Here is a 57,749-nt window from a genome sequence, read left to right as displayed (position 1 = left end):
ATATATATATAATTCTCTCTTTTCCTTCTCATTCTTTTTCTTTGAACTGAATGTTAGTCTCCTTCTTCAGAACCCCAAGAGTCCAATTAGCTCTGGCCATTTATGAATGTGTATATGGTGCTAACTGCCCTCCCCTCAGATTCCACCAACTGCCAATATCCCATCAGCTAGGGGTAAAGTTTCATGACTCCCTCACTGTATCTATACTGGACTGTTGACTAGTGTTGATCTTGTATAGTGCTTATTCTGGCAACAACTGCTACTGTGATTTAATGTGTGCATCAACCCAGTCATTTGCAGAAAAAAAAATCTTTCCAGTAATTATCGCCAATCTCTGGCTATTATAACTATTTGATCCTCTCTTCTAAGCTGATCACTGTGTCTTGGGGGACTGTGTAATATAGATGCTCCATTTAGGGCTGACCCCTCCGCAGTCACTCATGCTCACTACTTTGACCAGGTGTGAGTCTCTCTAATCACTGCTATCTACTCCATAAACAAGCTTCTGTGATGAGGGTAAGAATGGCAGTTGTCTATGGGCATAATGCTATACCACGTCCAGGTAGCAAAGCAATTGTTCTCATCAGAACTGAGAAGATAATGACTACGGGTACAAGAGTGGCACAAACATTTTGGGTGTAAACAGTTTTCTTTTTCATCTTATAATATCTTGCTAAAGGGCTTACATATCCTAGGTCGCAGACCACTAAAGGATGCCAAGGAAGAAGCTTAAGGCAGGAACCTGGAGTCAAGAACTGAAGCAGAGACCATGGAGGAATCTGGCTTACTGCCTTACTTTCTGTGACTTGTTGCTCTTGGTTTCTTGTACCACTTAGAACCACCTACCCAAGAATGACACTGCCTCCAGTGTGCCGGCTCTCCTTCATCAATCATTCAAGGAAATGCCCTACAGATTTGCTTGCAGGCAATCTGATGGGGGCATTTTTTTTCAGGAGAGAGTTCCTCTTCCCTGGTAACTCCAGCCTCTGTCAAGTTGATGAAAAAACTAACCATGACATAGTCTAACTTGAAAGTAAATCAAATAAAACCTTATCTTGTTAAGAAACAGCATATTTTATTTCTTTCACATTTAGATGAGAGAAACAAATATATTTAGGTGACAACTTTAAATTCCAAGCTATATACTCCTTTATATAATTTTTAGACTATCTTCATGTTGAGCTTAAATACTTATTAGTCCTTTGCAAACATTGTTGAAGAAATAATGTCTCTAATATTGTTAAAAGCAGTTAATGTATTCTTAAATTCATCAGAGAACAAATTAGAAACAACAGTGTTTCTCACAGGTTGCTTTTTGAATCTAGGAGTGAAAATTCCCTGTGATGGTACTGTGTTCCCCAAAATATTGTGCACCCTAATAAACTTATCTGGGGTCAGAGAACAGAACAGCCACTAGATATAGAGACCAGAAAATGGTGGCGCACATGCCTTTAATCTTATCACTTGGAAGGCAGAGATCCATCAGGATCTCTGTGAGTTTAAAGCCACATTGGAAACAGCCAGGCATGGTGACTCACACCTTTAATCCCAAGAAGTGAGCCTTTAATCCCAGGAAGTGATGGCAGAAAGGTATATAAGGCATGAGGACCAGAAACTAAAAGCTTTTGCCTGGTTAAGCTTTCAGGCTTTTGAGCAGCAGTTCAGCTGAGAGTCATTCGGATGAGGACTCAGAGGCTTCCAGTCTGAGGAAACAGGATCAGCTGAGGAATTGGCAAGGTGAGGTTAGCCGTGGCTTGTTCTGCTTCTCTGATCTTCCAGCTTTCAGCCAAATACCTGGCTCTGAGTTTGTTTTTATTAACAAGACCATTTAAAGTTCATGCTATAATTCCCACAAAAATTTATGATATTTTTGACATTCATTGTGTGGTAGGATCTACCAGAACCTGGGATTTGATAGCCATTTTGTGAGATTACCTTTGGCCCCCAAATATTTACACTTCTATTGGAACGGTCTTGGTTTTTAAATTTATTTACTGATGCTTTGACCTCTTAGAGCTTTGTATCACAGTGTTAAGATTTTTTTAAATTTTATTTTAGAGATAGTCTTTCTTTCATTATCTGTGCTGAATTTAAGTTAAATATTAATTTTTTGTCTGGTTTCTTGTCATCAAGTTTATAGCTCTTCCTGCTACTACATACTGTGATGTAATTTTGGGAGATAAAATTTGTGGCAATTGCACCAGAATTAAAATTTATGCTTCTGGTGATGACATTGCTCACTTTTTATCAGTAATGTTACAAAGATCTGTTCATAAAATTTAAATATGCATATACACATATATAGCCACAGTCACTCATAAATTATAAACTAACCCAATACTGTGAGTTCATAGGTATAACAGCCTTATCCTACTCAAAAGATGGCTTTTTATAGCATTCCTCCCCATGTCTTGCTCTTGCATTTTCCACCACTTCTTTCTTTATGTTCTCCATGTCTTGGAGGATGTACTGGGTGGTTTTATGTGTCCACATGACACAAGCTAGATTCATCAGAGGGGAAGGAGCTTCAGCTGAGGAAATGCTTCCTTGATATGCAGATGTAAAGCATTTTCTCATGTAGTGATCAATGTGGGGGCGCCCAGCCCATGGGGTGGTGCCATCCCTGGGCTGCTGGTCTTGGGTTCTATAATAAGGTGGATCTGTCTGCCTTTGCCTCTTGAGTGCTGGGATTAAAGGTGTGCTCCACTACAACCTAGCAAGATAGAACTATATTTCATCTCTTCTACCATCTAAGCTGTGACACAGTGAGGCAGCTGCTAGACTTTTTCAGAGGTGGAAATTAAGAGACAATGAAAAAATATATGACAATGCATGACACTAGTAGATTATGACTTGTTTTTATAACTTCACTTATCCTTGGGTGCTAATGAACTCCCTAAGTAATTGCTGAGAGTTATACTTTGTTTTACTAATACTCCAAATGCACTGGCGAAATCCTCATTTTTTCCTGTTAAACACATTTTTTGTCTTTGTTTATGATATTATATGCTACAATGAAAGAGGAGAAAAATACCTATATATTTTAAAAATGCTCTAGGAGCATTATTTTCTTGTCTTCCTTCTTATTTTAAAAAATAATTTTGAGATTATAATATAACTACATCTTTTTCTATATCTTCCCTTTTCTCCTTACAAACCCTCCCATGCACCTGTCCTTGCATTCCTCCAAATCCATAGCTTCTTTATTCATTAAGTGTTGTTATATGTGTATATGTGATAGTGCTCCCTCCAAGAACCAAAGACCATATAACAAAAACCCCACACCAGGCATTAGAAGCCTTTTTTGAGTTGTTGATCCGGATTATCCAAGAGTTTTAGAATATATAGACTATTTCTATTGCTGTTGTTTGCCCCGCAGAGATGGAAGGTAAATCCCTTTTGGTGAGGACACCATGTACTTTAGAAACAGGGTCAGGAGGCCTGCCTTGAGATGGAACTGATCTGAATGCCCTCCTTGAGGACTAGCATTCATGGCAGCAGAAGATGCCATATAAGCTTCCAAAGAAGGGAAGCAACCAACAGTCCTACTTAACTATGATGCTTATAAACCACAACAGTGGCCAGTATGGCACAATAACCCTAAAGGTGCAGCAGTGGCACGCATACTTTGGTGGTAACCAACAGCTCTCTAATTGGACTTATGGCTCACTGAACAAAAGGGAAAAGGTGCAAGAAACCTAGGCAATGACACAGGCCTATTAAAGTCATGGCTCTTGGAGAAAAATCTACAACTACCACTTACTAAATCAACACAATCCTAACTATGCTCTAAATATTTGTCCTAATGCCCTCAGATAAGTGTAGTCACCATCCCTCACCAAGAAACTTCCATTGCAACAGGTAGGGACTGTTACAGAAAACCACAACCAAAAAAAGATTCAGAGTTGTGGAGCACATCCCTAAATGGTACATCTACAGAACACCTCCTGAACCCAAGATTCAAGGAACATTGCAGAAGAGTATGTGGGAAGATTTTAAGATTCAGAAAATCAAAGAGTTTGCTATGAGATTGTGTCTCCTAGTAATTTCAGAAGTTACACCCATAAAATGTCACCAGCATGGTTGCCTAAGCATGAGCCAAACAAAGATACCAACAACACACGGAACAAAGTGGATGGGGGAAAGACCACAAGGCCTCAAGTCTACACAAAGAGATAATGGCAATAAGGAATACTGAAAGGAGGTGAAATAGTCTTATCCAGGGATGTACATATCACTTGATTACTCAATAACAAATGGTCAGCTCTGAAAACATATAGAGAATTAACACTATACAGACTGAGCAAGTTTTATATGGGAATATATGTATGTATACATACACATATTTATGTAACAATGATTTGAAAAAAGAGGTCATGAGTTTCAAAGAGAGCAATCAGGAGTATATGGGAAATTTAGAAGGAAGGAAAGAAGGAAGAAATTAGGCAATTATATTATAATTGCAAAGATGAAGGAACACTTTTTAATAATTACACTCACAGAATTTATTTTCCATCATAGAAAAGTTAGTCTGAGATATTTACAGGGTCTTGATTGGTGGGTAGTACAATGTTTCAAAGTGTAGCTTGGTATAATATTACTGTCTATGTAGTATTTTAGTATAGCATGTGTAAGCTTGAACCAAGTGTGAAGTTCTAATAATGCCCTTATTCTATAACTCTCTAAGCTCTTTATAACACCAGCACCAATTTCACCATCTTCTCTTCTCATTCCAATACTCTGTGACATCCAGTTAGTATCTTGTACTTAAGCATTTTCCTCTTTACTTACTTTTGAATGGTTCTCTTTCACTGAATGATTTCTCTACATTTAGATCACTCCTTTCCATCTCTTTACTATTCTTCTATCTCCATTGATATAAATGCTTGGACTTCCTCACCTTCATGACTTTACATTAAGCTTTCTTTGGTGCCTTTTCAGTGCTCAAAATACATGCTTGCAGATCTGGTGATACAGATAGTTTCCTTGGTGTGTACACAGCAAATGCCCTGTGAATACATCTGTTTTTTTTTCAGTGTCTCTGCTTTTCCAGTAGCTAAAAATTTTGTCATTTAAAAAATTATCATTGTTGCTGGGTGGTGGTGGCACATGCCTTTAATCCCAGCACTTGGGAGGTAGAGCCAGGTGGTTCTCTCTGAATTTGAGGCCAGCCTGATCTACAGAATGAGATCCAGGACAGGCACCAAAACTACACAGAGAAACCCTGTCTCGAAAACAAACAAACACACAAACAAACAAACAAACAAAATTATCATTGTTTTTGTTTTTAAACACTAATACATTCTGATTCTTTCTTCATGCCTTTTTTGATTTTTGGTGTGCAAAGGGAATGTTTTGTGTGTATTTATGAGTCTGTCTGTGGTGTACATGCTTGTTTACACATGTGTGGAGGGCAGAGAAAAAAGTCAGTGTTCTGATCATTCTACAATTTGTTCACTTTAAGGCCTTTCATTGAACCTCCCCCCCCCCAACACACATTGTGTCAAATCAAGGAATTCATAGGTATTAATGGTCTCTGTACCGAAATTCTGGGTTTCCGAGGACTGTGTAGCTGTGCTGGCAATTCCATGGGTGCTTGTATTTCAAGTTTAGGTCCTCATCCTTATGCATCATGTACTCTTTCTCATGAGCTATTTCCCAAGATCTTCCTATTTACTTTATTTTTTTTAAATTTCCATTTAGATTTAAATTTGATACCTCAAACTTAGGGTATCCTATAGTTCTTCTGTTTTTCTTACCCAGTAGTTTTCTAGATGCACTAGAAAGGATAAACCAAAACTTTAAGTCACAGAACACTCTTTGATTATTTTCTTCTGACACTGTTCCATTGAATTAATTAACTACCTATTCTGTAGGAAGTCTCCTCTAAGGTTATCATTCCTTCTCTCCTTTTCATTTCTTCTCTCACCTCTTTTCTTTTCCCTAGGCTTTCTTCTCCTCCCTTCTCTGTTCTCTTCCTGTCTCCTCACTCCCCACCCCCTTTTCATTGGCTGGGGTTATCCAGAGGAATTCAGTCAATAGAATGAATAGATACCAAAATTAAGTTTATTTGATTAGCTTACATGATGCACCTTTGGTAGGAAGTATATCAGTTCCTGTCTTCATACTGGAAAGGGTGAAAACTTAGCTGCTCAGTCCATAAGCTTATAGTGCCAATAGTTCCAATATGGCAGTACAGGTATTGAGGAAATTTGAAGACCCATTGGTCTTCAATCCTTGTTGGATGGCTGAGGAATCTTGGTTTGTTTGTTTGAGACAGTGTCGCACTACACAGCCCTGGCTGGACTTAAACAAGTAGAGATGTTTCTGTCTCTGTCTCCCAAGTACTTGGTTGAAAGACAAGATCATGTCCCGAGAGTCTAGCTTTTGATACCAGCACAGAATGGCAGCGACAACGTGAGCAACAGTGGCAGTTTCAACAACAAGTTAAATGAACTTATCAGAAAGACAAAACCAAGCAGGCCAAAACACCAAACCCAAACAAAAAACCACACCCAAACAACACTAAACAAACAGACAAGCAAACAAGTAACATAAAGGAAATCAACTAAACAAGCAAACAAATCCCAAACAAGAAAAAAGCAGAACATTTTCCTTGGACTTCCTCATATGTCACTGAAAGACACTGCCCATATTTAGGATGACTCTTCCTATTTTAATTAACCTAATTAAGGAAAACCCTTACAGTTATGCCTGTAATCCCCTGTCCCAGATTCTCTTATTGACAATCAATATTAAGCATCAAGACTTTTTTGCATTCACTTCACCCTTTCCCTTTAATCCCTTCTTGTGAGCTCAGATATTAATTATATATATATCAATTAGAGGTAGAAAAACCTGGCTAGAAACAATGTAAAGGAATAAAGGTCTATTTTTTCCAATCCTTTTTCATTGTGCCAGAGCTCCCTCCTCTTTTTCCTAATGAGATAAGTGGCTTATGTCATATGATATGGCATCATGAATGATTTCTTTCTTCATATTTTTATTTTTTTAGGTTTGTTGACAGAATATGTTAGCATGCCCAGGAGCACAGAGTGTACTATTTACATTGGAAACACTACTGACTCTTGGCTCAAAATGTGTCAATATTGTTAGAGACCTTGTTGGCAGACTTGAAAACTTTTTTCTTTGTTGTTTGTCTCTAACCTTCACATAAGAAATTCTAAGTTCATATTATATTTTGGGATATGCCTCATTGGCAAGTGAACACATATTGTGAAGAATGCAATGTTAATTTAGAAAAAAATATGTGTTAGATATTTTACTTTTTTAGAGTTACTTTTTAAAGTCATGAGGTCAACAACTTGGACTACTATGCATGTAAGTGCTAATGCAAATTAAAGTCCAAGTTGACCTCCAGCAGCAGTTCATTCTATGTTGACAGTGAGAGAACACTTTGCCTGTTAGGATACTGTTACTCGTGGACTGAAATGCTGAAGAAACCCCTCCCCCTATTTTGTTTTTTGCAAAAATCAAGGTATATTCTAGGGTTTCCTGGTTGACCTCAACAGATAAACTGAGATGATAGTCTTAGTTCAGAAATGATCTGAATGTAGATTTACAGTCTACACGTACAGCTGGCTAAGTGAGATTGCTTTCACAGTTCTGCATGTATCCCATCGGCTCCCCATTAGTCACTGAACTCTTAAAACTGGTATTGTAACATTATCACAATGTTTTGCGCCAATTTTATAAACTTTACAGTGCAATGTGTGTTCCTTTTCTGAGGCAAACCAAAGGTATATTTCTCAAGGTTCTGCTGCTATCAGCAGCGTTGATGGAGGATTTTTTATACATTTGTAATAGATAGAAATAAACCAGAAAAAAAAAGAAAAAAAAAGTGGTGGAGGAAAAGGTGAACACTGCAAGAATACTCAAAAGGGCTGAGAGTTGCAAACACCAAGAATGGCTTTGCATAGTAAATGGAATAGAACAGCTCTGAACTATAGCTTACTTTTCCTGGTTTGGTCTGACAGAATGATTAAATGCTTTTGTACAAAAATCAGAGCCTTAAAAACAAGGATTTGGTGAGATTGTAAAATGGTGTGCCACTTTGGCAAAACAGTCTGGTGGTTGGTCAAAATGCAAAACATTGTTACTCTGTTACTCAACAATTCTACCCTTAGGAATATATCCTCAAACTACTGAAAATGTGCACCTATGAAACATGTACATGAAGGTTTACAGCAGTGTGTTGCTAATAGTAAAAAAGTTAAAACAACTCAAATAGCTATCAAATACTGGAGAGAAATAAAATGTGGCTTATCATACAATAGAATATTATTAAGACATAAAAATGAATGAGAAACTGACAGATTAAATGACTTTGGTGAACCTTCATAATTTCATTTGTAGATCTTTCCATTTCTAATTTATAAATACATTTGGGGTTATAAATTATAAATGTACTGCCTCCTGTCAACATTGTATACTTCTATTTGATGATTTCTGTGTCAAACATTATATGGAAATGTTTCCAAGTTAAAAAAAATAAAATAAAAAAAAATATGTGTTACAGTAAGAGCAACCATTAACTTGACTAACTTCTACAGAGTATTTCTATCTAAATATTTAAAATGTTGAGAAATAAAAAAAATTGAGAAAATGAAAGGATTCAACACTTAGAGATAAATATAAACAATAAAATTGTATGCAAAGATGTAACAATAATTTCCTGAAATTTTAATAAGACATACAATTTTTATTATAACAATAACTAACTATGAGGCCTCCAGGGCCATAAGTACATTGAGAAGAACAGATAATTTGTCTCTCATTGATCAATTTTAGTTAATTCATTTGCATTCATAAGGCCTTAGTTTATAAGAAAAAAGGCTTTATCCAATTAAAGGAAGAATTTTGCAAATAATTTGTATATATATGCAAACAGGAAGCTACAAAATACAAATAGTTTTAGAGGTTACTACTTTTTTCTTTACATGTACATAGATGTTTAAATTATATAACTTTTTGAAACTTAACTGTGAGTTAAAATGATTAAATCATGGTACTTGATATCTTCAAAGAAATCCCAAATTTATGGAAGGGTCACTCCTATATAATTTTATTTTATATAAATAAAAATATAGAAACCTTTTATATAATATTGATTGAAAAAATACTTTTGGAACACTGTTTAATATTGAGTTTAAATTTTCTTCTTAACACTAGACATGATTTTTAATTTTTACCCTTTTATATACTTTAATTTTAATAATACATATTTATGGCTTGCAATGTGACAATTTGGTAATTACCCAGTATATATAAATACCAAATCAAGGTAATTAGCATTCTCATTAAAATTATAAATATGTAATTATTGTTAATATTTTCTATAAAATGTTTTATGAATTACTACATGAAGGGAGATTAAAGGCTCCTATCATGAAGTTATGAAATGGACTAAGAAACATCAAGCAATCTATATAAACAAACATTCTATATGTCTACTATCATATGACAGAGTAGTCTTAAATACTGGATATGCATATATATGTATATATATATCCATAAAGAGAATTATTTTATGATAATATCTTGTCAAATGTCCTAGAGTACGTGTGTAGCTAGTAACTGAATCCAAAGCATATAAATGCAAAGCAGACATTTTACCACTGGCCTGCATCCCTAGTGCTATTTACATTTAAAAATTTTTGACCAGTACTTTATACAATATTTTGTGTTATCATATTTCCCTCCCCATTTCCTTCCTTTATTTTTCTTCTCACTCTTGTTTATTCCTGTCTGCCCTGGTAGTCAAGCTTTCATTTCTCTTGTCTCTTTACCTTCTTGTGTGCAATTCCTTGAGGGTAGTCTCTGCTGCTGTGTATTCATGCTTACAAAGGCATGTTGCTTCTCCCCATCTGTTAGCTGTCACATTCTTGATATTTCTCTTCCATTATGTTCCAAAGAGCCTTGGTGTGGGATATATAGATATCCTACCTAGGGGAGGACACTCAATATTCTCTTATTCTCAGAACTTTAATGACTTATGAGTCTCTTATTTGATTGTCAACCGCTGCTAAATGAGGCTTCTCTAACTAAAACTGAGAGTTTCTCTGGTCTATGAATATAAACACAAATATTTAAAAGACATACTAACTACATTTCCACGCAGCAAAATATTGGTACCAGATTCAAGCTGGTGACCTAGAAAGTCGTAGGGTTCTGAAAAGGTTTACAGCGAGAAACACATATTGCCTCCTATGAAGCAAACCTTAGATCCAATGAGAAAGTAGCTACTTTGCTGCTTGACTGTCATGTGCTATTATACTTATAGATACATCATGGCTGGCAGGGCTTTGCTGTGGGACGTTCTGTATGTTAAATGTGCTGCTCTGATGGGTTAATAAAAAAAACACTGATTAGCCAGTAGCCAGGCAGGAAGTATAGGTGGGACAAGGAGAGAAGAGAATACTGGGAAATGGAAGGCTGAGTCAGAGAGACGCTGCCGGCCGCTGCCATGACAAGCATGACATGTAAGGTACCGGAAGGCCAAGAGCCATGTGGCAACTTATAGACTAATAGACATGAGTTAATTTAAGATAGAAGAATTAGATAGAAAGAAGCCTGCCACGGCCATACAGGTTGTAAGCAATATAAGTCTCTGTGTGCTTACTTGGTTGAGTCTGAGCGGCTGTGGGGCTGGCAGGTGAGAGAGATTTGTCCTGACTGCCAGCCAGGCAGGACTGGAGAAAACTCCAGCTACAGGTATTAATTGTACACAAAGATCAAATTGAATTAGATCACTGCTAATTGTTTAGAACTTACTTTTGGTACCTTGCAAACTGTCAAGATCCAAGACTGAAAGCTTGATAAGACAGCTAATGTTCATTGGCATGTACATGGTAAATGCCAAAGGATAGCATCTGTTATGCTCTGATACTCTGATAAATTAATACTGCATACTTGTATGCAATATCCTCTGACCCCTCTGTCCCTTTTACTTTCCTTACCCATTTCCCCAACTTTATTGTATCCCCAGTTTACCTCCTCTCATCTTGAATTAGTCAGTATTCTAGTGCAACAAAGTCAATGAACCAAATATATTTTAAATGAATGGATCTTTAGTAGCTTGCTCTTCATGATTCAGTCTGAATACTGGAACAATGGCTACTTTCACACTGGAGAACTGGCAGCTTCTCAGTGTGCATGGGAACGTCGGAGCAGTCTCAATTGAATGCTGAGCCATTGTTCTTCAATCTACCATGGATGGTGAAAGACTTTATGTTTTAATGTTGTCACAGAACAACAGCAACCACATTAGCAGCAGCAGTGACAGTGCAGAAATAGGGGGAACAAAATCTTGAGCTGGACACTTTCCCTGCCAGGAGTGGGGGTGGGGGCAACTTTCAGAAGCACAGGGGTCTCAGGGGAATCCATGAGTCAGCATACTGTGACTTTTTATACGAGGGGGTTAAGGGAAAAAAAAAACACTTACATACTCTCTTGATAATTTCCATCTTTATTCTTCTTCTGTATTCTATATTGTTTGTTTTTCTGGTGATTTCCTTCTCTCATTCTTGATGTTTTCCTTCTAACTCTATCTTTATTCTTCCTTATTCTCTCACTCTTGTTTTCTTTCTAACTTTATAGCTAATGTTTTTCTTCTAATTCTACCTTCATTCTTTCTTATTCTCTCATTCCTGATGTTTTCCTTCTATCTCTATGTTTATTCTTGATGTTTTCCTTCTAATTCCTTATAACTTTATCTTTATTCTTTTCCTTACAGCTTATTTACCCTGGCAAAATCTTTCAGGCAATATAAAAACTACAATGTGGTTGCATTCTATTTTTCAAGTGAATGGTTATAATGAATACAAGCAAAAACAGAATATTTTCCATATCCCTTACATGATTAAACATTTTATGCATTATAGATGAAAAACAAGTTGTCCCAAGAACCCACATACATTCATACCCAAGCAGCTTGTTATAGATTGACAGAGTAAGCAAACAAGGTATTCTTCTTCTCAGCCAGTTCTTTTACTGATTGACTGTGTTTTGCAGTTACAAAGAAAGGACCAATCATTTTAGTACTTATCTTGAAAGATTCTTATAAGGAATCTTAAAGGAATCAAAACCTAGCTATTATACATGAAAAACAATTAGTCAGCTCTACTTTAAGTCTTTAAGGTGTATACCCATTCATCAATAGCTTTTTTTTTTTTTTAATATCAGGAGATTGAGGGCAGAAATGGGCGTAAGGAATTAATCATCACCTTTGGTCATCAATCAGTCTTTGTAAGAAAGGCATGTCAGCCAAAGATAATTGGGCTGCTTTGTTCTTCTTATCTGACCTTAAAGAGTTCCTCAGTAAACAATGTGCCTTCCTAAAACTTTAGACAATTTTTTTTTTGATTTTTCACCTCAAAGCTACTTAACAAAAACATCTTAGTCTAAATTTAAGTTATTTTCAAAGCTTTGTTTCAGCTATGATGCACTCTAAAACCTGAGAACACATTTCCCAACATTAAGATTAAAAGAATTCGACACAACCTGACTCCTGGGACTCAATTATTTTCCTTAATTATTAACCTGAACTACAATCTATGCGGCTTCATAGGCCCTAGCTATATAGCATTTCCTTCCTTGTATATATTTTTAATCATCAAAACTCTATTTAAACTAACATTATTATTATCAATTAGACAGTACAGCTTAAGAATAAATCATCTTCATAATAATTCACAGGTAAAGATGCACAGTAGAACAGGATGTATCCATGAGATAAACAAACTACATTGCAGGCAATGGGGATCTCCCCACACCCATTCATACGATGCCAGATATGAGAGAAAGATGCCAGGGGCAAACATGTAAAGGCACAGCCAAAACAAAAGACATTCTGGAGTCTGTGGTCTCAGAGCCTTGTCTATTTGATATTCACCCACCAGGGATTCACCTCTTTGTTGACTAAAACCCGAAGTCAGCTGCCATCTGCTGCTCTTCTGACATGGCCACCAGCAGGATACAAAGATCAGGAGGCAAGGATTCCCCTTTGAAATGTTCTGTCTTTCTAAATGGCACCACCAGCTTGAGACCAAGTGTCCAAACACATGAGCCTATTTTAGGGACACTTTACCATTCACATGTTGTAGATGTAACCAATCGTATTATTAAAATAAGAAACACAGAGCCAAGGTAAAAGAGAAAAGCCGAGAGGTCAGAGCTCAGAGATAAAATCTTACCTCCTGCAGTGCTCCTAGCTTCCCCGAGAGAGGGAGGTACTTCCTGTGTCCCTGTTTAAATAATCTTTCTGTTCTGCCTTCTCATTGGTTGTAAACCCAACCACATGACTGCCTCATCACTGCCTGTAAGTACCGCCCTCCAGGTCTTAAAGGCGTATGTCTCCAATACTGGCTGTATCCCTGAACACACAGAAATCTACCTAGCTCTTCTAACCACCACGCTCTTACTATGGCTCTAATAGCTCTGACCCCAGGGCAACTTTATTTATTAACATAAAATTAAAATAACATTTCAGTACAAATAAAATATCACCACATTTCCCCTTTTCTATTTTAATAAAAAGAAAAAAGGCAAAAGGTTATAACTAACAAAAGAAAAACTATATACAAAAGTACAATAACTATATACAATATATACAAGTAACAAATACCTAAATGATGTCTAGTCCATTTGTATTTGACAAATCAGAGAAAATAATTCCCTTATCTATCCTATTTTAGTAAGTCCAAAATGTATCTAATTCACTTTCTATCCTAATTAATCTTCAAGTATAACTAACTAATCTTCAACTCCCTCAGAGACCCAAGAAGGAAATAATATTAGCTAACAAAAATAAAAACAAGAAGTGCACAAAAGCAACTTCCAAAAATTTTGTGAGTTGACAGAAACAGCCAGCTGCCTGGACAGTCACCTGAGGTTTCTCCACAGTGTTGGGGCATCATCTTCAGCCTATAGGCTTAGCGTATCTGACAGACTCATTTGTGAAGTAGGTTGTACACAAGGTCAACAGTTCAAGCTCACATTGGGTGAGAGCAGTCCATGTACCAGAAACACCTGAATTCCACTAGGGTCATGTCATGATTCAGGATTTTAAATTCTGGAAATTGTTGATGGTTTTTGAATTCAGCTGTCCATTCTTCTTGGCTGTGTATATATGGCTTCATCTCAGCATCCCCTTCTTCTCCACATCCCTCTATTAAATGCCAGTCTACTATTGAGAGGCGTGAGCTTTCAGTTGCTGTTCCATTGCACAACAGAAGCCATCGGCCCACTGCCTGTTCAGCTGCCTTCGAAGAAAAGGGTACTGTACCTTTTCCAGATTGTGAAGGCCACTTCAGGGATGGTGCCATATTGTCCTGGCCTCAGAAGATGCCGTCTGATAAAGCCATAACCATACTTGTTTTGGCAGGAATCGGTAGTCCTTTGTTTCGTGTTCTGTCTGTCCATTTTTTCTGTTGATACGAGGATACTTTGTTGTCCAGTGGCTAACTTTTGCCACAATGAAAATTAACTCCATATGCAGTTTCTTCAATGCCCATATTTTCTCTGAAGTAGATTGGTACTGCCAGGAGCTGACATGTCTCAAAAAAGAAAAATTTCTAAGTTATTAAAATATTTTAAATGCCATATTCGTTAGATCTCTGAAGGGTTTGAAGATGACCTGTCTAAAATATATCTGCTCAATTTTTAAAACATATCTAATATGACTACAATTTCTATTGTAATGTCTAACTACTAACTTTCATTTCTTTATATCCTAATAGTTGGTAATAATGTAAAGTATTTAAAACTAGTAATTGTCTTTTTCTTTTCTTTCTTTTTCTTTTTTTTTTTAAACAAGAACCTTAAATCTAATCTCCTTTGCTTAGCCTTTTTCCTAACCCTTGACAACAACTTGTAACCAACCCCCCTAAACAATTGAAAATTATCCCAGACCCAAAACCCATTAAAAGAACCAAAAAACCACCCGCCCCACACCACTTCTTTGGCAATGTGGGTGTCATATTCTTAAAATTGCTTCCTGCTGGGTATGGGTGAAGTTATCTTTATCCTGAAAGAAAATTTTTTTAGGTTAATTGTCAAATTCTAGGAAAGATAACTATATCCTTCCTTATTATCCAGTCTATGTATAAAGCCAAAGTTCAGGGTTTATCTCAAGTCCTTATTCAAGTAGTCTTTGAGACTGGATCATCTCAGCTAGTCATCTCAAAATTGTTCTGAGCACCTTGTAGTTCAAAGCTGATCTGTAGATGATGTTTGTCAGCTTAGTGATATTATTATTGTCCACGTGGAATTGTTGTTGTTGTTGTTGTTGTGGGGCCCCATCTTCTTTCCGGAGACTTCAGTTGATGTTAGGCCTGGCCGTGATTTCCTGCAGAAAACTGATAAGAGACTCGAACACAAAGACATATATATGCAGCTAACTGAAGCCTTTTTTCTAGAATTAGTTAGTACTCTATATGACCATTCATATCTTAACAAAGTTTAAAATGTATATATATATATTAATCTTGTAAATTTTGATATAAAATTTATACTTTAAGAAAAGTTTAAAGAATCAGAATAGAATCAAAGAGTTGAGATTAGTAATAGAATAGTCCCTTAATTAATTTGGCTTTTGTCCTGTCCCATAGCAGAAAATGGCTCTTTTATTCTGTCATGATACAGGGAGTTTGTATTTTCATTTTAACAACATGCTTGAGTTTAAAGAAGGAGAGAGCCATTCTCCAACTCCAAAGTCAGCTTTAAATTTTAATTGAACTGGGACTATTAGAAAACCAATAGTGTTAAATCTTTAGAGAAAAGCAGAAACAAACATTTAAGAAGACATAAAATTTTTTAGATAATATATACCCATATGCCATATACTCCAATATACTCTGTTTCCTGGGATAGATGATTTGTCCCTTTTCTTCAGTTGTCTCATTTGTCTTGTGTCCTTCAGATTCCTTAACCTTCATTCTCCTAAAAGACAAAAACAAAAACCTTCCCCCAAGACTAATTTTGGGGATGTTCCTTTTTGGCAAGTTATTATCTGATTAAATGAAAAGACATGTGTTACAGGTACAAGTTAGTTTAAATTGGATGTTCATGCTGGTTGATGAACTATCACCTCCTCTAATTAAGAGGTTTCTCTTGTTCAAATCGAACCTTTATCAATTTTGATGGTACCCACAGCTTATCTTCTCCTATAGAAACAAAAGCAAAACCTCGTCCCCAACGTAATACATACCCTGGTTTCCATTCTGAGGTCAGCACATCCTTAAAGTATATAGGCTGATTTAATTCTGTAGTTTTTTCTATTACCCAATGTCTCTCTGCAGCTGTTGTTCCTTTCTCATTGGCATTCAGAAAATTCAAAGTTAATAGAGCATTATGCAGTCTATTTCTGGGGGTTTTTGTTACTCCTTTCTGTTTATTTAGCATATCCTTTAGAGTTCTGTTTGACCTTTCTATAACTGCTTGACCTGTAGGATTATGTGGTATACCTGTAATATGCTTTATATTGTAATAAGCAAAAAACTGTTTCATTTTAACAGAGACATATGATGGAGCATTGTCAGTTTTGATTTGTGCAGGTATACCCATAATGGCCATAACTTCTAGCAAATGAGTGATTACAGAATCAGCTTTTTCAGAACTCAAAGCAGTTGCCCATTGAAATCCTGAATAAGTATCGATAGTGTGGTGTACATATTTCAGTTTTCCAAATTCTGCAAAGTGAAACACGTCCATCTGCCAGATTTCATTCCTCTGAGTACCCTTTGGGTTACATCCTGCTGGTAATGGTGTTTGATTATAGAAGGAACAAGTAGGACATTTCTTTACTATTTCTTTGGCTTGTTGCCAGGTTATGGGAAAATCCTTTTTTAAACCTTTACTATTGACATGATGTTTTTTATGAAATTCTGAGGCCTCCAGCACATTTCCTATCAATAATTTATCAATCTCATCATTGCCTTGTGCTAGAGGGCCTGGCAGACCAGTATGAGATCGGATGTGAGTTATATATAAAGGATGACTCCTTTTCCTGATTGTATCTTGTAATTGAATAAATAGTGAAGTTAATTCTGAAGCATCAGGGATAAATTCTGCAGTCTCAATATGTAATACCACTCTTTCAGCATACTGAGAGTCAGTTACTATGTTGAGAGGTTCTGAAAAATCCATTAATACCAACAGAATAGCATACAATTCTGATTTTTGCACTGAATTATAAGGACTTTGTACCACTTTACTTAAATTTTCTGATTTGTAACCTGCCTTTCCTTGTTTGTTGGCATCTGTATAAAATGTACGAACTCCAGATATGGGTTTTTGCCGTACAATTCGAGGCAAGATCCAATCAGCTCTCTTTATAAAATCAATTCTGTTGCTTTTGGGATATTTGCTGTTAATTTCTCCCAAAAAATTACTGCAAGCTCTTTGCCAAGGTTCACTTTCTGTCCATAATTTTTCAATGTCCTCCTTAGTTAAAGGTACGACAATTTCTGCTGGGTCTATTCCTGCTAATTGACGAAGTCTCAATTTTCCTTTCCAAATCAAGTCAGAGATTTTTTCCCCATAAGTTTTTAATTTTTTATTTGGTTTATTTGGTAAAAATATCCATTCCAATATAATATCTTCCCTCTGCATTAATATTCCAGTAGGGGAATGCCTAGAAGGTAAAATAACCAAAATGCAATCCAGCTTTGGATCAATACGATCCACGTGCCCTTCATGTACTTTCTTTTCTACCAAGGCCAATTCTTTCTCAGCTTCAGGTGATAATTCTCTTGGACTATTTAAGTCCTTGTCACCTTCTAAGGTTTTGAACAAATTAGTCAGTTCATCATTTTTTACCCCAACAATAGTTCGTAGATGAGAAATATCTCCAAATAATCTTTGGAAGTCATTAAGAGTCTGTAGTCTATCTCTCCTAATTTGCACCTTTTGGGGTCTAATTTTTTGTAGCTCTATTTTATATCCTAAATAATTAATAGAATCTCCTCTTTGTATTTTTTCAGGAGCAATTTGTAATCCCCAGCAAGGCAAAATTTTCTTTACTTCTTCAAACATTCTTTCTAAAGTATCTGCATTTGAGTCAGCTAGTAAAATATCATCCATATAATGATAAATTATAGATTTAGGAAATTTTTTACGTATCACTTCCAATGGCTGTTGTACAAAATATTGGCACAGAGTTGGGCTATTTAACATTCCCTGTGGGAGGACCCTCCATTGAAATCTTTTAACCGGTTGAGAATTATTATAAGTAGGCACTGTGAAAGCAAATCTTTCTTTGTCCTTTTCTTGTAAGGGTATTGAAAAGAAACAGTCTTTTAAATCAATAACTATGAGAGGCCATCCTTTTGGTAACAGAGTAGGCAAAGGAATTCCAGATTGTAGAGAGCCCATCGGCTGAATTACTTTGTTAATTGCTCTAAGGTCTGTTACCATTCTCCATTTACCAGATTTCTTTTTAATAACAAATACAGGAGAATTCCAAGGGCTGGTTGACTGTTCAATATGCTGAGCATTTAACTGTTCTTCTACCAGCTCTTCTAAAGCCTGGAGTTTCTCTGTTGTTAAAGGCCATTGCTGAACCCATACAGGCTTGTCTGTTAACCATTTTAAAGGTAGAGCTGTTGGTATTTTTGGAAGATTATCAGTTGTTGTGCCCTGTTCCTGTATAATATGGATGGCTGGTGACCACTCAAAATAATGCCTTCTAATATTTCTCTCAGAAACATGTGCTAGTTTATGATTTGTTTCTGAGATTGGAGGGATTTTAATCTGAGTATTCCATTGTTGCAACAAGTCTCGACCCCACAGGTTCATAGCTATGTTAGCGACATATGGTTTTAATTTTCCTCTCTGTCCTTCTGGACCTATACATTCCAGCCATCTTGCACTCTGTTTCACTCCAGATAATGTCCCAATTCCTAACAGTTGAACGTTTACCTCCTGAAGAGGCCAAGCTGGATGCCAAAATTCTGGTGCAATTATGGTAATGTCCGCACCTGTGTCTACCAGACCAGACAACAAAACACCATTTATTTTTATCGTTAATTTTGGTCTCTGTTCATTAATAGAAGTTTGCCAAAAAATTTTCTTTATGTTTTCTCCTGAATTTTCTATTCTCTCTTTTTCATCATCCTGACCAGCCTGATTTATTCCAATAGTCATTTGGTTATTTAATCGCTCAGAGCAGGGATTTCCTCTACAGCTGCAGGAAAGGTTTGAACTGGTTTTGCTATGGGGGCCTGCATGAGGCCCCTCCGGGAGTTTCCCGAAAACTGAGGCAAAGGATTACCCTGTCTGTCCTTTGTTGATCTACATTCGTTGGTCCAGTGTTTTCCCTTACCACACCTTCTGCATACTCCAGAAGGAAGGGGCATTCTGTTGCCATTGTTCCTTGAAGAAACATTGCTTCTAGGATTGACCTGTTTACAGTCCCTTTTAAAATGTCCTTGCTTTCCACACCCAAAACATCTAACACTCCTCAAACCTTTTGAAATTACTTCTCCTACCCACGTATCATGCTCATCAACCTCAACATTAATTGTTTCTCTAATCCAATCTTCCAAAGGTGCAGATCTTGCCCTTAACGGCCTGATTATTCTTTTGCATGCTGCATTCGCATTCTCAAATGCCAAAGCTTCAATTATTGCCTTACTAGCTTCTGATCCTGAGACCATTCTGTTTACTGCTGAAGCCAGTCTTTCTAAAAAATCTGTGAAAGATTCTTTAGGGCCTTGCATAACCTTTGTGAATGACTCATGTTTTTTTCCTGGTTCATCAACTCTGTCCCATGCATTCAAGGCTGCCATTCGACATAAAATTACGGTTTGAACATCATATAAACATTGTGTTTGTATTGAAGCATATTGGCCTTCTCCAATAAGCTGATCCTGACAAACTTGTATTCCTTTATCCCTCCATTGTGTTTCTACGTTTCTAGCTTCCTCCTTAAACCAAGTCAGAAATTGAAGTCTCTGGCTGGGTTCCAGAACAGCTTGTGCAAGGTCCCGCCAGTCCTGTGGTATAATCCTATTATATGTTGACCAAGAGTTTAACATTTGCTTTACATATGGGGAATGCATGCCATAAGATACTATTGCCTCCTTAAACCTTTTAAAATCCATCAGTTCAATTGGAGCCCAGATATTTTGTGTAGCCATTTGATCAGGCATCTGCTGTACGGTTACAGGATAAATTAAGGATGACTGTGTGAAAACAGGCTTTCTTTCTGTAACCTTATGATCCAAACTTGAACCAACTTCACTGTTAAAATTAACAGGTTTTTCTAAAGCTGTTATCCTGGCACTTAAATCGACTATCTTTTTAAATAGTAAAATGAGAATAAGCATGGTGATTAACTGCATAATTCCCATAATACTAATCTTTTCATATAGTTGTTCCATTGTCAGACTGCCTAAAATTTCAAACAAAACCCAATTTTCTTCCAATGTACACAGGAAACCCATTTTTTTTTAAATGTGGAAAAAATTTGTCTTTTAAATAGTTTCCTTTATGACTTACCAAATCTGCGTAGAACAGTAGAAATCCGAGCGAATTTCAAAACAGCCACCTAGAGTCCTAGGTGTAAATCCAGAGAGAGAGAGAGAGAGAGAGAGAGAGAGAGAGAGAGAGAGAGAGAAACAGAAACAGAAACAGAGAGACAGAGAGAAAGCAAGAGAGAAAGCGAAAGCGAAAGCGAAAGCGAAAGTGAAAGTGAAAGTGAAAGCGAAGGGGTAGCCGGCTAAAGCTTAAAGCCAGCCACTTGTTCCCTCTTGAGCCGAGTCAAGGCTTGGCTTTACAGCCAGGGGCCCTGTTTAGCAGGGCAGGCCTGAGCTGTTTGTAGCACTGGCTTTAAGCAAGCAGCTCACAATCCAGCCTGAGCCCAGACCTGGGCCGGGGCTAGGGAGCCGGCTGCTCCGGCTAGGGAGCCGGCCCCAAGCAGTTTTTAATGGATTCTTGTCACGTTGGGCGCCAGATGTAGATGTAACCAATCGTATTATTAAAATAAGAAACACAGAGCCAAGGTAAAAGAGAAAAGCCGAGAGGTCAGAGCTCAGAGATAAAATCTTACCTCCTGCAGTGCTCCTAGCTTCCCCGAGAGAGGGAGGTACTTCCTGTGTCCCTGTTTAAATAATCTTTCTGTTCTGCCTTCTCATTGGTTGTAAACCCAACCACATGACTGCCTCATCACTGCCTGTAAGTACCGCCCTCCAGGTCTTAAAGGCATATGTCTCCAATACTGGCTGTATCCCTGAACACACAGAAATCTACCTAGCTCTTCTAACCACCACGCTCTTACTATGGCTCTAATAGCTCTGACCCCAGGGCAACTTTATTTATTAACATAAAATTAAAATAACATTTCAGTACAAATAAAATATCACCACAACATGTTGAACCTAACACCTTATCATCCCATTCTATTTTTAACCCCATCTACCTTTTTTCCCCACTCTCTGTACATTATTTAGTTTTTTTTTTTGTCTTTAGATATTTTTTATTTCTTCAATTTTTATTATCAGGAGTGACTGAAATAAAAAATATAATTGAGTCCCATCATTATTGTCATTATGGAAATGGCTTTAAGAGAAAATTGGTCAGATGAATATTATTGCTTCCCACTTTTCAACTGGTAAATAGTTGCCATTGATAAAACAGACAAGCCCAGGGAATCTGTCCAGAATGTTCAAGATACAGTATATTATACAACATGCCTGTTCCCAGGAGAACACCTAAGACATAATTATGTGTACTTCTTGATCTCATCATACAAGACAAGCACAAAGGCACCACCCATTCCCCTGAGAACATTGGTCCATGCACCCTTGAAGAAAGCCTTGCTTCCTTCATCACGAGAGATCTTACTCCAGCAGTCAATCGTGCCTGTATACATGATATCAGTTCCTTTGCGTCCCGACTGCATCATCATATGACGGCGAACCGTATCAAAGGGATAGGAAGTCAGGCCAGCAACAGCAGTGGCAGACTGTGCAATCATCCAGCTGATGAAGATGTGAGTATTCTTGGGATCCGGAAGCATTCCCTTTGCAGTGTCATAGATGCCAAAGTAGGCAGCTCGGTAGATAATAATGCCCTGTACTGACACATTAAAGCCTTGGAACAGGCCCCTAAACCCATCAGATTGGTAGATCTTAACCAGGCAGTCACCAAGGCCTTTGAATTCCCTTTCAGCTCCAGCTTTGCCCACATCAGCTGCTAGACGGGTACGGGCAAAATCAAGAGGGTACACAAAGCACAAGGATGTGGCCCCAGCGGCACCACCTGAAGCCAGGTTCCCAGCAAAGTAACGCCAAAACTGGGTCCTCTTGTCCACACCACCCAAAAAGATCTGCTTGTATTTATCTTTGAAGGCAAAGTTGAGAGCCTGGGTGGGGAAGTATCTGATGACATTGGCCAGGTTACCACGCCAGAAGGACAGGACTCCCTGTTCCTTGGGGATACGAACCACACAGTCTATAATGCCCTTGTATTGCTTATCTGCTGTGATTTGCTTGCTGGCATGCTGCACCTGCAGCAGCAGCTTGACCCGTTCGATGGGCGCTACTGCCGTCTTGGAGATGGCCGTGGCCACTCCACCTGCCAAGAAGTCCTTGGCGAAGGATACAGCGGCATCTGTCATGTTGAAAGAAAAAGAAAAGGCAGAGGACTGTTGGACAGTACTGGGTTGACAACCGGCTTTGATTCCCGGGCTCTTGGCACATTATTTAGTTTTTGATGAATAAAAACATGATGTATCATAAATCCATGAGTGTAGCAGGCTGCACTTCGACTGAAATAGCCTGGACATGCCACACAACTGCAGACAACTGGTCAACCAACTCAATTATTCAGTATGAAGAGGGACAACTGGATCATTTTATGTTGTCATGTTTAAGTTATGCTCATGGTATAATAGTTTCACAGATTCAAGCAATAAATCTCCCTACCAGAAAAATCCTGATGGAAGTTCTACTTACTTTCCATTGACTGAAACTGTATTGAGCACAAGTTAAAAGTTCATCCCATAGACTTAGTAGAAGGAAACTCCAAATAGGTCTGGCCCTGGGACACATCATTCTTTGAGCAGACCTCATTTTAACAATCTGCATTCTCATAATTTCTGTCCTTACCATAGAACTTCATGGTGCTTGCTGTACTAATGTGCAAGTTTCTTTTCTACACTGTTTTTCTATTGTCTCTGCCTTCAAAGCAATCAAATGCTCTTCCAAAATGATCAAATTAATTTCTGGCTGGAATATCATAAGAACTCACTTGTAGGTGAGGAACTACATTTAATGAATGGCTGTTAAGAGAGGGAGAAATGGGATACTCGCTGTATAAGCTTTCTGAAAATTTTTCAAATGCTAAGTGGTCATCCCTAAATACATATACATATAAGAATCACTAAATGGACTCAACAGGTTATGTTTATATATACATACACATACATGCAATAATTAAGGAAGAAGAACTCATGAATTAGAAAGATGGAGCAGGGGACAAGGAGGAGTAGGTGGAGAGAGAAGTAGGCTTAAAATAATGTAAATATAGTATCCAAGTATTGGATTCTCAAATAAAATAAATACATGTAAAAATAAAACCACATAGCCAAAAAGTTATTGAGCCTTTCCAAAAATTTTCTATTTTTTAAGGATTAGAATTTAGTGTATTATACAATTTCTGATTTAGTGTTCATTTATGTAAAAATGAGGGCATTACTCATTTCAACATCTTGGTCAATACCTGGAACTTGAAACTGAAGAGTTTCTCTACCATAGCCATTTACTAAGGATAGAACACATTATTGTTGTTCTAGCATTGTCTACTCCTTATGGAATCTCAATGGTTCTTTCTTCCTGTTTTAAAAGTCTGTGACCTAGCCTAAATCAATGACCTCATCTGATTTCATCTTCCCCCTTTCATACATGCATTTCTGTTGCTATTAATATTTCTCCAGTATTCTAAAGTCTTTTCATCAGTAAGCCTTACTTTGCCATGATTCCCCTTTTTCTACTTTTTCTCATTCAAATCTATCTATCTATCTATCTATCTATCTATCTATCTATCTATCTATCTATCATCTATTTATTTATTTATTTATTTATTTATTTATTTATTTATTTATTTATTTATTTATTTTGAGGGCATTCTATATTCTGCTGACTTGCACAAAACTCTTACTCCCTAGTACTGAGGTAGCCAGTGCATGAGATCACAAGTTGCAGTTTCTTAAAATTCAATGAAAATGTTGAAATGACAAAAATCTAATTAGGGGTCAAAAGCTGATTGGTGATCCCATGTCTATTTGTAATGGGTCAATACTAAGATTTAAAGATGGAAAATCCAAGATATATTTTATTTCAGCTGTAATGTGGAGGACATAACAAGTAAGTTATAGTACCATAATCAAATAATATGTAATCTTAAAAGACTTTAAGTTTATTCTCCATGGGAGTTTCTGAAGATTCTTCAGCTGTACACATCATTGCTGCTAATCTCTTTCAGATTATAGCTTGTACTCTAAATATTTATTCATGATCATTTACTTCACAAAATGTACCTTTTACAGCATATAAATAGGCACTAGAAAGAACACTGACAACTTCAAAGCAAAATGAAGTTCTTTCTGCTCATTTCCCTCATTGGGTTCTGCTGGGCTCAATATGACCCACAAACTCAGTATGGGCGGACTGCAATTGTCCACCTGTTTGAGTGGCGCTGGGTTGATATTGCCAAGGAATGTGAGCGATACTTAGCTCCTAAGGGATTCGGAGGGGTGCAGGTAAGACTTAATCACAATGTAAATGCAGAGTTTACTGTCCTCACATAAAACAGTATTTTAACCAAGCCTAGTGAGTCTAGAGACAACTTCATTTCACACCTAACTTTTCCTGTGGAAGGAAGAAGTTGGGTGGGTATAGCTTCTTTATACTTTGTTGTAGGATGTAAGTGGGACTTCTGCAGTGTCTTTCCACATTTTCAGGCAGTTGTTAATCAAGAAGTAATGTCAGATCATTGATAGGTTTCTACAAGATTTATTATGTAAAGTTAGCTGTAATCTGGTACTAATTATAATTGTTCTCTTTGTAGGTCTCCCCACCCAATGAAAATATTGTAGTTTATAACCCATCAAGGCCTTGGTGGGAAAGGTACCAACCAATTAGCTACAAACTATGCACAAGGTCTGGAAACGAAGATGAATTCAGAGACATGGTGACAAGGTGCAACAACGTTGGTGTAAGTGATGTCACCTTTTCTTTAAAATTATTATATATAAAAACATTTCTCTTTGTTTCCAGTTCTTTTTGTTTGAATAGGATTTTTATTCCTAAAATTTTACATTAAATTTTATCTTTATTGAAAATGTACTTCTGTCTTATTGTCACCTTTTAAATTCTTGAATACAAACTTGTTGAATTTGAAAGAATAGTACTCATAAGCAAACTTTTAAAATTAATAGCTACAAACACTACTTAACATATTTCTGTTAGGCGTTGGGCCAGATGTGAGGATAAAGTCATCTTATATGATTCCTCTTTGTCCCCACAATTGTTGGGTTTTCTTCCCCATCATTGTTTTTAATAGAAAACATCTATTTCTCCTATAATGAAGAGACATCATTCTACCTTCTGGCCTACAGACATAGTAGTAGATATTGTAAGCTAGGTTCTTCTCAAGATCCTGCAAAAATTTAAACATGACACTCTCATTTTTATACTGAGTTTTTCTTCCTCAAAAATTGATCTTTTTTGTAGTTATGGTAGTTTCTGTTTATCTCCACTTCAAAGTTCTCTATTCTCTTCAAATTTTAGGACTATTGTTGATCTTATTTCACATTAGTTCCCTTTCCTACTTGACTCACTTTTCTAAAATGAATCTATAAAGCATCAGAAGATGTATTTTGGAGATTTGCTAGCAGGTTATGAGTTTTCCATTGAAACTTTAGATTCCAGAGTCTAGCTGAACTATGTGCTTTTCTTCTCCAGGTCCGTATTTATGTGGATGCTGTTATTAATCACATGTGTGGCGCAGGCGGTGGTGCAGGAACAAGCAGTACCTGTGGAAGTTACTACAATGCTAATAACAGGGACTTTCCATCAGTTCCATACTCGGCTTGGGATTTTAACGATGGTAAATGTGATGGAGAAATTAATAACTACAATGATGCTAATCAGGTAATGAGAGAAATGTTGATCAGAATAAAGAAGCATCTAGCTATCTAGGTATGCACAAGGCATTTATTTGTGACCATTGGACAAATCCTTCAGATTCCATAGGAAAACAGGTTACTAAGACAGAATGCTTGAAAAATAGAAATGAAAAAATTGTTCTTAGATTTTTGTTGCATTATTTTTTTAGAGATATACTAAAATCAATGATAAAATGGAGACATTCTCTTGAGTGACTTTGTATGAAATATTTAAAAGCATTTTTATAAATTATATAAATATTATCATATTAAAATTATTAGAAATAAAAAAATCAATATTATATTTTCATATTTGTAGAGAGAGGGAGATGCCATCTAAAATTATCTCCAATTTAATCTGTATTTTCTATATATATAAGAAAAAATATTTTAAAGTCTGTGTCCAAATTAAAACACCAGGACTACCCATGTTCTAAGTAAAGGCACTAGGAAAATATCCACTTGTAAATGGGTGAGTAACTGAATGATGAAATGAATTCTTAGACCAGACATGACTTTTCAAAAATAAATTATCTTTGTTTCAATAGGTCAGAAATTGTCGTCTGTCTGGCCTTCTGGATCTTGCACTTGAGAAAGATTATGTTCGTACCACAGTGGCTAATTATATGAACCGTCTCATTGACATGGGTGTAGCAGGTTTCAGACTTGATGCTGCTAAGCACATGTGGCCCGGAGACATAAAGGCGGTTTTGGACAAACTGCATAACCTCAATACACAGTGGTTCTCTCAAGGAAGCCGACCTTTTATTTTTCAAGAGGTAAAACAATATACATATTCTTTTTTGAACTTTAAGACTATAATTTAATTACAATTCTTCTCTCTTCCTTCCCTCCCCCCAAACCCTTCCATATACCCTTCCATAAGCCCCTTCAAGTTCATTGCATCTTCTTTTGTCTTATTGTTATTGTACAGACACACACACAATGTATCAATGCACATATCTTCTTAAATATAACTGATTTATATGTTGGTACTAGACAACCAATTGGTGTGTTTTTTTCCCCCAGGGAAGACCACCTTTCCCATTTCCAGATTTTCTCAGTTGCCAATATTTCTTTCTATAGTTCTGTGTGTAGTGTTGAGGCCTTGAGTGCTTTTCTTTAAATGTCATCATGGTGTAAACCAGATAGTAGATAGGAAATTTCACTAAGCATATAATACAGAATATAGGTTAATATCTCAATTATAGACTGTAGTATTTGAGTATTTAATAATAGGGTTGCTGGTATTCAGAAGTAGCACACTTAATTCATTACTGCAACAGGTTACAAGTTAGTGCAAACTTCATTAATTCAATCTCTAAATCCGCAGACACCATTATAAAAGACAGAGCAATCATAATGGTTGTTGTCTCAAGCCAATGTTTCTGAGTTTGAGATTTTTCTCATGTTATCAGGTTTGTAAGCATTTAGACAAATTCATTAAGCTTTCTGTGCAATAATAACGTCTTTTGAAATGTCCTGGAGATAATGCCTTTGTACCTCTTTTTCCTTGGAAACAATGATGAACTTATATGAACTTCTGTTTCTAACTTGACAACAACTATTATAATAGTGTGGACTAATGAATTTTCTCCTCTTGTCAGCCATCCTGGAGGATAAGAACTGACCCTGTAATTTGGTTTCTTTCAACAGTGTGACAGACAGTTTATGAATTAATCAGAATCGTGGTATATAAAACTCATTAGGAACATTTCAAATAACAAAAATATGATAAGGATTTCTAAATGACAATATATTTAAATAACATGCTTTAAATTTATATGAAAAATTACAGCTGACCCAATGTATTTACTAGGTCATTGATCTGGGTGGTGAGGCAATTAAAGGTAGTGAGTACTTTGGAAATGGCCGTGTGACAGAATTCAAGTATGGAGCAAAACTCGGCACAGTTATCCGCAAGTGGGATGGAGAGAAGATGTCCTATTTAAAGTAAATATACATCATTTCTTCATTTATCATAGATCTCTTGTCATGTAATATCAATAAGTTGTATCTTCAACTATTCTCATTTAAATAACTATGAAGCTGTTGATTATCAGGCTTACTGTTTCTAAACTACAACTAACTATACTTTTCATTTGGGATGTCAATCACCAGGTAACCCTGGAAATCTCAAATATCACTTAGTGATTTTTGTCTGTTTTTGATAAGTCCATTAGATTCCAGGAATGTTTACCTATGGTCTATTAAGGTTAGATTATTATTATAAGAATAGTTATATTAAGAAATGATACTTATAATGTAGTCAAGTATGAAATTCATATATGTTATATCAAATAATTAATTATAAAAATTGATTGTTTATATTATGACAGCACAGTTGATTTCCATTCTATATAATGTAAAATGAATGTTTTACTTCTCAAGTCCATAAAATTACAGTGCAATAAAAATGTAAAGAAAACATTTTTTTTTTTTTTTTGTTTTCGAGACAGGGTTTCTCTGCGTAGCTTTGCACCTTTCCTGGGACTCACTTGGTAGCCCAGGCAGGCTGGCCTCGAACTAACAGAGATCCGCCTGGCTCTGCCTCCTGAGTGCTGGGATTAAAGGCGTGCGGGATGGCTGTAAAGAAAACATTTTAAGACCAAAAATATTATATTGTAAGACCTAATGAGGATGTATATTATCATAGAAATTATATTATTTATATATTTGTGCATATGTACATGTACGAGAGAATTCTTTGTTTAGATAACTGAAGGTACCATATATAAAGTTACTCTAAGCATTGTGAAGTAATAATATGCTCTTTTAATTTTAGGAACTGGGGAGAAGGATGGGGTTTTGTGCCTTCCGACAGAGCCCTTGTCTTTGTGGACAACCATGATAATCAGAGAGGACATGGTGCTGGAGGAGCATCTATCCTGACATTCTGGGATGCCAGGTGGGAGAACACTCTTTGCTGTTGTGTAACCTGTCATTAATGTCAGTTTTATATTATATACTTCTGCTTTAATACCCTTTTGAAACTTTCAGAATGTATAAAATGGCTGTTGGATTTATGTTGGCTCATCCTTATGGATTCACACGAGTAATGTCAAGTTACCGTTGGACAAGAAACTTCCAGAATGGAAAAGTAAGTCTTGGAGTTGTTAAAAGCACATTTTAATCTGGAAAAGAAAAGAGCTCTGTTTTAATTTCACATGAAGTTATAGCATATGATACTTACTATTAAGTGATTATTCACTATGTTTTTATAAAGTAAGGATATTGAAAAAATACCTGATAGTAAAAGCAATAGTTTAAAAAAGAGAAAGGTACAGAATGAAAATAGGTAGCACTGAAAAGCCCCATAAAGTTAACATGGGATTATACTTGTTAACACTGAATAGAATTTCAAATTATATATTCAAATTAGCATATTAAATGCTTTTAATTTTTTCCTGTGGAACAAAAAGATAACTAATTTGAGTGTAGTCAAGGAATACAATTGATAGGAATTTATGAGAATTACAGCCCAGTGATTTGCTGGTGAAGTTATAAACAATATCTGTTTATACATAATATGTTTATAAACAATATTGTAGCTGGAGAGTTTTCTCTCCAGGTCCCGCCAAACCACAGCATTCCGACAGCCCACTTATAAAATAAAGACACAGACACTCATATTATTTAAACTGTTTGGCCTAATGGCTCAGGCTTCTAACTATCTAGTTCTTATATCTTAAATTAATCCATTTCTATAAATCTATACCTTGCCACATGGCTTGTGGCTTACTGGCATCTTCACATGCTGCTTGTCATGGGGGTGGCTGGCATTGTCTCCCTCACTCAGCCTTCCACTTCCCAGAATTCTCCTCTCTCCTTGTCCCCCCTACTTCCTGCCTGGCCACTAGTCATTCAGTGTTTTATTTATTGACCAATCAGAGCAATTTGAAATACAGACCATCCCACAGCACTATATATTTTAAACAATATGTGCTATTGGTTTGGTGTGTAAGTTTAAACAATTTCAAAATTAATCTAAGAAGAGTCCATAGGATATCTAGTAGATTATGTGAAGTTTTCTGTTTCAATGCAAAAATCTAGAATCATAGAGCAACATCAAATACCAAATAGAAATGTTTCTTCTTTAGATGTCTGACAAATGTTTTTTTTCTATTTTCTTTTCAAAATGAGTTTCCTTCTGTTTTTATTGAAGTTTGATCTGTTCCTGAAGAGCTTTCATGCTTAGAATGAGCCCTTTTTTTTCAAAAATGTATTTAACTTTTAGACATCATCAAAGGTGCATTTATTTTGTTAAGCTTAATAAGAAAAGTTAGGATATTTTATAAGCACATATTACCAGCAAGTACTAAGAAATCAACTAATATTAACTTAGGAATAGTTATATTAAAAGCATTTTCACAGATGCTTTTTAATTATTATTATAGATAGGAACTGTGTCCTGTTTTATGGATAAACTGAGACACATTCATGTTAGGATGAAGATTTTTTTCAAGTAGTTCCTGGAGCCTGTTCTCTATTGCTAGTGTTCCTGGCTCTAATATTGTTGGTGTTAGGTGGCATTGAAGATCCTTTAGTGCTATTGAGCAGCTACTGAATTGATAGAAAATGAGATGTTTAAAATTTGTTACTGGAGGTTTGAATTGAGTAGTAGAGAACCTGAATTTTCATGGACATTAAGGACTCAGTGAAGGTCTGTAACACAGAAGGACTTTGATTAAAATTATGCTCTGCAGAGACAGCATTAGCGCAATAGGTTTGGGTTTGGTTTGTGTATAGTAGAAAGAAACAGGTAGATACAAGCATCCAAATGATCTCACACTTTCAATAATTAAGGATGTGAATGACTGGATGGGACCACCCAATAACAACGGAGTAACCAAAGAAGTGACCATTAACCCAGACACCACTTGTGGCAATGACTGGGTCTGTGAACATCGATGGCGTCAAATAAGGTTGGGAGTGTCCCCTGCAGATCTTGTCTAATAAGAAAGTTGTTTGACTTCATGTTTTAAATTGTTGAAGTTTAAGGGTACCAGCATTTCACATGATATTGTGCTTTTAGGAACATGGTTGCCTTCAGAAACGTCGTCAATGGTCAGCCTTTCTCAAACTGGTGGGATAATGGCAGCAACCAAGTGGCTTTTGGCAGAGGGAACAGAGGATTCATTGTCTTTAACAATGATGACTGGTAAGTGGATATCAATTAAAGTAGGATTGTATACTCTTATACTCTTAGATCCTTCTTTTCTTTCCCTATTCATTTGTATTTTCCATATGTGAAAGAGCTTTTAGATAATGAATTTATGCCACAAGAATGTTCAGGGCACAGAAGAAAAAATGATATTTGCTTACATATTTTCTTTCATTTTAATAAAACCTTGGATTTGAAATCTTTTACCATAGCTTACAATGGCAGTAGCATACATTCATATTTGCAAGCTATTTTGACATATTTCACAAAGCATATAAATAGTAAATATAATTCTTAATGTCATTAAATAATGTACCATATTAGTACTGGAGTATTTCCCACTACCTTTCAATAACACTTATTTTTTAATCCTTTATACTTATATTCAGCCTTCAGTGTTCCATCTCTTTGTTTAAATATTTAAAAAAATACATATACTTGCATCTGGTCTATGCGCATCTTCAAGAAGCAGCTTAGTTTTGCCTTTAAGACTTTATTATTGTCCTTTCACTGGGGTTCTTTCCCCTGAGTCTTATTTTATGGTTCTCTCATCTGTAGATCTCTAGCTGAGATACCAGTGTGGAGGCAAAAGTCTTTAATGCCACCACTTTGCAGGCAGAGGCACACATACTGCTGTGAGTTTGAGGCAAGCTTGGTCTGCATAGTGAGTTCTAGGAAGGTCAAGGCTGTGTAGAGAGACCCTGTGTCTCAAAACACAAAGCAAACCAACCAAACAAACACACAAAATAATTCTTGCTCAGAGAATCTCTTTGGGAGCCAGTGAATTGTCTCAACACAAAATCAGCTTCCTATCAGGTTGAAAATATTTTTTTCATAAATAGTATTTTATTATAATTGGCAACAAAATAATTAAAGTACATAATTTTTTTTGAAAGAACACAGGGCTGGTTGTTTAAGGACAACAGAATTACCTTTACAGACAGTTTCCTACACTACCAACGTGTATGTATCCATAGAAATGCTAGATAATGTTTAATTCTAGAAAAAGTTCTTTGCAGCTTCATGTAATCTAATAATTTTTGAAAAAAAAATGATCTTACAAATATTTTTTTTTAAGTTGTAAGTTTAAATCCAGCAGAGCTTGGACCTGAAAAAGTGATGGTCCTCACAGGAGGCTTTTACTACTGACCTTCACTGGGTTCTCTAGCCTTCTGTGTCTGGTAGCAGTCACCCCAGCCCATCAAACTAATAGACATTCTTAACAATGCCTTTGGTGTGGAGAATTCTCCCCGCTCTCCAGTCTTGGTATTTGTTTTTCTTAGTGAGGCTCTGATTCCTTAGTGTTCTATAGCACATAGTTGAGACATTTATTATTTTACAGACAACAGATCCTTCCTGCACTTTCCTGGGTTGAATTTAAATTAAATTCTAAACTTCTTTTTCAGGTCATTGTCAACAACTTTACAGACTGGTCTTCCTGCTGGCACATACTGTGATGTCATTTCTGGAGACAAAATTGATGGCAATTGTACTGGAATTAAAGTCACTGTTGGCAGTGATGGCAAAGCTCACTTTTCTATTAGTAATTCTGCTGAAGACCCATTTATTGCAATCCATGCTGAATCAAAATTGTAAGAATCAAATTAAATATATATAGAGTGAGCTTCAATTGAGTTGTTTCTTTTTCATATATTCCTTATTATTTTTGAAATTTTCTCTTCTTTACTATCAAGTGTGTATATGTGATGTATGTTGTCAGAGCAATGGAATGTACATAGGATGTTTGAACAACCCTGTGCAATGGCCTTGCCTCTCTCCCTTTGCCCATGAGCTGTGGGATCACACTTATGTCATCAGGCTTCCCAGGAAAGCACCTTTACCTATTGAGTAAGGTTGCAAACTCATAATTACGTTAATTTTTAAGAGTTTCTTTCCTTTTATTAAAAGCCATTAGCAGTCAACTTAAGTAGGCAGAAATCATAAATCTCACATACTCACATATAACCATTAGAGAACAACATCTAGGTTTTTTTTTTTTTTTGATTTTTCGAGACAGGGTTTCTCTGTGTAGCTTTTGCGCCTTTCCTGGAACTCACTTGGTAGCCCAGGCTGGCCACAAACTCAGAGAAATCCACCTGCCTCTGTCTCCCGAGTGCTGGGATTAAAGGCGTGCACCACCGCTGTCGCCGCCGCCGCTACCACCACCCGGCCAACATCCAGGTTTTACTATGTATTTGTAAGAAATATAATTTTTTTCCAAGAAAATTCTCAGAACTCTGAATTACATCCTGACAAATATATTGCTTTACCGTTAATGTAATTTCCACTATGTACTTCAGGTATTGCATGAAAAATTATTTTTAATAAAAATTCACTCACAATCTAATCACTTATTAAGTTGACCACTTGGAAATGCATCATTGCTCAGTTTTATCTAGTTACCACATTATTCAAATTTCTCTTATATTTATTTCAAGAAAAAAATGATTTTCCTAATTCCACAATATATACACACAGACACAAACACAGACATACATAATGCATGTTGATGATATATCAAAATTCCATAGTATTCACTTATCACTTTCTACTTCCCATCTATCCCATTCAGTTTAAAGCACCCCTGTCCAGTCCACACATGTTCAAGTCTTTTTGTTGACACCTGACACTTAAGTATAATGTCTTCAGGAATGAAAATGGAAGTTTATTTAATTGATAAAAACAAATTACTAGTGGTTATACCACTGAAAATTATGATGTCACATACCGCATCAATGACTAATAGCTAATAAGTCATTCATGATGTCTTGGGACCTTTCAGCTGTTGCCTGATCCAAAGTGGAATGTTGATGTCCCTAGGGTTCCATGAAACTTGTTTGGGTACACTGATATTGTGGGTTCATGGACACAATGGTTACATTTTGAACAGAGGACTAGTTGTTACAGTACACCTTTCTATTCTCTGGCTCTTAAATCATCACTTTCTTGATCTTCTATTTTGCTTGGAAATGGTTATAAAGAAGTTCATTTTAGGGATGAGTACTCAGTAGATACTTATTTTTGCAGTTGGATGAATTATGACTCTCAGCATTAGCTATCACCAATGGCAAGCCAAAGGTTCAATGACCAAAGCTGAGTAAAACATATTAGTCAGACCTTTTATTTCCCACTGATCAAGTTCTTTTCATGCATCTCACTTTTTTTTTTCAAGAGGTGGTGTTCCACTGGAGAGTGGTAGACTTTCTGAGGCAACACTTTTGAAGAAAACTGGCTCTCTAGCTGTTTTTTTTTGCCAATTCTCCTTTGGTTGTATATGTAAGAAACATTTAGAAGGCAATTGGACACTATGCCCATTTGGCAAAACAAGAATAGTACATTGTCCCCTAGTTCTTTTGATTAAATAACCATGAACTTACAGCCATGGTCAAAAGTCCTGCTATGAATCATGTTGAAAATCCATTCACAAACATTAGTGACCTCTGTAGCAGTTATTCCACTACTGGACCAGATGGTGTAAATGTTTTTTTTAATGAAACTATAAATACAGAATCTTCCCCATTCCCATTCCTCTTACTGGCTCTCTCCCCTGGATTCCTCTTGAATTCCTGATGTCTTTTTCTTAAATTTTTGTAAACTTATATATATTTACACACACACACACACACACACACACACACACACACACACACACACATGCTTATATGCATAAGTACAACCCACTTTATTTTTATAATCCTACTTGTATATTTACAAATTGAGGAATAACCATTTGGGTTTTTATCACCAGTTGGCATGCTGATCTGTGGGCAAGATTATTTCTCATGCTTTCACACTTCCTTTGTTTTCTATAGTTGTTTGTTGGGGTGAGTCACTCTTGAGCTTTTCCCTTTCCATGTTGACTTGTGTGTTAGTACTATACTTGTCTGTGTGTTGTTTGGCATTCATTTTGTTGTTACATCATGGTTGCAGCTTTCCTTTCAGTTCTAGGAAACAATACTAGAGTGGACTTTCTAGGTCTTTGTCTCTAACAATCTCTCCCCTCCCTCTTCCATGATGTTCTTGGTCTTAAATGAAAGAGTTAGGTTGTAGCTGTATCAGCTGGGGCTCTATACTGCACAATCACATGTGCTTTGTTTTTGATGAGTGCACTGTTCTGGAATGGTTTCTGTGTCACAAAGAGAAACAGATTTGATGAGAGATAAAGGTTACATTGATCTCTGGACATAAGGACAAATATTTAGAATGCAGTCAGAAATTTTATTAGTTTAATAAACTGGTGATAATTGGTTTTTCTCTAAGAGCTTTGACCATACTACACCTGCATAAATGGATAGGATTCCTGTATCAGGCACAATTTCCCTCCAGTTGAGCAGCCGTTAATTCTATTTAGAGAGTTTCTGTGCACCAGGCACACTTTGCTTTACACTTTGGTACTTCAGCTCAGAGTATGTAAAGCAAGTTAAGATTCTTGGTGACTTTGGTCCCTCTTATTCCACAGTCTGCAAAGCACATTCCAGTATTAAGTATAGTAGTTAGCAGACAAGATATTTCAAGCTCAATTCTTGTTTTATTTCTTTGGGAACTATGCAAAAATCATTTTTTTCCAGAAACATCTTGCTAGCTAACATTCATAGATAAACAACACCAATTGAACTAGTCTGTGCTTCTTTGAATATTTTAAGATATCAGTAACCAAGTGATTATATGGGATTAATTTATTCTTGGTACTCAGCTTTGTTTAATATTGTGATGCTTTTTGTGGCTGTATTATCCAGTTAAGTTGATTAGTTCTCTTCAAACTCTATTTATGTGTTATTTTTTAAATTAAAAAGCTAACAACATAGTGGATTTCCAGATGGCTTTTTCATCCATATGTAGTTTGATTAATCATCCTCAGTCACATTTAATTCACCATCCACTGATACTTGTACTCAGCCCACCCTTTCTATCTTGTTACTCTTCCTTATTTCTATATCACATGAATTGTACCGACACTCCATAGGCCCCGTTTTCTGAGTCTTTTTAGTGCCCCCTCTCTAGCTCTTTTATCTTTGTATAGACTCCATTGAAAACAAGATTCTCATAATGAGAGATTACATACAAAATTTGTCTATCTAAGCCTAGCATACCTCATTCCATATTACATTTTATAGTTCTATCAATCTCAGGGATATTCTTCCAAATTTATTTTTCTTTTACAGTTGAATGTGATTCCATTGTACATTTGTAACAAACTCTCATAAGTCCTTTCTCAATTGGTGGATATCTAGTATTGAATCTATTTCCTAGGCTTTTAGAATAAAGTAAAATGGAATTTGGTTGTTCAAATGTTTTTCTTTAGTATCATATGGAGTCTGGTAGATTTATGTCTTAAAATATTAGAGGTAAGACATGTGGTGGTTCATTTTTTGTTTGGAGAAACCTCCACACTGATTCCCATAGTGATTGTTCCTGTTTAATTCCTCCCAGGGGTGAGGAACTTAGGGGTTCTCCTCTCCTCATATCCAGTGCAACATTTGCTGTAATTTGTTTTCTTGGCCACAGACATTCTGATAGTGGTGAGATAGAACATAAGGTACTTATAATTTGTGTTCTCTTATAGTTATAGGCATTGAACACTTTTAATATATATTTATTTACTATTTTATTTCTTATTTTCACAACATAATATTTATCTCCATGTCTCATTTTCCCAATAAATGTTTAAATATGAATACATATGTAATTATTTCCCCCATTTCTTCTTCATCCTCAAATTTCTACTCTCGTCTATCTCTTCAGTTGCTCCTATTCTGCCACTCACAAATTTTGGGCCATTTTCTGTTGTTATTATTATTATTATTATTAATTATCATATTAACAATGGGTTTGGAATATTTGAATTGTATTTCATCTGAAAACTTCCTTTCTGAGGTCTATTTTATATAGAACCTGAAGGTGCTATGCATACTGACAAGTGATAAAAACAACCAGAAGTCCTCCTCAGACTTGATGCCCATGAAACACAACAATGCAACAATTCCAAGATTGCCTTACAGTGTAATAGTGTCACTCATATCTTGGCTGTAACCAACAACTACCTAACTGAACTTGGGGCTCACTCTACAGGAGGAAAATTATATCTTGTTCTGGAATCCTAACCAAGCTCCCAGGGGTAGTGAGGCTATGAATTTTAGAGAACATAACACTACCATTCTACTAGACCAGGATAATTCCAAAATACTTATACTTATCCTTATACACACAGATATGTGTAGATCTCACATCCCATAAAAGAAGCTTCTCTTTTTAATAGACATGCTGTTGTGGAAAATCTCAACTGGCCAAAGTACAGAGATCAACTGGTTGATATGTGCAGCTCCACTTGATAGATTTACAAAAATAGTCCTGTACCTTAGGCTCAGGGAAGATCACAAAAGAGGAGGCAGAAAGATTTTAAGAGTCAGAGGACCAGAATGTCTGATATGAGACTGTGTCTCCTAGAAACGACATCCTAGAAGCTTCATCTGTGATATCTCAATCATATCACTGCCAAGTCGAAATTGTGAATAGATGTGCTAAAGAAGGAGGAGCAAATATCACAGGGTCTCCACCCCCATGCAAACTGCTAGAAGAAACTAAAGACTGCTGAGAGGAGGAGAATTTGTTTTTCTCATGGATCATCCCATTTTGCTTATCTGATACAAAGTGGTCAGTCCCGAAATAATATATATACAAGCCACATTAAGTGCATTCATGAAGCTGATATTTATAAATTTACACATTCATAGTCTATTGTTGAAAAACATTTATTATTTGGAGTTGAGCTTGTTAGTACACTCTTGTAATTCCATCATTTGGAAGCAGATGCAGAGGCTCACAAACATCTATGATTTTTGTTTATAGCCTATTATATACTCAAAGTTGCAGCTCAACCATTGATACACAGTAAGATCATGCCTTAAGAAATCAATAAAATGAAATAGGATATTTTATGTATATCTTCAATGTTTTGGATTTCAATCTTTTATCAGCTGTGTAGCAGGTGAAGATTTCTCACATTCTCTCTGTTTTCTCTTCATCCAGTTGAGTACTTTTAGTTTTACGGATCCTTTTTAGCATAATGAGGTTCCCTTTGCCCATGGTTGGCCTTATCACAGTCCAACAGAAATACCATTCAAAATGTCCACTGCTGGTCACATAGCAGACATATTTTCAGTGCTTTGAGAATTTCCCACCATGGATCCCATAGTGGTTGCACCAGTTTGCAGTTCCACCAGCAAAGGCTGAGCATTTCTTACCCTGTGTGCCCTCAGCAGTTCTTTTGTCTCTCTCCATCGATCTTTGTACTTCTTTCCCATGTAGGATGACATTGCTTTAATATGAATTTTACTAATTGTTACAGATATTGACTACTTGTCCTTATACCCATAGCTAAATATAGTCTTTTCCTTTCATCAAGGAAACTTCTCTTTGCCACAAGAAAACCACAAGTAATCTGAGTGCAGAGTTGTGCAGCCTACTCTCAGTGGACAAAAATGTTCATACTTATGTTAATACCTTGAAATTTTATTACTGATTCTTCTGATAGCCTTTTAAAATCTAAAATGTCATATGTAGGTTTTTGTTCTATATGAAATTGACTTGCATAAATGTAAGATATGTATCTTTTGTGTTCCTCTACATGTAGATATCTGGTTTTCCTGGTACCATTCATTAAAAAGCTGTCTTTTCTCTTGGTTTGTTTTTACAAATTTGTCCAAGGTCAGTGTATATGGTTCATTTAGGAATGAACATTCCATATTCTCTTCTGCTCAGAAATCCACCATTTGTGAGTCTATGTGTCAATTACCATCTAATGCCAATACTAACTTCTCTGATGAAGGTTGATAAATGTCTTAAACTATTAATAAAATGATAAATCACTAGGAGTTCATTTAATACTTTCTCCACTTAGTAGTACAATAATAGTATGTTATCCTAGAGACTGTGATTCTTTTAAACAAGTTCTTGGCCCAGTAATGGTGCCAGGTAGGGAATTTATGTTGTAGAATGCGACTTAAATACAATCAGAATGTGATTGGTTATTCCCATGATTTTGTTCCACTATGTAGTATCATAAGAAGGTGGTTATTATTTATTTTTGAATGTCACAGATGGGTATGTTTGATAATTCCTTTTCTCCTCTGCTAGCATGCATAGCACCTTTGAACACTGATAAACCTAACTCATGGGTATGACATCCATTCAATTACCAGCTATATTTTTCCATGTTTTATCACTTAAGCAGGTGTACTCCAAGAATACCTTCTGAACATCAATTTCTGGAGCATGAACAAGAGCAGTGGCAGAAACCTGTAATGTGTGAGGTCTATGAGATTCATGGACTCACAGCTCCAAAAGAAATAACCTAGTACTGGCAGAGAGCCTTTTATTATTTAGCCTGTAATGTCTAGTAGGGAAAATATTATCTGGTTATAATGTAGGCACATTTTAACTCCTTGGAGATTATTTAAATATGTGGGTTTTTGTCTGTATCCAAGTCTATGTACAATGACCATGCCTGATATCTGAGGAGATTAGAAAGAGGTGTCAGATACTCTAGGACTGGAATTATAGATGGTTTTGAACTACCATTTTGGTACTGGGGATCAAATATTCATTCTCTGGGAGAGAAATCAGTGCTATTAAGTGCTAAGCTCTTTCTCCAGACCTCCATCTCCCATTTTGCATAGTCCTGAGCATACTACCCCTTGCTGTTTTTAGGGCAGATATTCTTATCAACTTGAAGGTCTTATGCCTTGGAAGTTGTGATGCTCATACAGCAGCTAACCGTCTCTTTATGAGGCTCTGAGATATTCTTTTTTTTTTTTTAGTGTTTACACTTTTTTTATTAACAAAGATTTTTCGTTCATTTTACACACCAACCAAAGATTCCCCTCTTTCCTCCTCCTGCCACTTTAGCCTCCCCATCCCAACGTATTTCCTACTCCCACCCACAAGAAGGCAGAGACCTCCCATGGGGAGGCACATCCAGTAAAGGCAAATCAAAGCCCTTCTCCCTGCCTCAAGGCTGCACAAGGTGTCCCATCATAGGTAGTGGGCTCAAAATAGCCCAGTCATGCACCAGGGATGGATTCTGATCCAACCACCAGGAAACCCCCCAAGCAGATCAAGATACATTATTGTCTTGCCATGGAGAGGGCCTAGTCTAGTCTCATGCAGGCTCCACAGCCATTGTTCCAACTTTCATGAGTTCCCAAGTTTTGTTTGGTCGTCTCTGCAGGTTTCCCATCATGATCCTGATGCACTTCCTCTCAGGATCCCTCTTCTCTCCCTTTTACTCGACTCCAGGATCTTTGCCTGGTGTTTGGCTCTGGATCAAATGCTTCCACCAGTCATTAGAGAAAAGTTCTGTGATCACAGTTAGTTTATTCCCTGTTCTGATCACTGGGGTAAGCCAGTTCAGTTCAGGCACCCTCTCCACAATTTCTAGTAGCCTAAGCTGGGGTCATCCCTGGAGATTCCTTGCAACTTCCCTAGCTCCGTGTTTCATTCCCTCTTTCTCTCTTTTTTAGTTCAATTATCCCCCTCCCTTAAGTTGTCATACTGTATCTCCTAACCTCCATTGCCCACCTCTCATCCCCAATTTATTCATGGAGATGTCATCTATTTCCCCTTCCTAGGGCAGTCCTTGTATCCCTCTTTGGGTCTTAGTGTTAGCTAATTTCTCTGGATTTGTGGGTTGTTGTCTAGTTATTCTTTGCATTAAATCTAGTATCCACTTATGAGTACATACCATGTTTGTCCTTCTGAGTCTGTGTTACCTCACTCAGGGTGATATTTTCTAGTTCCATTTATTTTTTTTTGCAAATTTCATGATGGCATTGTTTTTCTCTGCTGACTAGTACTCCATTGTGTATATGTACCATATTTTTTTAATCCATTCTTCAGTTGAGGGGCATCTAGCTTGTTTATAGGTTCTGGATATTATGAATAATGCTGCTATGAACATAGTTGAGCATGTGTCCCTGTGGTATGATTGAGCATTCCTTTGGTATATGGAGTGGTATAACTGGGTCTTAAAGAAGATTGATTCCCAATTTTCTGATTTCCAAATGGCTGTATAAGTTTGCACTCCCACCAACAATGGAGGAGTGTTCCCCTTGCTCCACATATTCTCCAACATAAGCTGCCATCATCAGTGTTTTTGATATAACCCATTCTGACAGGTGTAAGTCATTTTGATTTGCATCTCCCTGATGACTAAGGATGATAAGCTATTCCTTAAACATCTTTTGGCCATTTGAAAGTTTTCCTTTGAGAATTCTCTGTTTAGCTCTATAGCCAATTTTTTTAAATTGGATTGTTCATTATTTTGATGTCTAGTTTCTTGAGTTCTTTATATGTTTTAGAGATCAGTCCTCTGTCAGATGTGGGGTTGGTGAAAATCTTTTTCCTTTCTGTAAGCTGTCATTTTGTTTTATTTACTGTGTCCTTTGCCTTACAGAAGCTTCTCAGTTTCAGGAGGTCCCATTTATTAATTGTTGCTCTCAGTGTCAGTGCTACTGGTGTTATATTCTGAAAGTGCTCTTCTATGACAATGTGTTCAAGACTACTTCTTACTTTCTCTTCTGTCAGGTTCAATGTAACTAGTTTTATATTGAGGTCTTTGATCCACTTGGACTTCAGTTTTATGCATGGCAATAGATATGGATCTACTTCAGTCTTCTACATGTTGACATCCAGTTATGTCAGCACCATTTGTTGAAGATTCTTTCTTTTTCCCTTGTACAGTTTTGACTTTTTGTCAAAAAATCAGGTGTTCATAGGTATGTGGGTTAATGGCAGGGTCTTCAATTTGATTCCATTGGTCCACATGTCAGTTTTTATGCCAATACTAAGCTGTTTTTTATGCCAATACTAAGCTGTTTTTATTACTATAGCTCTATAGTAGGGTATGAGGTCAGGGATGATTCCTCCAGAAGTTGCTTTATTGTACATAATTGTTTTAGCTATCCTGGTTTCATGTTTTTCCATATGAAATTGAATAATGTTATTTTGAAGTCTGTGAAAAATTGTGTAAGGAATTTGACAGGTATTGTATTGAATCTGTAGATTGCTTTTTGCCATTTTTATTATGCTTGTTCTACCTATCTGTGAGCATGGTAGATCTTCCCATTTTTCTAATATCTTCTTCAATTTCTTTCTTCAAAGATTTAAAGTTATTGTCAAACAAGCCTTTCACTTGCTTAGTCAGAGTTATCTGCAAGGTATTTTATATTATTTGTGGCTATTTTAAAGGGTGATTTGTCTCTGATTTCTTTCTTAGCCCATTTATCTGAGTTAATCTTGCATCCTGCCACATTACTAAACATATTTATCATCTATAGGAGTTCCCTGGTAGAATTTTGGGGGTCACTTATGTAGACTATCATATCATCTGCAAATAGTGAAAGTTTGACTACTTCCTTTCTAATTTGTATCCCTTTGATCTGCCTTTGTTGTCTTATTCCTCTAGCTACAACTTCAAGTACCATATTTAATAAATATGGGGAGAGCAGACAGCCTTGTCTTATTCCTAATTTTAGTGGAATCTCTTTGAGTTTCTCTCCATTTAATTTGATGTTGACTGTTGGCTTGCTGTAAATTGTCTTTATTATGTTTAGGTATGTTCCTTGTATTCCTGATCTCTCCAAGATCTTTGTCATGAAGGGGTGTTGGATTTTGTTAAATGCCTTTTCAGCAAATTATGAAATGATCATGTGTTTTTTTTTCTTTCAGTTTGTTTATATGGTAGATTACATTGACAGATTTTCATATGTTGAAGCATCCTTTCATCTTTGACACGAAGCCTACTTGGTCATGTTGGATAATTTTTTGATGTGTTCTTGGAGTCAGTTTGCTAATATTTTATTGAGTATTTTTGCGTCAATGTTCAAAAGGGAGATTGGTCTGTAATTCTCTTTCTTTGTTGCATCTTTGTGTGGTTTCAGAATCAGAGTCACTGTAGCCTCACAGAAGGAGTTTGGTAACATTCCTTCTGTTTCTATTGTGTAGAACAATTTGAAGAGTATTGGTATTAACGCTTTTTTAAAATTCTGGTGGAATTTTGTGTTGAAACCAACTGGTCCTGGGCTTTTTTTAGCTGGGAGACTTCCAATGACTGTTTCTATTTCCTTAGGAGTTATAGGTCTTTTAAAATTGTTTATCTGGTCTTGATTTAACTTAGGTATGTGGTACCTATCCAGAAAACTGTCCATTTCTTTTAGATTTTCTAATTTTTTGGAGTACAGGTTTTTGACATATGACAAGATGATTCTCTGGATTTCCTCATTGTCTGTTGTTATGTCTCCCTTTTCATTTCTGACTTTGTTATTTTGAATGCTCTCTCTCTGCCTTGTGGTTAGTTTGGATAAGGACTTGTCTATCTTGCTGATTTTCTCAAAGAACCATCTCTTTGTTTCATTGATTCTTTTTATTATTCTAGTTTTTCCTATTTTATTGATTTCAGCTCTCAATTTGATTATTTCCTGGCATCTATTCCTCCTAGGAGACTTTGCTTCTTTTTGTTCTAGAGCTTTTTGGTGTGCTGTTAAGTTACTAGTGTAAGATTTCTCCAACTTCTTTATGTGGGCATTTAGCGCTATGAATTTTCCTCTTAGCACTGCTTTTATAGTGTCCCATATGTATAGGTATGTAGTACATTCATTTTCATTGAATTCTAGGAAGTCTTTAATTTCTTTATTTCTTCCTTGAACCACTGGTGATTCAATTGAGCATTATTCAGTTTCAAAGAGATTGTAGGCTTTCTGTAATTTTTATTGTTGAAATCTAACTTTAAGCCATCATGGTCAATAGAATACCGGAGGTTATTCCAATTTTTTTGTATCTGTTGAGATTTGTTTTTTGACTGAGTATGTGGTTGATTTAAGAGAAGGTTCCATGGGGTTCTGAGAAGGAGATATATTCTTTTTTGTTAGGCTGGAATGTTCTGTAGATATCAATTAAGTCCATTTGAGTTTTAACATCTGTTGGGTTTCTTATTTCTCTGTTAAGTTTCTGTCTGGCAGATCTGTCCATTGGTGAGAGCAGGGTGTTGAAGTCTCCCACTATTAATGTGTGGGGTTTGATGTGTGATTTAATCTTTAGCAATGTTTCTTTTACATATGTGGGTAGCCTTGTGTTTGGGATATAAATATTTAGAATTAAAACTTCATCTTGGCAGATCTTTTCTGTGATGAGTATGTAATATGAGTATGTCCTTCTCAATCTCTTTTGATTGATTTTAATTTGAAGTCTATTTTATTAGAAATTATGATAGATACACCAGCTTTCTTATTAAGTCCATTTGATTGGAAAGTCTTTTCCCAGCTTTTACTCTGAGGTGGTGTCTGTCTTTGAAGTTGAGGTGTGTTTCTTGTATATAGCAAAAGGATGGGTCCTGATTTTGCATCCATATTTTTAGCCTGTGTCTTTTTATAGGTGAATAAATTCCATTGATATTAAAGGGTATTAATGACCAGTGATTGTTAATTCCTATTATTTTTTGGTGGTAGTGTATGTGTATTTCTCTTCTTTGGAATTTACTGCTGTGAAGTTATCTATTGCCTGTGTTTTTGTGACTGTATGTGCTTTCCTTAGGTTGGAATTTTCCTTCTAGTGATTTCTGTAGGGCTGGATTTATAGATAGGTATTGTTTAAATCTGGTTTTGTCTTGGAATGTCTTGTTCAATCAGTCAATGGTGATTGAAAATTTTGCTGGGTATATTAGTCTAGGTGAGCATCCATGGTCTCTTAGTGTCTACATTACATGTGTCCTGGACCTTCTGGCTTTCAAAATCTCCATTGGGAAGAAGGATGTTATTTTGATGGATCTGTCTTTATAAGTCATTTGGCCTTTTTCCTTTGCTGCTCTTAATATTCTTCCTTTATTCTGTATGTTTAGTGGTTTAATTATCATGTGGTGAGGAGACTTTGGGGGCGGCTGTTTAGTATGATTGAGATTCTATAAACTTTTTGTATATTCACAGGTATTTCCTTCTCTAAGTTGGGAAAGTTTTCTTCTGTGATTTTGTTGAATATATTTTCTGTGCCTTTGAGTTAGTATTCTCCTCTTTCTTCTATCCCTATTATTCTTAGGTTTGGCCTTTTCATGGTGTCCCAGATTTCTATTTTGTGTTATGACTTTTTTGGCTTTGTTGTTTTCTTTGGCTGATGAATCTATTTCCTCTATTGTATCCTCTACACCAGAGATTCTCTCTTCCATCTCTTGTATTCCATAGGGTATGCTTACATCTGTGTTTCCTGTTTGTTTACTCAGATTTTCTATTTCCAGCATTCCTTCTTTTTGTGTATTCTTCATTGTTTCTATTTCACTTTTCAGGTCTTGAACTATTTTAAACATATGAAGTCCTTCATATGTTTAACTGTTTTTTTTTTTCATGATTTTCTTGGCTTTCTTTAAGGGATTTATTGATTTCTTCCAGTTTTTATTTGTCTTTTCCTCAATTTCTTTATTGATGTCTCCCAATTTTTTGTTTGTAATTTCCTCAATTTCTTTAAGGGAACTTTTCATTTCCACTTTAAGGCTTCTAGCATCTTCATGAAGTTATTTTTATGGTTGCTTTCTTCTGCTTCTCCTACATTGTCATGTTCAGGTCTTGGTGCTGTAGAAGAGCTAGGGTCTGGTGATGCCATATTGCTCTTTATGTTGTTTCATGTATTTTTGCACTGACATCTACCCATCTCTTCCTCTAATAGGTGCAAGTGTTGCCTGTGTCTGAGCGAGCTGCTATTGGTCCATTCTGTGCTTGCTGTATCTGTGTCTTAGGGAGCCCTTCTGGGTACAGCCTTAGCTCTTGGTCTAATTGGAGCTGGCAGATTCTGTATTTCAGGGAGTTGCTCTTGGCCCAAACCAAGCTCGCTGATTCTGTGGCTCAGGGGCTGCTCTTGGACTTATCAGAGTTGTTGGTCCAATCAGAGCTGGTGGATTAATTGTGTCAGGAAGCTTCTCTTTGTCCAATGAAAGCTGGTGGATTATGTGTCTCACAAAGTTACTGAGGTCACAGGTAAGTGGGTATTGGGGTAAAGCATGGGTCTTGTAGATTGCAGTGTCCAATGTGGTGTTTTGGTGGGGTGTCTGCCTGCAGGAGTTTTCCCTGCTGTCTGGCAACTAGGGCAGAGTTTGTTGGGGGTTCCCAGGTACTAGCTGTGTCCCAGTGCCTTGGTCCTAGGGGCAGGACTCTATGGGTTGGAGGAGAGTCACTCACCTCTTGGTTCAATGAAAGCTCTGAGACATCCTTGAAACATCTGTCCCCGTACTTACGCAGGAATAAGATAATCAAAACAAAGTAAAATTAAAGAAGTCAACAAGTTTCAGTGGGCTAGAGGAGTTGACCACAGATCAGATTACAAGCCTCTTCCCGAAATACATTCAGGCAATTATATTGCATATACAGCAACAAAATCAGATAGCTGAAGTTACCTCTTCCCTATTCAGGGACTTAATACTGATGAAAAAATATGGTGTAGAAAGATTATAAAAGAATGAGGTGTCAGGACCTCCCTTTCTGAGAAAAGTTAGCTTGTGCAGAGCTACTGTGATATGACCAAAGAACAAAAGAATGCCAGGATTAGACATATAAACAAATTCTATAAAGATTTAAAATATAAAGATGGTATTATGCTGGAAATTGAATAATAACTACAGCAGCTTTGGCCTGAGGATTTTTCTTGGGCACTCTGATCATTAAGAGTTAGTAATACACTGCTCAGGACATGACATTCTGCCTGGGATGGCTTGGAGGTTTTATTTCTGTCTAGTATTTTTGAAGCTGCAGAAGCTGGCAGCCTGAGAACGGACTGTCATATGCCTTTAGATTCTTATAAATTGGGTGATGGAGTTGATAAGTAAAAATTATTATAAAAGATAACTTTTTATCAATGATGAGAAAACTTGTGGGAAAACAATTGTAAAAGATAACTCTGTTAAGTGAAAGAGAAAAAAGTTAAAACATGTCCAAACCAAAAAAAAAGAAATGATAAGATCTATGTTTTGAAACACTATAAATCTATTCCTGCCTACCAAATTCTATATAAATAAAGAAGCTCTCTGATTGGTATTCAGTCAGGCTGCAAGATTCTCTTGACCATCTTCCTGGCTCTTTCTTTGCTTGCCAACTCCTTTTCTCCTCTCTGGGACCAGCCCATTACAGGGGCTTGCCCGGGCTCTACTACTACTACTACTATTTATTATTATTATTATTATTATTATTATTATTATTATTATTATATGTGCCCTAACCAGTTGTGAAATTCTGAGTTCTTTTTCTTTTACTCTACAGTGGATGTTTGCTGAGTACAAAAGGATCAATTCCAGGTTGTTTTTCATTGTTTTCCCTATGCATTCTTCTTCTGCTTCACTTCATAGATGGAAATGGTTCTGGCCCTCAACTAAGATGTTGATTGCTATGATTTATATTATTTTTAAGTCATAAAATGAAAATACAGACTTAAAATTTTTTCTCTTCTACTTTCATCTACCAGTCTTGTGATGATGAATTACTGTGAAATAATAATAATTGCTTCCTCATTCTGCACTTGAACTAAATTTTCTATTTATTTTCAGGAGTGCTAGGAAACAGCTTTTAAAGACACATGTAATTTTATGAACCAGCTTAATTATTTAGATATAGACATCTAAGAAAACTGAAGCCTACCATTCCTATGATCCAGCTTCTCAAATATCAAGAAATCTACCTAGAGAGGAAGGAGCACCATTAGCCATTGTCCGTCTTTATTCTGGGCACAGAAAACCACAAAGAAGTCTCTCCTTGATGGTTAACTAAAAAACACAAAATTCACTGTGATTATTTTTGTAAGCACATAGTCTCTTGGAGAGACAAAATTACAACTATTTGGCTTAGTACATTAGCTCTGCACTAAGAGCTTAAGTCTAAGGTTGAATGAGAAAGTAAGTTACAATACTTGGATATAAATTTCTTTTAATAATATCTCACAGACACTGATAAAAACACAAATTTGCTATTAAAAGGAAGTGTCAAAGTTAATTTTTGAGGCAGTTAAAGCATGCATGTGTAAAACCAGTGTGTCTTTGAGAGAAATCTTAAAAAAGGAAAGTTAAAGTGAGAGTTTGGGACAATGCAGGGAAGAAAGGAAGTAATGAAAGAAAGAAAAATGTGTGAATACGTGCAGCACAGCTGAGGGTACGTTGATTTCTTATCACTGTTGGTTCTCCTGGAGCACACGAAACGTTTCTGAGAAAAAGGGAACAGTTGCACGTTGCACAGTTGTAACTGGGATGGAAAAATGTCAAAGTTTTCCACTGAGGGTGAGAACACAGCAAAAGTTTACGTCAGTAGCACTAGAGACAGTAACAAAGATAATAATACAGTGATGATAATAATGTTCTGTGTTTTGTTTTGCTTGTTGTTTTTTAGAAGCAGGGTGTCACTGTGCAGCATTGAAACCTATCTTTGAACTAGTTCTGCAGACCAGTCTGGCCTTGAACTCATAGGATCTGCCTGCCTCTGCCTCCCAAGTGCTGGGCTTAAGGGTGTGCACCACCACCGCCCAGCCAATAATGTTGTATCAAATAAATACACTGATAATTCAGCGAACACACCGGGATAACTGCATTATTTGCAGTAACTTGTTTAATCATGATAATGACTTGGGAAGTACAATTTACTTTTCTAGTTCATATTAATAGATAGCTTACAATCACAGAGGTTACTTTAGGGCATAAGCTAGACTGAGAGGAACTTTCCAGAGTCCTGTCTGTGGAAAAGCTCAGAGTTTCAAAGTACAGCTTGCCTTCCATTGAAAGCCTTGCTCTGAAGATTTAAATTTTAGCATTTGGAGCAGCAGCTGGGAGGTTCAAATGATACCTTCATTCTCCATCTTTCCTCAACACTTGACATTTGACACAGCATCTCTTTTGTATTTCTTTCCTAGCTTGGTTCTAATGCTCTTCCTCACCCAGTTCCACAAGCAAATTTTCAACTGACTTTACTTTGAAAACAATGCCTTTTGAAGGAAGAATCTCTCTATATTGAAATCAAATCCTTTCGTCTCATTTCCATTCATTCATCTTCAGTTACATATATAATTAGACTTTGCCCAGATGATGTCTCTACACCCAACTTTGTTTCTTCATTACCTGTCAAGATGCAGATCCAGGTTTGGTGGTGTCGTAATATGGCCTGTATTCATTGACCTGAAGACAATAATTAGTAAAGGAGGGCATCTGCTCTCTTCAGAGGTTCTGGAAATTCAACAGCTGAAAGGTTGTTGTTGTTGTTTGCTTATTTTTTGCATATCTGAAAATTATTATTTTCATTGAAAACTGAATATTCTGTTTCTTTCTTTATATCTAATTTGGTAAATTAATTTGAAAAGCTTCAATAAAAATTTCATAAATGACTATTGTATTTCTATCATTTCCATACTCTTCTCCCTTGTTAAATCTTATGCTGTTTACCTTCATCTCTTTTGTGTTAATGACCTCTTCTCGAACTATAACTGCTACATAAAAAATACTATATTGTTGTTCCGATGTCTGATGTACATGTGTCTAGTTTTGGACACTTAGAAGAAGTACCTATAAGGAAACTTGTACCTGAAGAAATAGTGATTGTCCTCTCAGCAGCCATTGATTGCCTGTAGCTCTTCTTTGAGCACTTGGTGCCTTTGATATTCCCCTATCTGTGTCTTGTGTTGTTAATTGGTGAGGTCATGATACAGGTCTTGTTTTCACATCCATATCATTTACATTTCATGGGCATAGATGTAAGTCTATTAAGCAAGACAATGACAGGCCAGAAAACATATCATGATGGGGCAATGGTTGCTTTTATACCTTGGAGGTTCTACCAGTTAAAGTGGTACAAGGCCTCTTCAATAGGTGGGAATTAATGCTTGATATTGTAACTATAGGCATCTATGGAATCCTAAGGTGCAAAAATGTTTGCCATTTTCTTAAATCAATATCTTTTCCCTATGTTTTTTAAATACTTGTGTTTGTGCCCATGGACAACTCTAAGCTGACATTCCTCACTAAAGGAATATCTAATGTAGCATACAGAGGCCACTAGAAAGATCCACTAGAGAGCAAAATACAGAGAAGTTATTGTAGGGTACCTAAGCTAATGAATCTTTGTTCAATACAATTACTATATCTAAAGTTCATAGTACATCACTAAATATAGGATGGACAATGAAAAGAGCTAGCAAATGTCTATATGATATGCCGCAGATGAAACCTATTTTTCATAAGTGTGTGTGTGTGTGTGTGTGTGTGTGTATGTGTGTGTGTGTGTGTGTGTGTGTGTGTGTGTGTGTGTGTGTGTGTATGAGTGCCTTAATGTCATTTATGTTTAATGTATCTGCATGCTGGTATGTATGCATGTCTAGAGGAAAAAGAATACAATGTCTGTCCCTACTCCTCTCGAGTTAATGCTGCTCTCACATAACCCCAGGCTTCCTGTTCTGATTATATTACATCGTCAGACCATCTAGCTTATGGGATCCTCCAGTCTCTTTCTTCTCTTTCTCTTTCTCTTTCTCTTAACTCCTCTCCTGATAGGCTCCCCTTTCCTCTCTCCTCTTCTAAACCCCGTTTCTTCTACTCTAATACCATTTCCTCTCATCTTGTTCATCTAGATTTAACAGAATCTACTGAATTTATTCATATAGAAAGATATTTATTGGATTTTTCTACAGCCTAGTATTGCATCCACAACTGTCTGACTCCAGGGTCTCAGAACTGGTATCAGTTAAGTGTCTGATGGTCTCAATAGCCTAATCTTGTTCCAGAGGCCTGGAACATTTCTGTAGAGAAATTAGTCTTCAGTCCTTATGGGAAGGCTGCAGTACGAGTGTTCTTATATCAGAAGAGACTGTCAACCAAAGCAACAGCAACAGTGGCAGTGGGCATATCACAGCAGATAAACTCCCCAGCAAGACTAAACTGAGAGTATCCAAAAATAATTATTTTTCCTCATATTTCTTTATGTCTAGCCCAATTTCACTGAAAATTGCTGCCATGTTTAGGGTTTTTCTCCTGATTTCAATTAAGCTAATCAAGAATATTTTGAATTATAGTGCTATAAGCCGGGTTATTCTAAATAATCATAGAGTCTACTTCATGTCAAGTTGCCAATACTAACCATCAAGATTCTTTTCTCCTATACTTCCCTCCCATGCCCTTTTCTCTTGTTTCTATCTCCTAGCCTCAGTTAATAATTTAATTTCTTGTTGTGAAAAAACTCCTGATTCTAAGCTACTTACCTATAAAAATTTTTGTTTGCTTTAGTATAAGTGAATTCAATCTTTTAAAACAGGTTTTAGACAGAGATCACTTCCAATGTCTTTAGTGAAATAAGAGGTTTCTGTCACATGATGTTGTAACTTCCAGGGTTTCACAGTTGATAATAGGTTTGTTGACTGTTCTTGTTTGCTTGGCCAGCAGCACAGACCATACTATTTGTTTTGGAAACACTGTTTGACTATAAATGTGTCCTTAATTTCAAGGCTCTGGTAGGCAAACTTCATAAAAATCTGTCTTCTTTCTCTAAACTTAACACACAATTTATGTGAAAGTTACATTCATGTCTTCTGTTCTGCATGAGTGGATGAACATTGCTTTTTTTGAGGCAGTTGTACAACATGTAATGTGACTCAGGGGAGCTACGTGATTTATAGTAGAGCATCCATTAACTTGAACAATTTCTAAATCATATTCATCCCATAGCTTTAGAAGGTGGAAAACAGAGTAACAAAGGAAATGAAAGGCTTCCAAAATTAAGGAGAAATATAAATGAAAATGTTCTATGACTAAATTTGAAAAGTAAGTTATTCATTTAAAATTCTAAATAGTAGTGCTATTATGTTTTTTTTTTTTTTTATTTTTGGTGATACTTAACTGTGAGACTTCCTGTTTAGAAACTGTATTGGGTAAGAGCAGAAAGTTTTTCTGTGTTGATGAGGGTTAACTCAGTTGTATTTCATAAGATTTTATTATCTGGTGCATTACATCCATTGACTAGGATTTTACAAATAGTGGTTATTTGTATATGGAAACAGGAAGCTATAGAGATACTAATGTTTTTTGATGCTCTATTTGCACTTAATATTTAAATAGAGCCTTGCCCTTCCTGTGGTGGCGCTGGGAACCAACCCAGCTGCTAAACCTTCTACCTATAATCTAACCTGCCTGCAAAATGTGCCAGGGCTAATAGTGGCACAGAAGTTGTGGTTATGGCCAACCAATGTCTGGTCTACATAGACGCCCATACCATAAGAGGGAGCCCATGCCTGACACTGCCTGCATGTACAGAAACCAGAGTTTGGATGACCCAGAGTCCTAGGATTGAACAAAAAAACGACTGACTAAAAAAAGTTAATGAAATGATTCCTGATGATGTTCTGCTAAACTCATGCTATGCTCATAGATTGATGCCTAGCCCTGTTGTGGCTTCTTCCAGCAGTTAATGGGAGCAGATGCAGAGACTATTAGCCAAACATTAGGTGGATCTTGGGGAATCCTGCAGGAGAAGGAGAGAAAGGAGTGTAAGAGCCAGAGGGGTCAAGATCTTCAGGAGAACACCACACAGGAATATAATTAAGCAGGGCTCATAGAGGCCCACAAAGACTGAAAGGCCAATGATGATACCTGAATGGGTCTGAACTAGGTCCTCTGCATCATGTTATGGTTGTTTAGATTGGTGTTCTTTTAGGACTACTAACAGTGCCATCAGTGGGGGCAGGAAGGGAGTGGGAGGATGATCTTCAACTGTTTGGCCTGCTCCTGGAACCCTTTCCTCCTACTAGCTTGCCTTGTCCAGCCTTGATATGATGGTTTGTGCCTAGTCTCATTGTATCTTGTTATGTCTTGTTTGGTTGATATCCATGAGATGTCTGATATTTCCTGAAGGGAAACTTAAAAAGAGTGTATTTGGGCTACAGGGAAGGAGGGAGGGTTTAGGAGCAATGGAGAGTGGGGAATCTGCATTCCAGATATATTGTATGAGAGAAGAATAAGTAAAAATAATAATAAAAAACAGTAGAGCCTTGCCAAGTTATATGTTTGACTTTGTTCTGGCTTCAGTAGAGTTCAACATAGATGACTGAATTTTTGGCACTTGACATGCTAAGATCAATCCTTCAAATATATTAGAATTCTTCCTCTGCAATATTATGCACATAAAAAATGAACAGAATCTTGTTATATATTATTGATTGGAAAAACATAATTTAGGAATTCCATATACAATTTGAATTATTTTCTTAACATTAGATGGCATTTTTATTTTTCCTTTTTTATATATATTTATTTTATTAAACAATTTTATGCATACAGTGTAATAAGTGAATAATTATACACTCTGTAACCACCATATCAAAATAATTATCTTTCCTATAAAATTTTTCTTAAACTTGTAATTATTGTTCACACTTATGGAATAATCATAGTTCTTCTTAAAAATAAGTTTTAATTGATTGAATTAAATCACTTTCCCCTCTGCCTTTACTCCTTCATATCTTTCCCAAGTACCCTCTGGGACATCTCTCATATTTTCTCCACTCTCAGTTTGACAGCTTTCTTTTCTTTAACCATAATTATTACATACATATTTATGTTTCCTGTCCAGTACAGCATAAGCTAATACTTGGAGTTTCTGGAAGTGAAGAGCAATGTCTCCAGGTGCAGTGATTCACAACAACTCTCTGAGTTTTTTTTTAGAGAGAAAAGAGAACAGCTTCATCTTCCAGCATCGTGTACTTAAAGGGCAGGATTACTGGGAGCGTCAGGCCTTATCTTGAATTTTAGATGTCAAAAGGCTCACAGCTACCCTATGACATACTTGTCTCAAAAGTGCACCTGAATTCATTTTCTTTTTTGGCTACCACGTTGCCCTGCAGCTTTACACAGAGAGATGTAAGGATCAAAGGGAGGGTTAATTAAATCCCAGGTTACTTTTCAATGTAGTTTTGCACTTGATAAAAAGTTTATGAGTCTGTGTTAGTTGGTTTATGTGTATATGGTTTCAAGACAGACCACTCTATATTGAACCATCAATAGATATATCCCTAGGAGAGGCTAATATATCTTCTTCCATAAGTCACTCATTGCCTATAGGTCTTTGTCTAGGGTTAGTACTTTGCAAAAATTTCCCCCTTACATGTTAGCATGTCATTGGTATTGTCATTATTCTACTCTTTTTTATGAAGCTATTTAAGACGTGACTGTTTCCATGTAAAACCCTGACACACACGTTCTTAAAAATCTTCCTTTCACTTCTTCTGCATTGTGGCTGGATCCACAGAAGAAGGAACTGACATGTAGTTTAAACATTGGGTCAGGAGTGCCCACAATCAGTTAATCTTTGCATTGTGTTTTGTTTTCTGTGATGGTTTCTATTTGCTATGAAGATCACTTTTTTATGATGAGGTGTGGTAACTACATTCTGTGATAAGGTAATATTTAGAATATAGCAAGGCAGTATGCTGGACAGGTAACTATATTCTATGATAGAATAAGATTTAGAATGTAATAAGGAAGTATGCTAGACTAGCAGTTACTGCAGTAGACTAGGTTCAAAATTTACAATTAATTATTTGATTATCCAGCATGTGTAGGACCTGTCTATTGCAAATAAGGTGACAATGAACATTGATGAGCAAAATGTTTGTCATGACCTTTGGTCATATGTCAAAGAAAAGTACAGCTGAATTTTATGGTAGATTTATTTTAGTTCTTTGAGAAATCTTCATATTGATTTCCAGCATGACAATATTAATTTATATTCCCACCAACAGTGATTGAGGCAATTCATTTCCCTACAGATTCAGGAGCATTTGTTCTTTATTGTTTTATTAATCTTATCCAATGACTAGGATATGACTAGGATAAGATAAATCTAATTTTTTTATAGTTGATATGATTGTTTCTGTTTCATTTTAATAACGTGTTTGCAAAGATATTTGTGTTTTCTTCCAATTTCTTTAGCGTGTGATATTACATCAATTAAGAGAATATCTATCAATGGTTATTATATTTAAATTTGAGATCCTAAAAGAAAATGTTCCTCAAGTGACAGAGCCACCTATTTTAAATCATGTGTTTGTAGTTTAATGTAGGATAGTTTTATTATGTTTAGACATTATTATGACCTGGTTATTGTCTTCATTTAGAAATTAATCACAGAAAAATGACATAAGATTTGCTTCAAGTTGACAAGGTGTGATGGTTATTCTTGGTTGTCAATTTGACTACATCTGGAATTAACTAAAATCTAAAAGTAGAGGGAATAGCCACTAGAGAATTTAGCTTAATTTGAAGTAGGTAGAGCCACTTCTGATCAAGATCTATGAGACAGGAAGACACTTGCCTTTAATTAAGATATTTAGGATGAAGGCACATCTTTAATCTGGGTCATAGCTTCTTCTGGAAACCATGTAAGGAGGTGGAAGGAGTAAGCTTGCTTTTTGCCTGCTTGCCTTAGCCTTGCGCACAAGTCCATTCTTTCACTGGTATTAGGGCCTACTTCTCCAAGGTTCCAGCCTAACTGAAGACAAGCTGAGACATATAGGTTCCTAGACTCAGTAACTATTGAATACTTGGATTTTTCAGTCACAACCAGCCATTGTTGGATTACCTAGACTGAAGCCTATTTCTACATGTTGGTGGGTCTATGGTCATATTGCTCAGGGAGGATAATCACCCACATCTTAGAGACTGTAGTGACAACAGCACCCCCTTGACTTCTGAGGGTAACATCACAGACCCTGAGATGAACATATTTTTGAATCCTGACAAAAGAACTGCCATATCAGCTACAGCATCACCTTCACATGAAGCCAGTAGCCTGCACTGCTCACATAGAGTGTTGCCTGGTGGCTCACTGGAGCCAGTGCAGTAAAACGTAAACATTTCTAAATTTGTGTTTTCCTAGTAATGTAGGATGAGAAACTCTGTGAGCTATTTCTTAGCCATTGTTATTCCTTCAATCAGAAATTCTTAGTTTCACTAGCCCACGTTTTTTCCTTTTTCTTTTATTGAAAATAGATTTTTTTTCTCACATAACATATTCTGATTATAGTTTCTCATTCTCTATTTTCCCAGTTCCTTTCCAACTTTCCTTCCATCTGAATTCACTCCTGTTCTGTCTTTCATTAGAAAACAGTGTTCTCAGGATAATTATAAAATAAAATAGAATAAGAAAAACCAAAAATATTACATCACCACTCTACAAGACAAACAAACAGAAGGGAAAGGAAAAGAGCCTAAGAGAAGGCAGAAGACCAGGGATCCCCTTGTTTGCACACTCAGGAATGCCATAAAACATTGTATTGGAAGACATAATTACTATTCAGAGGACCTGATACAGACTCATGTAGGCCTGGCACATTCTTGCTTCAATCTCTCTGAGTTCCTATGAGTTTTGATTAAGTTGATTTAGAGCAATGGTTCTCAACCTTCTTCATACTGAGACCCTTTAATGCAGTTCCTCCTGTTATGGTGACTCCAACCTTAATATTTTTGTTGCTCCTTTATAACTGTAACTTTGTTACTTTTATGAATTGTAATGTAAATATGTGATATACAGGATAAATGATATATGACCACTGTGAAATAATCATTCAAGCCCCAAAGGGGACACATCCCACAGGTTGAGAAACCCCGATTTAGAGGATCTTGTATACTTGGTGTCTTTCATTTTCTGAGTCTTACACTCTTTCTACCTCTTCTTCTTCAGGATTCCCTGAGCATTGAGGGGTGTGATTTGATGGAGAAATCCCTTTTAGGCATGATTATTATAAAGTATCTCACTCTTTGTATAATTTCAGACTGTAGATTTTTACATTTGTTCCCATCTCTTGCAAGAGGAAACTTCACTGATAATAGCTGAGAATGGAACTGATCTAGGCGTATAACAGAATGTCACTAGGAGTCATTTTAGCTAAGTTTTTTTCTTTCTTTTCTTTTTCACAGTAGTATTTGGTTTTACTCTAGGTCTACAGGCTATCTAGACTCAGAGGCCCTTGGGCTATTTAGTTTCAGGATCTTAGTCACCTAAGCAGTGTTGGGTATGGGTTCATCTTGTGGAGTACACCTTAGGTTAAATCAGGTATTTGTTACTTTCATAGCTTGTGCTACATTGCCTTAGCATATATTGCAAATAGGATAGTATTGTTGATCAAAGGGTTTATGGCTAAGTTGGTGCTTATATTTCTATTTTGATGTGCAGAATATCTTTCTGTAACAGAGATGTTTGTGGGTAGGAAGCAAGACTTTATGTAGTCACTAGCTCTACTTCTCCATATTTAGTGACTTGTGTGGTTGTTATCTTCAACAATGAAGCTGAACAGTCAGTTTGTAGAGAGCAAGCTATAGTCTTGCCAACACACTGGTTAGTTTTGGGATTCCCA

General features: G+C 36.3%; 1 protein-coding gene and 1 pseudogene across 1 annotated transcript; one reads left to right on the top strand and one right to left on the bottom strand.

Annotated features, from left to right (window-relative positions):
• Positions 1 to 21,462: 21,462 nt before the first annotated feature.
• On the bottom strand, positions 21,463 to 22,675 carry LOC102916938 (ADP/ATP translocase 2 pseudogene; annotated as a pseudogene).
• Positions 22,676 to 24,592: 1,917 nt separating this feature from the next.
• On the top strand, positions 24,593 to 32,971 carry LOC102916196 (pancreatic alpha-amylase 2a5-like). The gene is made up of 10 exons (XM_006978972.4): positions 24,593 to 24,781; positions 25,090 to 25,236; positions 25,986 to 26,174; positions 26,737 to 26,967; positions 28,008 to 28,141; positions 28,974 to 29,096; positions 29,189 to 29,288; positions 30,995 to 31,113; positions 31,224 to 31,349; positions 32,759 to 32,971. The coding sequence occupies exons 1-10, from the start codon at positions 24,614 to 24,616 to the stop codon at positions 32,946 to 32,948; spliced, it is 1,527 nt and encodes a 508-aa protein (XP_006979034.1). The 5' UTR covers positions 24,593 to 24,613; the 3' UTR covers positions 32,949 to 32,971.
• Positions 32,972 to 57,749: the final 24,778 nt, after the last annotated feature.

The sequence above is a fragment of the Peromyscus maniculatus genome, chromosome 6 (genome assembly GCF_049852395.1).
Source record: "Peromyscus maniculatus bairdii isolate BWxNUB_F1_BW_parent chromosome 6, HU_Pman_BW_mat_3.1, whole genome shotgun sequence".
In the NCBI taxonomy this organism is placed as follows: domain Eukaryota; kingdom Metazoa; phylum Chordata; class Mammalia; order Rodentia; family Cricetidae; genus Peromyscus; species Peromyscus maniculatus.
Note: the sequence above shows the minus strand (reverse complement) of the source record. Positions and strands in the feature narration are given on the sequence as shown.

Excerpts from the sequence above, each read along its gene's own strand:
- LOC102916196 (XM_006978972.4), top strand. The coding sequence starts at position 24,614 with ATGAAGTTCTTTCTGCTCATTTCCCTCATTGGGTTCTGCTGGGCTCAA. Across the intron at positions 29,097-29,188 it reads CTGACATTCTGGGATGCCAG|AATGTATAAAATGGCTGTTG; the intron begins GTGGGAGAACAC and ends TGAAACTTTCAG. Across the intron at positions 29,289-30,994 it reads GAAACTTCCAGAATGGAAAA|GATGTGAATGACTGGATGGG; the intron begins GTAAGTCTTGGA and ends TCAATAATTAAG.